The sequence below is a fragment of the Pteropus medius genome, unplaced genomic scaffold (assembly GCF_902729225.1).
Source record: "Pteropus medius unplaced genomic scaffold, Ma_sr-lr_union100, whole genome shotgun sequence".
Lineage (NCBI taxonomy): Eukaryota > Metazoa > Chordata > Mammalia > Chiroptera > Pteropodidae > Pteropus > Pteropus medius.
Window position 1 is genome coordinate 20,189,869 of NW_024350319.1, and position 72,089 is coordinate 20,261,957.

The window sequence follows — 72,089 nt, forward strand, 5'->3', positions numbered from 1 at the left end:
ACTCATTCTTCAAAGGCTGCTTGGCCCTGCTCGGACTGTCAGTTGGGGCTGACATACTCCCTTCCCCAGATGTCGAGCTGCTTCATAATCACCAAGCAGCAGCACCTCACACTGTCCCATTAGAGAGGCGTGTGCAGCCCGCTTGTTGGGCATGTTGATGCAAGCTTGGGAAGGAAAATATAATTCACTTTTGCCAGTGACAGAAATGTTAACACTTACTTGAAATAGCTGATAATCTGACACAGGAGAGTTAAAGGATTACTGTATTTCATTTGGCTAATAAGAAAAGCTGTTTAAAAGCTACATTAAAAAGACTTAATGTATGGTGACTGAGCACTGCTTTAATGTATTCTGTGTCATCAACTATTAGAATGCTTTTTCCCCTCTTATTATGTGACCACGGATTTCTGCCTCTTTCTCTGGGAAGAGATAATAGGAAGCAACATCCATTCACAGAGATTGTTCAAAAAACATTCATCTAATAAAATTTTCCTTTTTTTATTATTTATTATTATTTATGCCTACTGCACCTGGTCTTTCTAAGTGGTCTCCCATCCAAGTACTAACCAGGCCCAACCCTGCTTAGCTTCCGAGATCAGACATTGGGCGTGTTCAGGGTGGTATGGACGCAGACCATGAACCGTAGCTCCACTGGGGTGTGAACCCAGGACCTTCTGCGTGTAAAGCAGACGTGCTAACCGCTACAGAATGGAACCATGTCCTAACAAAATTTTCTTGAGCACCTACTGTGTGCTAGGTGCCACAGCATTCAGTGGAGAGTCGAGGACAAAAGAGACACAGTCCCTGACTCTGAAGAGTGACATGTTTTTGGAAAGAATTGATTGGAGATGACAGTGGACAAAAAAATTTTTTTTTAATTATGTTTGTGATTTAGTTGATATATGAAATAGTCATATTTGATCCTCATTTAATAGGTAGAGAAACTGAGACCTAGAAAGGTAAGAGACTTGCTGAGGGCACATAGGCTAATTAATGGGGAATCGAGGTCTGGGTCCTTGAATTTTTGCTTCTCGCTTTGATGCTGGAACACTATTTCCTGCAGTCCCATTTTCCCTATGGTTGAGGATGGACACTCTGTGTTTACAACCCTCCCTCATGATGGCATATTTGTCCCTCCTCAAGAACCCCATCTGTATTAAGGGTAGAAAGCTTGGCAATGGTTTCTAAGGTCTGTGACCAGTGACCAGACACACTTTGGTTAACCTTATTAAGAGTTACCATGTGTGACTGGACTTTGTAACCATGTAGTGCAGTTTGGACTTAAGGGGTGCCTACTGGTCCTACTGTACTCTCTCAGGAAAGGCCCTGAACTGCAGAAGAACAGACAGAATTGGCCCCAGAGAGACGCTCCCCAGAGTGGTGCTGGACACCTGCCCTCTCTAGGCTTCTCTGCCTTCCTCCACCAGCCTCCCACATCTTCCAGTCTGTGAACCACGCTGCACTCTCTTTGAAAGTCAACTCTTGGTATCTTTGTGCGACACAGCAAACAGTGATTCCTGGAAAGCATATTTAGACTCTCCTGCTAAGAAGGCTTCTGAAGTTGTACAGCTCTTTAATGGTTATTCCACTTTAAACTCAATGGGGATGGGATGAGCACATTCCCGTTTTTTAGGTGAGACCATCGGAACAGGTGCAGAGAAGACACAGATTTAGCCAGAGGTAAGGGTTATGATGAAACCCAGACACTTGGTCAACCACCCTTTACTTCCTCACTAGATTCTCATCCCAGATCCCTACCTCCTACTGGTTGCTGATTTACCGTGAGTGATAAAATCACTTTTCAAGGAGTTGAGACATACAAGTAAAAAGGCTTCCTCACCAAAATTAACAGGCAACTAAACTGCACTAATTCTGACACAACAGGAAAAATGCCATCTGAATCAGAGGACACTAAAACATAAAGCATAGGTATATTTCAAGTAAGAAAAATATACTGTGATGTCCAACAGGGTAGAGACCATGCCTATTTTGTTCTTTATTATATTCCCAGCCCCTAGCACATTCCTCATACGTAGTCAATTCTGAACACTTGTTAAATAAATGGAACAACGAGTCAGTGAAAAGTTGACAACTGTTTCTACTCTCAGATGAATACAGTAAAGGTTGGCTACATAAACACTGGGGCCCAGTGTAAAATTAAAATATGGGGTCCCTGTTCAAACAGGAGAGGAAAATGCTATTAAAGATACTAAAATATAAAGTTTTTTCCTTCCTGTGCAGTCTTTTTTGGTTTGTCGTGTTTTTTTTTCTTTTTCTTTTTTGCTATTTAATATTATTCTAAGTAAAAACAAAATTAAAAGTATTAGCATGAACTATATGGTTCATCATTATATTGTACAAAATCCTTTTAAAATGCAAATTTAAGAGCATTTAACGTGTTTGCAGAATCAGTGAAATCACTCAATTTGTATTTCATAGCTCATACATGCATACATATTTTGTTCTTGCAAGAACAGTAGAAACCCTGCACAAAATTAACTTTTTTTCACTTCTGAAAAAATTTAAACTTTAACAAAATATGCGCACATTATACCTTTGGCTTACTGATAAGTAAAGAAAAACTGAAAAGAAAAGGAATTATCAGTTGCCATCTTTCCCTTTCCTTCTATGCCATCATTTTCAGCATAAGTGGTTGGCTAATACAGGGAAATAAGAAAGAATATGATAGGGTTTCTTGGTCATTTGTGTTTCTTGAAATGCCATTGCCTCTTTCTGCATTTGAAACAACTTAGTCACAGATAGAAAACACGCTTGCTTTGTGCTCGCTTTGACTCTTGCTGACCTCCCACACGTCATGGGCCCCCTGGAATTTTGTGTGCATGGGGGCATCATGTATGCCGTATGCAAATAGAGTGACATGGGAATGAAAACACGCATATTACACATAGCTCCTCCACTCTTGTGCATGCTCCATTGTTTCATTGGCCTTGACTTATAAAACACAGGATCAAAGATAAAATTATTAAGAATTTCACCAGTGACAGTAGAGCATCAAATTAAACACAATGCAACTGCACAGTACCCGCACCTATGAAACCAATTCTTCAAGCTAATGTCCAGGGTCACCAGGTAGAGAGCTCTGATCCAACTCATTCTAACATACAGCAGAAGCTCATTCTAAATTAGCAGTAGTCAGTGCCAAAGACTCTAAGAAAAATATAGCTTAAGCGACAATGTTCATTCAATAAATACTTATTGATTGCCTATGAAGAAACAGAATTGTGCCTTCTCCAGGCTTATTTTTCATCTAAATTTACTATTTCTTGGTTAGTACAAGAGTATATTTCAAACAACTCATGTAATTATTACAAATTCCAAATGAGTAGAGTCGGGATGAACAATATTTTCCTACTTAGTAGAACCTCCTCAACTGTAGGCCTTCAGATTTGGAAAACCCCTGTGGTAAAGAAATTCATTTTTGAGGAAATGAAGACCTTCAAGGAGAATACAGAATCACTAAAACAAAGGTCAGAAATGTTTGTGTGAAAGCTCTTAGGAATGCCTTTGTATTAAAAAAAAATTAAACCATAAAAAAATCTAAATATAGTCAATCAATGATTCCCCCCTAAACTATCAGTAATACATGGTACATTTATTTGTCTTTACTATATTTAGCTTAACTAAAACTTTTCAGAATCTTTCTTCCCCACTATCTCAATAGAAAGGCTATCAAAGGCTTTGCTTTGTTAAAGGTAATATGCATGCTAACAAGCTTTTTTATGTGTTTCTCATCCTCCAGCCAAATGTTCCATGCCTTTCTCATTTGTAGCTGGGAGTTCTACAAAACTGGATGTCACCTCCAGTCCATGCAGTGGAGTCAGAGGGACTCGGCTGCCGAAGGCATTGGAGGGCTTCAACTGTTCTCTGCTGAAGAGGTCTTTGGTGCACTTCTCTCTGAAAGGCTTTGGGATTCGATTGCTTAGGTCTGCTCATGTTAACTTCTTTCCTAGGCTCAGAGCTGCCAGTCCTTCCTCCTCCCTCCAGAGAGAGAGGCGCAGTTTTAAGGCTGGAACGATTTCCCTTCATCTTCCCTTATCTTTCCCAAGGCTGCAGTGCAAAATCTTCTCCTTTTTTGCTGCCATCTGTTCTACCTCCCTTTCTATTCCCAAGCCTCAGTTCTCTCTTTTTAAAATTACTCCCAAAAGGACTGGCTTGCCATTCATGTGTGCTGGAACCAAGTGGCGAAAAAGGTTTATAGAAGTAAATTTGTGTACAATTGAATTTTTCTTAAGGGAAATTTGCAATTACTAGAGGTAACTCTGGGTTTCTTTGTGCTGAAAGAGCATGTGTTTGGATTAGATAGACTACGTTTCAAATTTTAGCTCTGCTCCCTTAGTAGCAAAATGACTGACCTTGGGCAACCTCTCTGAGCTCTGGGTTTCTCAACTCCCCCAAATGGAAATAATACTATCTCTTTGCAGGCACCATGTTGTTGAATTCAAGAGGCAGATTGCAAAATGCACAAGCAGTATGATACCACTTATGTGTGTGTATGCTAGGGTGTGTATGGAAAGAGAAGGGTGTGAAAGAATTTTCGACAAAATGTTGATGGTGCCTGGATCTGGGAACATTTGCTTTTACCCTTTTATCTTCCTGTAATGCTTGAATTTTTTACTAATTGCTATTTTAGCCAAGGAAATGGGAAAATGTGTCAACCTTAAGTAGCAAGATTGTTGTAGCCTTAAAAAATGTGTGAGTGTGTATATACATATATATGTGTACGTATATAAAGACACACATATATGTATATGTATATATACACACATGCACGTACATGTATATATACTTATATATGTACATGTGTGTATATTATATACTTATACACACACATACATATATATATATATATAACCTGATATAAATAGCTACAATTTATTAAATTTCTGCTAAGTGCCAGGCATTGTGTTTTGATCTTTGTGTCCATTTAATTTAATCTTTAGAACATCTTAAAAAGGTTGATGTGACTCTTATCCTAGCATGATGCCTAGCATTAGCAGGTACCAGGAAATGCTGGTTTTCCTTCTTTTTATATGCTATATAATTGCTTGGATTTTTTTCTTTTTCTATTCATATCACCAAATACAGAAGCAATAGCTGATATGTTTTCAAGGCTTTGGGGCACTGAATATTGCATTTAACATTTTTGGACGGTGATGAAATGTTCCAGGCAAATATTTCACATGTAATTTTTTTTTGGAACAGGGCTTCTCTAATATACACTTCAACTCTGATACCTCTCTGTAAATATTTAGCTAACTTTATATTTTTCTAATGACTGCTCTAGCTGGCTTTGTTCAGGACAAAATATGAGATTTGCTTAAAGCTGATACACACTATTAATGATTATCTTTTGCTATATAAATATTAACTAGGTTGTTTTCTCTTTAAAAGAAACATACAGTAGCAAGTACTTACAATGTGACAGAATAGATTGGAGACAGAAATAATTTACTTTCTTCTAAAATGTGTCTTTTGCACTCTTCTAAGAATTAATTACCCAACTTTCAGACCCCACAGATCAATAATTATTCATGACTGAGACCCATCAGCAGCTAGTAAGTGCTTTGTGCAATTTTCAGGTCACTTTTGTAGTTGGAGATTTTTCCATTCTGTCACATGGAAATCTTTTTCTGCAGAGCGTAAGTGAACACTTCTCAGCTGTGCTCCACAGGGGAGAGGCAATTCCAAGAAGGACAGAGAGAGATGGAAAAGGGGGAGTTTCAACCTTTACAGATGAGAATGTGTATTTATTCTTTCAAAAAAGTAAACCTTTGAAAAAAATATTTACAAAGAAAGAAAGTGTGTACAGTGGCTCCCAACAGCTTAGGGCGGCTGAAGGGTCCTTGGTGACCCGGGCAGATGTAATGGGAGGTAAGATTTCCATTGCCGCTGAAGGGCAGAGCGGACCTAAAATGCCAGTGCAACTTCTGCATTTCTCTGACATGCCTATTTCCAACAATCCAAGCGCTGAATTGCTCCAAACGTAATGTGACTTACTTTAGAAGACAAGGCGGAGAGCCCAAGGGAAGACGTAGCAGTTCTCATTGCTGTTGAATTGTTCTGTATTGATTACACATAAAAGCTATTTGGCGGCTCTTCTTTTTTCTTGGCTCATACCCACGCTTCAGCCTCTCATCCTCAGATGACCCAGTGGCCAACAACACAGAAACTCTCCGGATATCTTAATTAAGCTTCATTGGAATATCACGACCCTCAGTCAAGGTTACCACTGTAAGGAAATTGGTGGGAAAATGAACAGCGTCTACTGCTAAAGTCCCTTCCGAGTGTGTGGTCTCTGATTTTTTTGTTGATTAGATTTTAAAGATGCGGACTCATTCTTTCATGGGTATAGACTAATTAATAAATGCTGGTAACATGCACATTTAGGAAAAGCTTTCTCCAAAGAACAAAAGAAGGATGGTTTGTGTATCTGTGTGCACAGAAAGGTGCACACATGCACACACGCATATTGCATCTGAAGATCTCAAAATTTGGAGTTTGATAAAGAATTTTCATATCTGTTTTCCAAATATGAAATCTAATCTACCAACAAATTCTGAATGTGAGAGTTGGCACTGTTTTAGAAATCAACAGACTGGGTTAAATGTCTTCTATTGCAGGGCCCACTGTCAGTTTTTCATCTCCAATTGAGTATTTTCCATTGGCCTCTGTCATTGGTGCCTGGGAAGGAGCCCAGCTCAATGTCAGGAGTGAAGGGGGAGTAGGGAGACCGAGGGAAAGCTGCTCAGTAGGATGAAAAACACAAAGTGTGACATTAAAATATTTTTTTTTTTTACTGAGGCACAAGTACCTAATCTTAAAGGTTCCCCTCGATGAAATTTCCCATGTGTGTACATGCTAATGACTCCCACCCAACTGAAGATATAGAATATGCTTCAAGCGCCCGAGGTGGTTCCCGCCTACTCGCTCATTCAGTACCACTTTCCCAGAGGTAACCACTATATTGACTTCTATCTCCATAGATTATTTTGACCTGTTGTTAAACTTCATGTAAATAGAGTCATACACTATATACTCTTGTTTTTCTGGCTTCTCTCACTCATTACATCTGTGATGTTCATCTGTTTTATTGTTTAGGAGATGTGATTTTTTTTAAAAAAAAACAACTCCCAGAAATTACATATTCAAATATGCATTTGCCTTTGAAGTGGTCACCTTGGGAGGCTGCACACATATGCTGAAGATGTGGCAATGCTTTGTATTGTCTGGAAACTCATTCTGGAATCTTCACAGCCAGTGGGCAAGGCAGTCAAGTACACCCCTAGGAGTATTTTAGAGCCACATTTAGTTTTTGACTGCACCCTAAACTGCATCATCTTCTTCATCAGATTCGTTTCTAAGTAATTGAAGAATAAAATATGCTCTCAAAAGATAATAATAACTAGTATGTGCCATACCATGCTTCACATGAATAATCTTATTAATTCTCACAACACACCTATTATTATCCCTAATATGAAAACACGTACACTGAGGCTCAGAGAGTGTAAAGCCTTAGATTATACAACCAGTAAGTCATGGAGCTGGTATTTTAACCCAAACTTGTTGAGTTTATAGAGCTAGTGGCTTCTGCGGATTGCGAGGATAAATCCCTGGGAATGTTCTGAGTGGTGGCAACAACTGGCCAAAATGAAAGAAGTGAATGGAGTCTATAGGGATTGTTCATTTTACATGATGGAGGTACTCACCATGAGCCCAAACTCTATCATCGTTCTCTGTGTCAGAGTCGAGTGTTAGCAGCAGGACCTGCGATGCCGAGAGGGGCAGATTGGATGATATTAGCATGCAAGTCATGGGACAGGAGGCTGAATAGAGCAGGGGTTACTCAAACAAGGTGAGAGTACCAGTTCTAACTCTTATCGGCTATTACAATTTGAGGACAAGTATTTCATTTTTCTAAAGCCTTTGGGCCATCATCTGTAAAATGGGAAATAAAAATTATATGCATCTCATAGGATTTTGTTAATATTAAATGATTTCTGTAAAGCGCTAACACAATACTGTAAAATACTAGCACAATTTCTACAAAGCACTAACACTAACCTTAGTTATTAATAATTATTAACTCAGAAACTCTCTTACATTTAATATAAGCAAATGCCCCCTCTTGAGTAGAACATTAAGAACAAAACTTGTAACATAACACCAAGGGAGAGTGTTACACTGGTTTGTTTGGAATGTTTATGAAAGTGAAAAAAAAAAAGAATTGCATTGGCAGGCCAATATCGGCCACTCGTTTAATCAATTCATTTACTTCTCACAGCCAAAACACAGCCATTAAAAGGGTTTACTTAGATCCTTCCCTCTGTCTATATTGATTCCTTTTCAGTGAAAATATTGATAAGTTTGTATAGATCGGGACCTTAAAGTTACTTAATTATTGATTGCAAACAGTTGCTCAGGCTGAGCAGGTGGGTTTTTACTTTGTTTAACGACTAGAGGAAATAAGCAGGGTTTCTCCAGGATAAAGCTGGCACCGAAGCCCCTCCTGAGTGGGCTAACCCTTGTCAGCGCTAAGCCTCAGCCTTGCTAGCTGCAGCAACTGTATCCCAAGATGATTGTCCACGTGCTTGATGTTTATCAGCAACTGGGAGCAAATTAGAGAAAGCAGTACCACCTAGAGTGATTAGACTCGACTCTGAGCTAGACCAAAAAATGAATATGGATTCGAAGTCATTTTTTGAGTGTGTTTTTTGAGCCATTCCTTACTTCTATTAGTGCAGAAGCAATCCAGCAATGTCTATGAGCACCTGAGGTGCCCTGGAGGACACAAAGATCAATGAAATATGGCCCCTGACCTCAAGGAGTTAAAAAAATAGGAGTATGAGGTGAGCTCTTAAGTCATCATAATAAAGGGTAGGGAGAGGTTAAAATACTGTTGAAATATAGTGCTATAGATGTTCAAAAGGGGAGAAATTTTATTAAGTCGAACGGGAAAAAAAATCTTCCTGGAAAAGCTTCATTAATTCTTTGAACATGTGCAAAACATCAAACTAAACATTGTGTTTAGTTTGTACTACTTCCCTTTTGCCACAAAACTCTTGCTCCATGGTCATTCCAAGGCCCAAACCATCCACACATGAATGCCATCTGCCTCGTTGTTGTAGATTTTCGAGTTTGCCATGCCTGCTGGTATTCACTGTTTCGAAGAGCTATGGCCTAGTGTGTGGAGTGGGGTGCAGTGGGAAAGAAGGAAGGGTGTAACCTACAGTTGTAATTTGGCAGTGAGAGACAGAACCCCCAGAGTAATGGTTTAAGCAGGAGGGAAGTTTATTTTCTCTTAGGTAAATAAAGTCAGGAGGTAATCAGTCCATACTCGGACTTGTCTGATAGCTCGTTCTATCAAGTTATTCCACTTTCTTCAACACATCGTTTCTTTCTCATGGTCTAATATGTCTGCTTAATTCTCCACTGTTCTAACTACATTCCAGAGAGAGTGAAAATGAAGGGAAGAAAAGGAACACAGGCCTTCCCTTTAAGGATATTCCCTAGAGGTTGCCACTGAAACTTCTGCTTATAGCACAGGGGCAGGGTGTATTCATGTGGCCACAAATCTAGCTAAAAGAGAGGCCTGAATATTTTGTCTTTGTTCTAGTACTTATGCACTCAGCTAAAGATTGGGGATTTTGCCATTAACAAGGAAGCGAAGAAATATGGGAAGAGACGCAGCAGACTCTGCCGTAGAGGGTGTTACAAACACAGAAACGTCTCTGTAGTTCCTGGCAAGATGCATTAGTGCTGTAGTAGAGACATGATCAAGTGCTGTGGGAGAACAGAGGGAACTGGGGGCTTAGGGATGGGTTCATGGAGGAGCTGGTATTTTAATAGGGGGAAATTAGGAGCAGACCATTCTAAATAGAGGGAGTAGCTTTAAATAAACAAACTCATAGAACCATAGAAATTCATGTCGGTTTAAGGAAAAACAAGTGGTCCATTGTTGCAGATCTCAAATTATATAGAGGCCAGGGAAGTAGCAAAAGATAAGGCTTGACATATATATCATTGGAGCCAAATCTCAGTGTTTTGATGATCAGTTTAAAAGTTTAGCTTTATTTTATAGGTAATAGCAAGCCACAGAATGTGTAGCAGAAACCTCTAATTGTTCTCTGTTTACTCACTCCTCATACCAGAAATGACTGGATTATGGCAGACATGGAGCAGAGAGCTATCATTGCCCTGTCCCTCAGCCTTGGCCAACCTCAGTGATCTCTCATCATGTTCTTTGCCTTGATCCTGAGCCTCATTACTCTTTCTCATTCCAGGCTGTCATTATCAACCATCTGAATTTAGAATGAGAGATAAAACTTGTTTTCCACCTGAATTACTTGAACTTCTTGGGGTTTTTTTCTGCTATAAAATATCAACAATCTAAAATTCTCTAAGAAAATATTAAGTGGAATGCTTTCTGACTCAGTTTCAGCTGAAGACCCAGAAATGGAGGCTGAGTACAATAGGTGCCAAGAATTCCCTCACGCTAAAGCAAGGGGCTAGACCACTCATGCAGTCTGCCAGAAAACTAGTTGCACAAATTTTAGCTCTTTGAACACCTTGATGGTATAAAAGGGTTGAAGTGGAAGAGACTAGGAGAAAAAGTCTGCATGGAGAAAGTGTTGGAAGCCTGGGATATTGGAGGCCATTGGAAAGCTAAAGTTTGGGGGCACAGTGGACTATGGCAAAGCAACCCCCTGCATATGTTTAAGGAAGCTAAAAGGATAAAGTAGTTTTCTGCTTTGATCTTAATGAGTCCTGCCTATTCAATGTAATGCTTCTAAGTCTATGAATATTCTTTTATTCTATATTTATTAGCTTATTTTCGGTTTCCTCCCTACTCTCAATATCCATGATGGCGAAGATTTTTATGTTTCATACAACATGTGAAAACGTGGTAAGTGTATCATCAACGTGTTGAATGAATGAATTTCACAAGGAACCATTGTTAAAATGTAATTCAATTTTGACAATCAAAGGATCTAGGTGATGGCAAACATACGTGGGTAGGGGGATAATGTAGTCCTTTTTAAATTGACTTTATGGGAGGTCACTTTAAGGAGGCAGAGAGAGCCATGAAGAATGGAAGCCCACACTAAGAGAAACTTCCTGATTACACTTAGAGCATGTATATGACATTAGAAGTAAATAATTTGACTACATATGGGTGTTGACAAGTGTAAAATAGCAAAATAGCTTGTTTTAATACTCCATCACAATCTCTGTTATTTTCAGAGCTTGAACAGACTTAAAGGCTGTGAAGACTTTTGAGAGCATTGTAACTTTCCTTGGGCTTCCCAGGCAAAAACAGTTACACATTCTTTCATAACATGTTGTGACTGGAAACTGCCCAGACTGAGAGAGGTGGGAGGCTTCTAGATTATCTATTTTATTACCGTAACAAAAGTGGAAAGTCTTTAAAACTCTTATCATTACAAAGTACTAGATGCCCAATGTTTGGATAGCAGAAGAATCAAATAGAGAAGAAAGGTTTTTCAGCTCCAGTCTTTTATTACTAGTTCTTATAATGTTAAGACTAAAAGAGCACCACCTGGCATGACTAATGAAGTGTTTCCGTCCTAACCTTTTGTTTCAGGTCCCAGTGATTATTAATAGTAATTGCTCAGTCTGATTCATCATTGTTTTCTTCCCATCAATTAAATTATTTTTACAACTTTATGGAGTTATAATTGATATACAATAAACTCCACATATTTAAAGTAGATAATTTGATAAGATTTGACATATGTATACACCTGTGAAGCCATCACCAGAATCAAGATAATGAACATGTTCATCACCCCCAAATGTTTACTTGTTTCCCTTTGTATTCCCTTCCTCCTGTTCCTCCTCACCCTACCCTGGTCCTCCAGGCAATCACTGACCTGCTTTCTGTCACTTAGATTAGTTTGTATTTTCTAGAATTTTATATAAATGGAATTATACTGAATGTCCTCTTTTCGATCTGGCTTCTTTCGCTCAGTATAATTATGCAGTTATCATACATGTTGTATATATCAATAGTGCATTCCTTTTTACTGCTGGGTAGTATTCATTATATAAATATAGTATCATTTGTTTATTCACCTGTTGATAGACATTTGGGTTGCATCCAGTTTTTTGTCAATTACAAATGAAGCTGCTACATACATTTGTGTACAAGTTTTTGTGTGAAGATATGATTTTATTTATCTAGGGTACAGATCTAGATCATATGATCAGTGTAAGCTTAACTTTTTAAGAAACTGTCAGACTATTCCAAAGTGGTTGTACTATTTTATATTCCCACCAGTAATGTATGAACATTCCAGTTCCTCTACATTCCTTGCCAACACTTGGTATGGTCAGTAGTTATTTTCAGTCATTCTGAAAGATGTGTAGTAGTAGCTCATTGTGTTTTAAGTCGCACTTCCCTAGTGACTAATGATATTGAGCATTTTTTCAAGTGCTCATTTGCATATCTTTGCATATCTCTTGAGAAGTGAATTTGTCTGTTTAAATCTTTCACCTGTTAATTTGTTTTCTTATTATTAAATTAAGAGTTATTTATATATTCTGGATACAAGTCTTTTATCAAACATGATTTACAGATATTTTCTCCCAGTCTGTGGCTTGTTTTTTCATTCTCTTAGCAAGATCTTTTGAAGAGCAGAAGTTTGTAATTTTCTATTTATCAACTTGTTCTTTTATGGATCATGCTTTTGATTTTGTACTCTTTCCTTTGAGAACTCCAATTATGTATATATTATGCTGCTTGAAGTTGTCCCACACTTAACTGATTTTTTTAATCCCTTTTTTCTCTGTATGTTTCATTTTAAATAGTTACTATTGGCATATCTTTAAGTTCGCTAATTTTAAAAAGTGTCTAATTTGTTGTTAATTCCATCTAGTGTATTTTTCACTGTCGACATGATAGTCTTCATCTCTAGAAGTTCAATTTTGGTGATAGATATATTACCAGTCCAAAATCCATGTGCCCGATGCTTCGAAAGGCCAAAGCTCAAAACATCAGAGTCTGGAGTAAGGAAAGGTTTATTGATTAGGAAGGTGCCAGCTGAGAAGATGGGAGCCCTAGTAGTTCCTCAAATCTGTCTTAAGAAAGTACAGAGTTCTGGCTTCTTTTATGTCAAGAGAAGGATAAATGGGAGAGGCTGTTTTTTAAAACTAAAGCCACAAGTAGAATTCTTCTAATGGTTAGCATGTCTATATGCAAGACTAAACAGAAGCTATAGCGTGAATGCCATGGGAACAACATAGGCTTGAACAACATGGAGTCAGAGAGAAAGAGCATTTCACTCTAACAGATAGACAGCAAAAAGGGTCAGAATTGATGGCCTAGAGAATATCTAGAATGATGAGGCTCAAACGTGAGATCTTTAAGAATCATCTGGAGAAGCCATTAAACTGTAAACTTCTATGGATCACATACAGAGCTAGCTTAATAGAGCTAGAGATGGCCCTAAAGTCTATATTTTAACAGGAATCTCAAATAATTCTGTCCCAGGAGGGCCTCAGTCTATTGTGGAAATACTGATTCTGACTTAACATTTAGTCAGGTGCTGTGAAAATACTTATGAAAAGGAAAGTTTGTTATAGTCTAAGCTAACAATGAAGATTTGGCACAATTCTCAATTTGTACCTGGGCAAATTTCTGACCCATTTCTGCTGAATAAACAAATGAAAGAAATGAAAGCCTGGGTGAAGGAATAAATTGATGTAAATTCTGCTTTCCATGTTAATGAATTGATGAAAGTTATTTATAATAACCAGATTAATTATTGATCTAAATATAATAGTGTCATTATCTTTTATATTGGCTTTCTAAAAATATATTAACTTATGTCCCAGCAATCTATTTACCCAATAAAGCAACTAAGCAAATCCTTTTCAAAATTGTGTAAATGCAAATTCTAGTCCAATACCCACAACATACTCATGGATTGGAGTTAAGACTGTAGGAAATATTGAAGCTTTCCAGCTTTATGAATGTTTTAATAAGAAAAAAATCACCAGTTAAAGAAAAATTTAACACCTATGGTCAGTTGTAAACAGTTACTCTTTATGGTATGTCTTATTTCTTCAAGCATTTATTTTTGATGTGTAACAGATAATACATACACAAGTGACAGAATATAAATATGTTAAAGATGTTCAGTTTATATTGACCATTTGATATATCACGGCAAATAATAATCTGAGAAGAGAAGCATTTCTTGGTTACAGATAGATTTTCCTTTTTATCATAGCTTGAAATAGTCAATTAATTAATAATTAATTTAGTATAGCCAATTAATTATTAAATTAATTAAATTAATTATTATAGTAAATTTAATTATTATCAAAACTATTTTACCAAGAAACCAATCTGTCTTCTGATAGGTCATTTGAGCCTATCAGTAAATGGGAGAGCATGGGTTTGAATTTCATAAATAAGTCTCATAAAAGAGTTATAAATTAACTCAATACTGTAAATAAAGGTAAATAATTTTAAATTAACAAATGTTTATTTTTTACCATTGAGATATCAAAATAGAACTAATTTAGAAATATAATGACTGTTTCTCTCAGATGGTGAAATTAAGAACTTTTAAATTTATAGCCATCTCACACAGACACAGGCACACACATCAGGGCAGTGTGTAATGGGCCAAGACACAAAATGCTTAAACATGATCCAAGCCAAAGTAGGTTACCTACATATCTGAAATATTTGCCATATTTTTATGGAAAAGACTCTTTATTGACCATGAAGAATATTTTTGCCCTTGCTCTCAATGCTGAGCCAATTATTTCCAAGGCCCAGGAGAGCTAGAGGTAGAGCTAGAGCTAGCGCTAGACGGAAGGGTTGGGGTGGGGGCGGATTGAGAGAGAGAAAGGAGAGAACTTAATTCCCAATGAATGTCTCTATCACTTTTTCCCAATGACATTCTCTCCTTGAGAAACATCATCCCAACTGAGGTCCTGGACGACCCCTCTATAAATACATGTTGTTACAAATAAGACTTCCTCTGTTTTTAATTGTCTCCACTTTCTTCATTTGATAAACTTTTCACCCTTAAAGAAACTTCTCTCCTTCCTCATTGAAGACTCCTTTCTCTAACCTTTCCAGAAAGATTATGATTAAGGCTCCTCTTCTGTTATTATTGATGTTATGTTTGTATCCCCTCTAGTCTGGGTACCATGTAATGAAAAGATTTATTATTCTTTATCTTTGGATTCATATCACCTTGCATGGGCCAAACATGCACGTGCAAATGTGCATACAAATACACATACATGTTCAATAAATGGTGCTGAGACAATATATATTCATACATGCACATGTAATAGGTATATATGTATACATATAAAACCATTAATTCCAGATAGAGCAAAGACTTAAAAATGAAACATATAACCTTAACATTTTTAGAAGAACATATAGGAACACAAACATTCACACGCGCACACACACACACACACACACACACACACATTGATCTCATAAAATAAGTTGGGAGTGGTTCTTTTTTTTCTATCACTGAATAATTCATGTAAGATGGGAATCACCTGTTTCTGAGACAGCTGGTAGAACTCACCTGGAAATCCTCTTGAGCTTACAGTTTTCTTTGTATGGGAAATGTTTGGGTACTGATTTAATTTTTTATAGGACCGTTTGGATTTCCTCTTTCTTTTTTATACAGTTATAGTAATTTGTATTTTTCTAGGAATTTGTGCATTTTACCTAAGCTTCAAATGTGTTACTAAATTTGTTCATAATATTCCTCATTAGCTTTGAAATCTCTGCTGCCTCTTATTTATGCCCCGTTTCCATTCCTATTATTATTTTATTTGTGCCTTTTTTCTTTGTTTATCCCTTCAATCTTCTTGGTAGCTAAATTTATTACTCCTGTTAAAAGAAACAATTTTTGATTTAACTGATATTCTCAACTACTGCTTTGCCTTATGTTTTATTAATTTCTGTTTTTACCTTTATTATCATCTTTTTAATACTTTAGTTTATTCTATTTTTTTTCTGAACACTTTTGTTGGTGGCTTGGTTATTTTACAGCCATTTTTAAAAATCACTAAGGACCTGGTTCCATAGTATAGCACATCTGCTTTACACTCAGAAGATTCTGGGTTCATGCCCCAGTGGAGCCACAGTCCATGGTCTATGGCCATGCCACCCTGAACAAGCCTGATGGCTGATCTCGGAAGCTAAGCAGGGTTGATCCTGGTTAGTACTTGGATGGGAGACCACCTAGGAAGACCAGGTGCTGTAGGCATAAATAATAATAATAAATAATTAAAAAATAATTTAATTATTAATATAAGCATTCGGTATTATAATTTCCCCCCCAAGTATCATGTTAGCTGTGTATCACTAATTTTAAAACTGTTAAGTAAATATCATCTAATTTTCTTTCCTGAGTATCTTCTTTTACTCATGAGATAAACAGAAGTATAAATTTTTAATTTTCAGAAATTCATATTATCTCTGCAACAATATGTGATCTAATTGTGTTGTGTTTGTGTGATCTGTATGATGCCAGTTTTTATTTTAATTTGTTAAGGTTCACATTAGGTCTGGCCGATTTTTATAAAAATTTCTTTGTTCTTGAAAAGAATATGCATTCTCCAGCTGTTAAAAGCAACGTTTTATATATGTGATTAAATTTCCTGCTTATGTTGTTCAAATACTCATGACATCACTCATTTCTTGACTGAGCTATCAATGATGGCAAAACCACCCACTAAGATTATAGATTCAATTTCTCCTTATAGTTCTATCAATTTTTACTTTAAATATTTCGAAGCTATCTGATTAGTGCATAGAAATTAGAATTGTATCTTCCTGGCAAGTCTAAACTTTTAACAGTATGCATAGGACCATCCTTATCTGTAGCATGTTAATTGCCTTAAAGTCTTATTTATCTGGTATTAATATAGCTTCTGGTTATTACATCTTTATTCATTTTTAAAAGTTTTCTAATTGTTTCTTTAGGTTATAATGTGTTTCTTATACATGGCACATATACAGTTTGGATTTGTATGTTTCATCTAGCTTGATAACTTTAAACTTAGAATTCTAATCTATTTACACATATCATGATTACTCATATATTTGGATTTGTTTTGCCATCTTATTTTATAATTCGTTTGGCTCTAATTTTTAAAATTCTCCCTCTTCCCCCCATTATTTTGGTTGCGATTTCCCCACTCATTTAATTTTCCCCTCTATTAATTTGAAAGTTATGTATTTTATTTTTTTTAGTCATTATCTTAACATTTTAATATGCTTGTATATCTTAACAAATTATAATTTCTATCTGTAGGTTTACCTCTGTCTTAAACAACATAAAGAATTTAGAATTTTTATACTCCAAGTCATTTTCATCTCCCATTTATATGCCACTGTTGTCTAGTTTCATTCAATCTTAGTCCTTTAACTCTTTAGATTAAATATTATTGCTACTGTTTTATATATTGTTACCCTTTTTAATGTTCTTGCAACTGCTTCTTGCATTCCAGACTTTCCTTTTGGAATAATTTTCCTCCTCCTAAAAGTACAGCCTTTGCAAATTCCTGTAGTGAGGACCTGTTGGTAGTATATGCTCTCAGTTCTTGCTGTCTCCCACCTCTTAAAATGGTAACTGGATTACCTAGGGCAGAGAGAGGGGCTCGATGAAGGAGAAGCTTGACAACTCAAAGTTTCTCCATCACTGCTACAGATGTCCGGTGACAGGAGCCCTGGCTTGTGCCAGGAGCCTCTCTCGTTGTTTCAAAGGTAGTGACAAAGTCCTTTAGAGAGAGATGATTTTATAAGCTTGGCAAAATCTCTCTAAGGCAGGGTTTCTCAGCCTTGACACTATTGATCTTTTATATTTTGGACCAAATAATTCTTTGTTGTGGTGGGTTTTCCTATATATCATAGGATGTTTAGCAGTATCTTTGGCCTCCATCCACTAGATACCTTCCATGTCTGAAAACCAAAAATGTCTCTAGGGAGCAAAACTGTCCATGGTTCAGAACCACTCCTTTAGGACTATATTAGGTAGGCAAGATCAGCTGACATTCTTTACTGTTTCCCCTGAATCAGTTGGAGATCTGCACATTTTCTTATTTGTAGCAAAGCCAACACAATCCGCATCGAAGAAATTAAACTCAGATATGAAATATATACATACATATATATACACATATTACATACACACAAATATATATGTATGTATGTGTGTATATATATGTGTATGTGTGTGTGTGTGTGTGTGTATATATATATATATAGAGAGAGAGAGAGTCAGATTTTCAAGGGTTTGCCAAAAGTAATGTAAATGAGAAGCAAGAGAACCAGATTTAATATGTACACATGCATTTCTTAAGTGAATTTTAAGAATTGTGATGACTTGAGAGCTTGTACCCCTCTATTAATAGCCTCTCCCACTTTCCTCTAACTTATTATTACCATGTAAGAATCTGAGCCCAGTGTTGCCAAATATTCTGGCTTTTTAGGAAAGGCTACAAGATTCTCTTGTGTGTGCGTGCATAACGTATTAGAAATGTTTCTATTTTTAAATATAAATTTATGATTTTTTAGAACAGAGAAAACTCCACATTTGTAGGCCATGCGTGGGCTGTAGACCTCCATATTGCAACCTCTGACTTCCACCAGGCACACAATTGTTGCTCAATAAATGTTGGCTCTCCACTGTATCTCTTGTACTGTGGAGGCTCAGGGTCACCCACTCGGTTTGGATTCAGCAGCTCCCCCAGGTTTCTCAGTGTTCCTTAAGGTGATGAGGCAAGTTACACTCAAACGATGTTCTTGGATTCTACTTGCATTACCATCACCTCTTTTTGTGCAGAGAAATAGTTTCTTTACTGAAGCTCAGTCAGTGTTTAATTGATCTTTAGATCACTCGGTACGCAAACGCTTTAGGTACTGCCTAAGGAAAGATTAATTTTCAGCCCCAGGAAAGATTTAAAATGGGAAATTCTGGGTCATGCTAATGTGACTAAGGCTTTACCTTAGAAGTCACAAATCTGGAGAATTAAAAATGAACCCTATTTTGGCAAAAGAAGCACAATGGTGCTGTTACAAGTAGTTGAAATTTTTTTAACAAAAAGGAAGAAATCCGAGTGTATTATGTAAGATCGAACAGTACAAAAAGTAAGTTGGAGTAGAAAGTTGGAGGTAGTTGTGAAGAGGAGTGCGGACAATACAAAAAGGAATTAGGACTCTGCCCTGCAAAAGGAAAGCATATTGTTATTTGGGTTTGACTGAAATTAAGGAGAAAAATGAGAACGAGAAAGAAAACAAACAGTAAGTAATTGCCTGGTACTATTACAACAAGCACAGTGCCATGTTCTTTATTCACATTAGCTCTTAACGCTAAATGCTCCCGACCAGCTCCCGACAAGTCTACGTTATTATCCCTGTTTCCGAAGGAGCTCAGAAACTTTAAGCAACTTGTCTGTGGTCACACAGGTAGTAGGTGACAGAGGGGAGAGGTTAAAGCACAAAAGTATTCATGGCAGAACAAAACCTGGCCCTAAAATATGTCTAGAGGGGAAGTGGCCCCTTCTAATTCTTAACTGGGAGTGGTCCTCTATGCTCTCTCCCCCTATCCTGAAATTGTACACAAAGTGTTCTATTTATGAACTCCATCACCGTTCTGGGAAAGAGTTCAGCTTCTATCAGATTTAAAAATTTTTTTTTAATAAAAAAGGAAAAGAAAAAAATATATTGAGACCCTCTGCCCAACGATATGTGGAGTTGTAGTCCAAAAGACTGTCTCCACAGTTCTGTAGTGGTACAGAAAACATACATTACAGATTTACTTGGAAATTCAAAAGTAATTTTTTTATTTATGCCTACAGCACCTGGTCTTCCTAGGTGGTCTCCCATCCAAGTACTAACCAGGCCGACCCTGCTTAGTTTCCAAGATCAGACATCAGGCTTGTTCAGGATGGTATGGCCATAGACCATGGACTGTGGCTCCACTGGAGTGTGAACCCAGGACTTTCTGTGTGTAAAGCAGAAGTGCTAACTACTACACTATGTAACCATGTCCCAAAAAGTAATTGTTGCTCACTCAAAAGTAATTTCTAGAGCCTAAGTTATGACACGTTAACAGCAAATCCTTTTATTTCCTTTAGCCAAATATGTGAAGTGAGAAGCCACAGAGAAGTTGGACTGGATAGCAGTGAAGAAATTTAGGCTCTTGTGTAGTCTGTGAATTCCTAGAATTGTGATTTTGGATAATTGCCTCTATTACCTTATCTTTTATTTGCCCTTGTGAATGACAGCTACCGATTTCCTTCACTTAAGGCAACATAGAGTAGTAGAATTTCAGTGACAGTATCTTTCCAGAGTATCTGGTCCAACCACTTCATTTGAAAGGATCAGGCCACTGAGCCCAAAATCTAGGTTTCTTAACCTGTGTACAAACCTGTTTCCATGACACTATGCTGTATTTCTTGTCAACACTGGAAAGATATTTAAGTGAAATTGATTACAGCTTCATTCATTCATGCCTTCAGCATCAAGCTCCCATTATTGAAGGTGACTTGAGCTTCTTTGTTCCAGGTAAATTAAAATAAGTTTAATGCACATCTACCATGTGGCAAAACTGTTCTAATTAAAATTTAGAATTCAGCTTCATGGAAACAGTTTTGTTCAAGTGGGTCATTATCCTCTAACTGCCTTGCAAGAAGTTTCTACCATTACTCACTGAGTACCTACCAAATGTAGAAACACAAAGGGGTGGAAAGAAAGAGTTTAAAAGAAAAATGCAAGTCACGGCCCCTGACTATATAGAATTTAAAATTAACTATGGAAAGAACTACATGTAGCAAGATAAATTGCAAAACTGCATATCTATGATCTAACCAAAATGGGGGTTAGTCCAAACACTACATTAGGACTTCTCTACAGCTCAATTCCGAGAAAGGAATTCCATGAAACTCTGGTCTGTGTTAGAGCTCAGCCATGAAGTCAGCTGCTAAATTCTGAAAAAGGTGAACATTAAGAACAGCCTTCTTGCATGTCCCAGGATGGCATTTAAAAATTATCCTTTTTCTTATCCCATTCTACATGCCCAGAATATGGTAGGTAACTCTGACCTTGTTGTTTACACAGAATTTAAAAACATCTTACCCTGTGTCAGAATGAACCAAGAGGCTGCTTATTGCCCACACACAGCCTCTACCTCCTCAGACTCTTCTATTCCCTTTATCTGGATCCAAGATGGTCTACTTCACTAGATGGTAAGCTCTCCTGAAGGCAGGGACTCTGTCTTTCCCATCTAGGTATCCCAGCATCTTGTATGGTGCCTGGAACACTGAAAAGGCCTTACTCCTCTTTAGCAAACTGAACCAAATTGTAAATGCTAAAGGAATAAGTAAGGAAGAAAAAAAATCCAGATGAGTTCATATTAATTTTCAAATATAGAAACTGAGATGTAGAGACAAAATACTAGTCCAAATTTGCATGGTAATAAAATGCCCAAGTCTATAAAATTAAATCTATACTTAGACTACAATGTTTCTGATCTATACAGAAACGCAGCTATCTGGCTGTAGGGTAAAAGTTTGCCTTTTGAGTTTTTAAATAGATACTCATTATAAATACACAATTCTTGATGAGAAAGCATGTGAGACAAAATAACTGATGAAAACAGTGTACTAGAGTGATAATCAACTATGTATCAATTTCAGCTCTCCCAATGACAGCCCAATCAATGAATCTGTCTTGGCAGATAATTACCTGCTATATCTTTAGTCTAAAAAGTGATCAATAAAGTCAAATGTCTAGTTTAATATTTTACATTTAATGATTATACAATAACAGGCAGCAGAATATATGTTGAGGAAGATTAATGGAAGGATTAGACATGGTGCTAATACTTTTTTCATTTTAATTAGTGAAGCTCTAATACAAAATTCAAAATATGCTGAACTGAAGCCTTTCTTTCTTAGCACTCTGCTAAGCAGGATAAAATTATGTTCAGAGATCTGGTTATTGAGTTTCTAATTATCTAGCAATTCAAATGCTTCATGAAATGCTATAAGACTCTCGCCCATCTTTCTGGCTAGGGAGCTGGCTTGGTGGGCCTAAGTGGCTGTATTTTTCAGTGGGAGGCAGCATTCATCCTCCTCAAACCCTGGAAGAAAAAGGAGTCTTGTGCAGGGCCTCTCGCCTGGCTGTGCTGTTGGCCAGGTGGTGATGTTCCCAGGGGAAATGTGGTCTGATCGTTCTTGTGGTCAAGTTCCTCTGAGCCCTGCCTGCCCTTGCTCACTTGCCATGAACTTGGCTTCACTAAAAATTTACCACAAATCAATTTTGTCAGTTTCCATTATTTCACTGTTCACCAAAGAGTAGCCCAGGCAGGTGTTGAATAATTCATGATGGCAGTGGTGTTGATCCTATTTTCTGGGTAAGAAAACTCTAAAGCCCCAGAAGGCCTTGGTCGGTGAGTCGGTCCTCTGGCATTAGAGTGCCTGCTTGGCACAAGTGACTGGGGAGGGTAGGTTTACATGCCTGTGCCACTAGGAGACCCACCTCTCTCATTGGTCCCTGTGTGAGCCACTTACATATCAGTAGATGTCAAGCAGGAGACTTGCCAGGTTTGAACTTAATGTAATATATACAGACCTGGAAAGATAAGAATTATATGAAGAGTCTTAATTGACAGTGGTAAGCAGAATCAGATTCTGAGTCTCCATGTGTCAGGACATAGATAAAAACAAGGAAAAGATACAGAAATAAGGAAATATATTATTCTATATGATATATGCATGTGTCTATATTAGATATTGTAGTTGCCAGGTAATCCAGAATAAAAAAGAATTATAACTATGGCAAAGAATTTACAAATCATAAGTAGGTGAGCCATGAGTTACTGTCTCAAAAGCAGATTTCTGTGTTTTTAGGATAAAGATGTAGGTTGCAGTGCTCTCACAGAGCCAATATTCTACATTATTGTCTTGGTTAAAGCCAAAAGGCCAGGAGAGAAGGGCAGAAAACAAGAGTGGCTTGCTGCACAGGGAGAATGTGAGAGCAGCACAGGGTTTACGGCAACTGTAGTCCAAGCCCTGGCCTTCAGTTGGCAACTCCAGACTCTGTCTCTCAGGACAATAAGAAGGGGACAGGCACAGTGGGAATTCAGGCTCTATCCCAAGAGGCTGGCACATAACCAGTGTGCCAGTATGTTCATACACAGCGAGATTCATAACTGCCAGGGGGCCTTGACCACTCAAGTCCACGGGCAGATTCTCTTTCCTGTGGAAAACTCACCTGAGGGACCAGCTACAATCAGAAAGCTGCATGGTGAAAATCAACAAGTGGGACTACAGCAACTGAAAAGTTTCTGCACAGCAAAGGAAACCATCAACACACAAAATGAAAAGGCAACTATGGATGTGAGAAAGTATTTACAAACCATATAACAGATAAGGGGTTAATATCCAAAGTATATAAGAAACACATAAAACTCAGTAGCAAAAAAAGACAAGACAATCTGATTTTAAAGAGGGCAAAGGATCTGAATAGACATTTTTTTCAAAGAAGACATACAAATGATTGACAGGTACACAAAAAAGTTCTTAACATCACTAATCATCAGGGAAATGCAAATCAAAACTATGAAATAGCACCTCACACCTGTTAGGATGGCTATTAAAAAAGTAAATAAAAATTAAAGATAACAAGTGTCGATGAGGATGTAGATAAAAGGGAACCCTTGAACACTGTTGGAGGGAATGTAAATGGCACAGCTATTACAGAACACGGTATAAAAATTTTTCTAAAAAAATTAAAATAGAGGAGCATTTGAGATCTCATTCACCTGCATATGTTGTCGGTTTGGCGCAAATAAACTCTTATAAAAACTAAAACAAACAAACAAACAACGACAACAACAACAACAAACTAAAATAGAACTACATATGGTCCAGCGATCCCTCTTCTGGGTATATACCTAAAGGGAATGAAATCAATATCTTCCAGAGATATCTGGATTTTCATTATCATTGCAATATTATTCACAATAACTGAGATATGGTAACAACTTAAGTGCTCATTGATGGATGAATGGACAAAGAAATCGTGGTATGTAGTCTACGGCCATGCCACCCTGAACAAGCCCGATCCCGTCTGATCTCGGAAGCTAAGCATGGTCAGGCCTGGTTAGTACTTGGATGGAAGACCACCTAGGAAGACCAGGTGCTGTAGGCATAAAAAATAAAAAATAAGGGATTATAAATTGACAAGGTCCTTGCAATCTGTGAGGTCAACCAAGAGTTACCTCGCCTAAAAAAAAAAATTATGGTATGTGTATGTATGTGTGTATGTATATATATATATACGTATGTATGTGTGTGTGTGTGTGTGTGTGTGTGTGTGTCTGCAATTGAATCTTATTCAGCCTTAGAAAACAAGGAGATCCTGCCATTTGTGACAACATGAAAGAAGCTGGGAGATATTATGCTAAGTGAAGTAGACCAGACACAGAAAGAAAAACTAACTGATCTGATACGTGGAATCTAAAAATGTTGAATTCATAGAAGAATAGAACCGTGGTTACCAGGGGCAGGGAGGTGGAGGAAATGGGAAGTTGATAATTAATGGGTACAAAGTTGCAGTTATGAATAGGATGACTAAATCTAGAGATCTAATGTACCGCATGATAATTATAGTTAATATATATTGAAAATCAGAAACTTATCATGAGAATAGGTTTCAGGTGCTCTCATCACACACAAAAAATGATAACTGTAGGAGGAGATAAAATGTTAATTATGTTGACTCTAGTAATCATTTCATTATATATGTATAACAAATCATCATGTACATCTTAAATATATACAATTTTTACTAAAAAATAAAGAAGGTCCAGGCAATGGAGGGGGAGGGGGGTCGGGAAGTAGCTGTGTTGTGGTGAGCATAGTTTGAGAGCAAAAGAAGTGAGATAGTTTTGAGGGGCAGCTCACCAAAGCTCTGGAAAAGCCTGAAAATGTACCCCAGTTTCAATCAAACACATTCAAGTACACTAGTAGAGTCTGTGACTTTCCTACTTTTTTTCAGTTATTTTTTTTTTATTGTGGTAAAATACACATAACATAACATTTACCAGCTTAACCAGTTTTAAGTGTACAGGTCAATAGTGTTAAGTACATTCATATGGTTGTACAACCCTCTCCAGAACACTTCATCGTGCAAAACTGAAACTCCGTTCTCATTAAACAATAACTCCCCATTCCACCATAGCGCTTTGTAGTTTTCAGCATACAAATCCTGTATGTTTGATTTACACCTAGGTATCATTTTTTGAGTGATTGTAAATGGTATTATAGTTTCAGTTTTGTTGTCCAAATGTTCACTGCTAGTACACAGAAGTGCAATTGATTTTTTTGTATACTTATTTTGTATCCTGAAACTGCTGAACTTATTAGTTCTAGTAGGTTTTTATTTATTTTTTTTTAGATTTCTTGAGATTTCTATAAAGACAATCATGTCAACTGCAAAAAGGACAGTTTTATTTCTTGCTTTCTGACATAATGCCTTTTATTTCCTTTTCTTGCCTTTACTGCGCTGGTAAGCACTTCCAACACTATGTTGAACTAGAGCAGTGAGACAGACATCCTTTCCTTGTTCCCGATCTCAGGGGAAAAGAATGCAGTCTTTCATCGTTAGGAATAATGTGAGCTATGGATTTTTTATTAGATGCTTTTCAAAAGTTGAGGGGGTTCTCCTGTATTCTTTTTTTTTTTTCAGAATTTTTACCATTAAAGAGTGTTTAATTTTGTAAAATGCTTTTTCCACATCAGTTGATATTCTCATGTAACTTCTTTTAATGCTTATTAATATAGTAGATTATGTTGATTGATTTTCAAATATTGAACTAAATTTGCATCCTTAGAATAAGCTCCATTGGTCATGATTTATAATTATTTTTATATATTGCTAAATTTTATTTGCTAATATTTTGCTTAGAAATTTTTAGTCTATATTCATGAGGGATATTGGTCTATAGTTTTCTTATTTTATACTACATTTGTCTGGATTTGGTATGAGAGTTATTTTAGCTTTGTAAAATGATTTGGGAAGTATTCCGTCATCTTTTCTTTTATGGAAGAGATTGTGTAGAATTGGTGTTAATCTTCCATGAAAGATCTATTTCATATTGGGTGAGCTGTGTTTCTGTTTCTGTTTGTTTTAGAATAAACTGACAACTTCACCTAAGTTTCTATCTGAAGAATTATTCATCGTATAGCCTTATTGTCCTTTCGAAGCCTGCAGGGTCTGTAGTGATATCCCGTTGCATTCCTGATATTGGTAATTTTTGTCTTCAATCTCTTTTCTTCATCAGTCTTGCTAGAGATTTGTCAATTTTATTGATCTTTTAAAAGAAACAGCTCTGTTTCATTAATTTTCTTTACTTTTTATTTTAAATTTCACTGATTTCTGTCTTACCTGTATTATTTTCTTCCTCTTACTTGTTCGCATGTACTTTGTTCTTCTTCTTTCTCTAGATACTGGAGGTAAGAGCTTAGATAACTGATTTGAGACTTTTCCTCTTTCTTGTGTATGCATTTGAATGCTATAAATTTCCCTCACCACTACTATGGCTATGTCTCATAAATATTAATACATTGTATTTTCATATATTTCAGTTTAATGTATGTTTATTTCCCTTGAGAGCTTCATCTTTAGCCCATGGATTATTTAGAAATGTGTTACTTTATTTTAGAGTTTGAAATTTTTCTTATTATCCCTCATTAATTTGTAGTTTATTTCATTATGCTAGAGATCATATTCCATCTAATTTCTAGTCTCTTAAAATTTGTTAAAATTTTCTTTTTAAGGCCCAGAACATTGTATATCTTTGTTCTGTTCCATGGGCACTTGAAAAGGACGTTTATTCTGTTGTTGTTAGATAGAGTGTTCCATAAATATAGATTAAATCCTTTGGTAGGTGATGATATTGATTTTTTCTATATTCTTGCTGACTTTCTCTCTAGTTCTATCAATTTAGGAGAGAAGAGTTTTAAAGTCTCCAACTATAAGTTTAGATGTGTCTACATATCTTTTCAGTTCTATGAGTTTTTCTTTATTTATTTTACAGCTCTGTACAGAAACATTTAGGATGTCTCTATCTTCTTGTGGAGTGACCTTTTTTTCATTATGTAACATTCCTCTCTGTCTTTGGTAATTTCCTTTGTTCCAAAGTCTACTTTATTTAATATTACTATAGCCATTCCTGCTTTCCTTTGATTAACATTTGCATAATATATTTTCTCTATCCTTTGATTTTCAACCTGCTTATACTGTTATACTCCATGTGTTTTTCTTCTCGAAAGCATATAGTTGAGTCATGTTTTTAAAATTCACTTTGTTAATGTTTGTCCTTTAATTGGTATATTTAAGTGATTTACATGAAATATAATATTGATATGTTAGGGCTTAAATCTGGCATTTTATTTTATGTTTCCCTGTTTTCTTTTTCTTGTCTTCTGGTGAGTTTATTTTTAGAATTCCATCTTGATACATCTATAGCGTTTTTGAATACAACTCTTTGTATAGCTTTTTTTAGTAGTTGCTCTAGGTATTACATTATGTATACAAAACTTAGCACAGTATAATGGTGTCATCTTTTTACTAGTTCGAGTAAAGCATAAAAAGTTTATCTCTCTATGTCTCTCTCCCCCATTTATAATATAATCTTAAATATAATTTTTGCTATTTTAAAGCTCAGTTAATATTTGTGTACATTGGCTATCAAAGATCATACCCTTAGAGAGGATGGGGCAGGGAGGGTAGTGAGAGTATAATGTTAGAATGTAAATTGTTATTATTTATTAATTTCCTGGGTGCTTCATTCATCCATTCATTCATTCATTCATTCATTCATTCTTCTATCAAGTATTAATGGAATACATACAATGCACTAGACACTGTTCTAGGGTATGAGGTTTCATAATTTGGTTCCTTAGGGAACTCAGAGATAGAGACTTGTGTGTAGGCAATTTGTTAGGCAGGATTCTCAGGAACAGCATCTATGAGAGAGTGGAGTGAATAGAACTGGGAAGAAGAGAAGATGAGCTTTGATGCAGTTACAAATAAGGATGTGGCTGATAGCACAGAGATTAGAGGGGTGAAGGAGTTCTTAGAATTTTCCTGAATTGAGGCAATGAGGCCTCAATTGTATGTTCACATTGACCAGTTACTGGATGAGAATGAATGCTAGTTAGTTCTGTGAAATTCCAGAAAAGAGACTAGGCTATGGGCTGACAGCAGGCAATGATCCTAGCAGCTGGGGACGGGAGCCTTGTCTTGAGAGGGAACTGGGTGGCACAACATGACACCCACAACGAGAGGTTACAAAGAGATGGATAGGACAGAATTTCTGTTTTCTTGGAATTGGCAGTTGGAATAGGTGAGACAGACATACAAACAAATAATTATGATCAATCGTGGTAAGTTTAAGGAGAGCAATTAGCTAAAAGTGCCATAGAAACTCATGGCAGGGAGCAACCAACTCCTCTGGGTGAGTTAGAGAAGACTTCTCTTTAGCAATATAGTTGCTTTGCTCATTCGAGTTTTGAAGAGAAAACTCTGTTCTGTCACATCTCACAGAGTAGGTAATGAATTACAAAAGTTTGAATTTGCTTTGAAAGATGGGTGTGTACTTTGTCTAGTAAAGAGAATTAAATCATGCATTAATGGAGACGATATTTTCAGTGAGTTAGCGCCACAGGCACCCTGAGCGTAGATGCAGCAAAGAGATAGGAAAGGTGATGCGGGTTATGTGTAATGTGGAAAATAACCTTTTAAACTTTTATGCTCCTCTCTAGGGCAAGAATGCTATTCTTTAAAAGGTTAGTCTACTACCAAAAAAAAAAAAAAAAAAGGCTACTTCATGTTTCATTCTAGAATCAATTTTTCTATTAAAAATAAATTGCACTTTAAGTAACCTGTGATATGTTCAGCTGGAGCTAGTGGCTAGATGAAACTTTTATTTCTGTAGTCCTGGTGATTTGGAAGGACTGTTGAACTACTCAGAACAGTATGTAAATATCTCTGATCTTCCGAAGCTTGGGCTGCCCCGTCTAACCTTAATCCTAGTGAAATTTCACTGCTATTTGATGGGTCTCAGGCCCCCAGTGGTTGCTTTGTGCCCAATGTTTGTGATCATTAGAAAAATCCAGAGCTTGTCTCCTTTTTATCTCTTTTGGCAGAGGTTCACTGCCCTTTAGGAGTTTAGAGTTCAGTTGAAGAGTCACAGAAACATGAAACTGGAGAATGATTTGCAGGCGAGATGTTAGCAAGTGTGGGTGTACTACAGAGAGTGCTCGAGGAGTTTAAAAGAATATATGAAACTAGGAAGTTTTCTTAGAGAAGGCCAGCATGAAGCCAGATTTGAAGGAGGTGATGGATTGGTAGAGACGGGTGTTGAGGCATTCAAAAGGGCAACGGTAGCTGAACACAAGCCCAGAGAAGGGGATAATTAAGGTTTTTGTAGAGTCTAGAGTAGCCAGGTCATACCTCCTTTTGGAAAGCAATTTTCTTTAAAAAAGAACCAAATAGGGTAATGAGAGTAGTCAGACCCAAGGAAGCTTGTTAAAATAACAAAACAAACAAATATACATCTGTGACCTTGGACTCTTTTATCTATTTGCTCAATTCCTTGAGAAATTATAAAGAGACCAAATGTATGTTCTGATAAGAAAATTCTTGGCCCTATGAGATGGTAAATTACTGGAAGGATGCTTCTTGTTGAAAGAGACCTTAACGGTATCTGGTCTAAATATCCATCTGATACTTGAGTCTCTTATCAATGAAGGCCCCAACCAAGTGTTTATTTAGCTGATGCTCTCACAACCTTAATGTTACAGAACTCACAATCTCCTTTGATTCTTGAAATAAGGAGAAAAGGCTAAAATCTGTCACTTTGTGCCATATCTGGTGGTCTGCCTAATCAAGCAACACTGACTGGAACATGCCCCTTATTAGAGGCTACAGGCCATGTTATGTGTATTTATACCCATTTTTTTTTTTTGGCAGGACATATCACAGTATAAATTAAATTGAGTTTAGTTTCAAATAAAAAATCTAAGTTTTATTTTTTTTCTTTCTTTGAGTCTGATCCACATGTATTTGAGATTTGTTTTGAATCAAAAGAAGGACCTTGTATTTGTTTCTTAAATTCTATCATATTAGATTATATTCATTTTGAAAACCTGTGGAGAGTTTCTAGTCCAAAATTTTTCTTCGTGTTTGCCATTTCTCTTGGCTTGGTTTAATTTGCATATTTAATGAACAGTTCCCATGAGTTAATTGATACAATAATCAGGGTACAGTCAAGGAAAAAACCTTCAAGGTAGAGGGAAAAGAGTGTTACCCTACTGGTTTACTTAATCCTAAAGCTATAGGTGGACCAAAGGCTAATCCAATAGATGTGCCCTCAAAGAGGGTGGTGACCGGGAGGGGTGGGAGTATTGTAGGGAGGTGGATTCTTTGTCACAGCTCAAACTCTTCCCAGCAGGGATGTCAGCAGAATAGGATGTCTGCCATTTACTGGGCAAGGACTATGTGCCAGGACAGAGATAAGTGTATTACATGTATGATTAAGTAGTATTATCACTACTCTTTTACATGTGAGAAAATGATGACTTAGATAGTTTAAATCACTTATTTGTTTTCCCAAGGCAGAAGAGGTAGGAACAAGATTCATATTAAAGTTTGTTTGACTCTAAAACATGCACTCATAATTACTGAATTACTGGAAGTTACAGTCAGTCATATGGAGCCATAACCAGAGAACTCCCAGGGGTTCCCAGAGAACTCCAAGGGGTTCTCAGAGAATGTGAGGACCCCTGGTTCAGTCATTGTGAGTGTTTCCAGGTGTGTGGATGGAGAAGAATCTCAGTCACTTTGTTTTGGCCTCTATTTGGCTTGTGCTTTTACTAGTTAGTTTTATTAGTAGAATTTCTCTGCCCCTCACTGGAAGTCCTAATTGTGTAATTAGAAATAACTCCAAATCATCTAAATGTGATGATTCAAAGGATCATTTGACAGTAAGGGTCCCCAATGACAACTAAATTAACCCCAAATATTCCAAGAAATTACAAAGAAACACGAACCACAGAGAAGTCAGTCACCTGACCTTTCTTCCACACAAGTAAAGAGTTAGAAAAGAGCAGAGTGACCCAGTGACTCCAAGTGCTCACTTCTCCTTACTTGGTCTGCCCATGTCTCAGTATAGGTACTGACCTCAGGGACACTTGGGGCTTCTGTCTTGGCTTGACTTTCTTTTCTGGATCTTATCAGGGTGTTTTCTGTTAAGGAGACAGATAGCATCTTTTCTAGTTCATACTATCTCCAGATTTTAAGCTCACTTTCTTTGATTGGCTATGTAAGAAAAAAAATCTTGATTATATGTGGGCAATAACTATAGAACAATGTGGTGAAGAGTGGTCCGCCTCTTGTCACTTTCCCAACACACACACCCTCTAGGCAGGACCAACTTCCAGCTACCTTTTCCCCCTTCCTTACTCTTTTATCTCAGCACTCCACCCTATAATTTCTTACCAGAGACAAATTGAAAAGATAAGAAAGCTTAGTTTGAATTCTACTTCCATTACTTATTGATTGTGTAATCTTGAAGAAATTATTTAATCTCTCCGAGCCTGTTTCCTTATCTGTTAAAATAAGAACAATAATATCTAGTTCCGTGAGCGCATGGAACTAAATGAGATTAAGGTGGAGCATTGTCTAAGAAAAAAGGATCAGTGGGATTGTGAAATCAGATGACTATTCGAAGCAAGTGAGTTTAGGAGTGGAGAAGGACAAAGCTGCTCTGGCTGCTGCTGCTGAGCATGATGATCATCATGAGGATGATGATGGCGATAATGATGATCATTGACATTTTCTGAATGTATGACTGTGTGCCAGACATTGAGCTAAAAGCTTTACATATACTGTCTTATTTAATCTTTACAAGTCATCTGAGATGAATATTAATTTCATATCAATTTGGTAGATGAGAAAATGGAAATTTTAAAGATATTTAATGACTTTGACGAGAATCAATCGGCTGTTAAATTGCTAAGCTAGAAACCAATTTGATTCTTGGCTTTTGTTCCTTCCAAGGAAATTCTCAGTCTCCTCCTCAGCTGAAATCATCAGTGAACATCAGAAACTTCACCCCAAGAGCCAGTAGCTGTCCTCTGTGTCCCCCCAAACTTCCAACTCATCTCCAAACCCTTTGACCTAGAAAAAGGAGTCTATAGTTATCACAACTTCTATACTTTATTTTTCTATCTTGAGAATATTATTTACATTCCTGAAAATACCTGACACACTGAAAACCTATAATTTACATTTAGGAGACTTAAATCCTATTCCCAGCATTAACTAGTGGTGTGGCCTTAGGCAAGTCAACCTCTTTGAGCCTCAGTTTCTCCTTTGTGAAATGATAACCACATAGCCTCTAGGATCACTTCCCAAGGAACTTTAATTTTTTGATTCTTCTCCTGCAGTCAGGAACATTTAGCCTTACTTAACATGTGAAATGACATAGAAATAACTGAACCAAAGCATACTATCCTAGAAACAAATGTTTTATTTACAAACTTAAATGACCGCTGCCTTGCCACTATTGTTTTAGATATTCTATACCTTATTTGAGTCACTACATAATTTATTATCCAAATCAGAACACTTTGGGGAGTGAAAGCAGATTCTGTTAATAATTGCACCAGGACAGCAGGCATAACCAGGCCCTTCGGTTTTCCCATAAACGACCTTACCCTTGCTCCCTTTGTGACTGCTCCTCCCCTTCCTCCTCCTCCTCTTTCTCTTCCTTGAACTTCAGACGAGAGTGAAAGTCACCACAGATAAAGGTGTGAGCTCCCTCAGCCCCTTAATGGAGTGTTAAGTTCAAAGCCAAGGTGTGACCATTTAAATGCTAACACTTTTGAGCAAGTTTGTCTGCAACAGAAACACCTTGCTTAAGGCTCATCCCTCCCCCACCACCCTTTAGTTTTAGGAACCTTTTTGCATTGTTAATTTCCACTCCATTCCAGTATATTGCCTATTATTTCTTTCTGCATTGCTTTATTTTAAGCAATTCTTTTACTTTATTATTGGTTTGGAAAACACAAAAAGGACCCTAGCCTTGCACCCCAACGAGGGTTTTTCTGCATCCTGCCTCAGTGTTTTCTGAATGCTCTGGGAAATGCTGGGGTCAGCAAATGGGTTTTGTGGTAGTTAGTGAGCAACTTGGAGTGATTCCATTTAGAAATATACTTTATGTGAGCATTTTATTTTTTAGAGGAAATGTTGCTAAGCTCAGTGTCCTGTACCTACCTGTACTCTGTTTGCTGATAATCAAATCAGCCCTCTTTTTGGAGCCGCTAGAATTCATGGGCCTGATTTGTACTCCAAAACTATTTCTAAAAATAGAGAATGGAGCCAGTTAAATTCTTAACTTTAAAAAAAAAAATGCTATTATCAAATGCTTACCTAAAATACCTCACAGTAACTATAATATACTCTTGGTGAACTGAATTACCTTTTAAACCAATTCTATATAAAACTTGAACATTTTATTTTAGGTGATAAAAGATCAAAATTTTAGCACAAGAGTAAAATATATGACTTTTTTTGTATTAAAAATAGTTTAATGAATATAGTACTTGGTGACATGTAAAAAAAGTCTTTAAGAATCATTTTGCATTGCTAAATTAAAATCTTCTCATTTAATAACTGAAATCATTTCCTGTCATTAAAATCCTCTCTACAAGGTCATTATTTTTTAAACATTATTTATCATCAGTGTTTGAATGAACCATAAAACTGCCTCAGATCATTGATATTTCTGCAATTGCGAACAGAAGATTGTTTTTTTCCATTGTCTACAAGCTGTTGGGTTTGTTTTATAGTGTTTTCTTCTGAAGTTGTCGGGAATGCTTACTTTTAGTCAACTGCCAGAGGACCAGATGGAAGAGGAGTTGATACTGTGTAAAATTAATAGCATTAAAAAGGCTTAACATTTAAATCTGCTTTTCATCTGTAAGTCGCTTCTATCTACCGTCCTCTCTGGGAGAGTTTGTGGGTGTGGTGGGCCCTGGGGAAGGTGGAATTTGATTAGCAGTCTCGAGATCTCAGGCCCTAGTCTGTTCCTTCGTCACAGTGCCAGCCGCCTGCGTCACGGGACTCACTCTTCTCCCTTTGCTCCTCACCTGTCAGACATATGGCCCTACTTCATCTTCAAAAGAGAGAGACACTGAAAAAAATAAGACTTTGAGAGCTTTATCTTTTAAAACACTGACTAAACTTATACATGTGTATATATATGTGTGTGTGTATATATATTTTTTAAACTGTGGACTGATTTAAAAAGATGAGTGAAAGTTTCTCCATAAGAGCAGATGTTCACTGACTTCCAAGGGAGGAAAGCAATATGAGTGGATTAACAAGGAAACCTGATCTGCAGTGTGGGCACAGAAATAATGGCACCTCAGGAGGCTGGGAGACCACTAGTAGGGCACCTAGAGCTGGGTTAGGGGATGGTCATGAGATCTGGTCTTCAACTTTGTGTGTCCAGAAATTCTGAAGAATGATCATCCCTACAGATAATTGGTTTCTTGGATCTGTTCCCCACCGACCAGACACCCCAGAAGTTGCTGTCTACATCAAAAAGCAAAATGAGTGGTTTACACTGCGAATTATAACTTGACTGGCAGGTCTACATAACATGCTAAATTAGGACCAGAGGTTGGGACAAGTAAGGGATGTGAGATCTTAATAGCTAAGGAGTCAGAATTCAAATTCCGACTTGGTCTATGTCTAGCTGTGTGACCTTGAGAAGTGATTTGATCTCTTTGGGACCAAGTTCGTCCATCTATAGAGTGGATAAACGCATAGGAATAAAGTGAGAATTAAGTATTTTCGTAAAAATGTCTAGGAAAATGATTGCAAAACTATAGATAGTTAATAAACTATTGGCTGAAATATTTGATTCAATAAGAATCATTTTGGAATTTTATTCAGAACAGCGGCTTCAGAAATAAAGGATTAGTTCATTACCCGATGTCATTAAATTTGGCCAATTCCAACCAACACAATTCACAACTGCCAAAAGAACACAAGGCATTCACAGTGTTAACTTATAAAATTTGGGCCCAAGTTTTCTGGCTCCAGCTGCCTCTATCAGGGACGGCATAACAGACAGAGAGCTAATGGTGTTGAGAGCAAATGGGGAATTGCCTGGTTCTGATGTTTCCTTCTAACCTCTTCTAGTTTCTTAGCAGTTATCTTCACAAATTAGAGCCATGTAAGAAAGTCTTGGTTTCTTTTTCATGCTTGATTTCACACATGTTCACAGATCTGCCCCGAGAGTTAGGTTTTTTATTCAGTGGCTATAAGACCTCAGACCTGGGCTCATTATCATGACATGCAAAGCCTGACATTTTTCAGTGAGGACCAGGAGAGCTTGGGTACAAGCAAAAGTCGATAGAATGAACATTCATTGTATGGTGCTACAAATCATTCACATTCTCATTTCATCAACAAATATTTATTGGACTCTTATAGTATATCAGGTTTTGTTTTAGAAGATGAGGATTCAGCCATTAACAAGTTGCATTCTGGAGTCGGTGACAGACAAGAAAGCAAGAGAGTGAGGAAAACAGAAAGAAAAGAGAGAGAATAGATCAGAGCATATAAGAGCTACGTGGAGTAAAATAAAGTGATGAGATGTAGAGTATCTACTTCAGATGAGACGGTCAGGCAAGGCCTCTCTGTGTGGTGATATGTAAACTGAGCTCTGAATCAAAAGAAGGACACGAACATGCAGTGATGAGTGTGAGTGACATTCAAGCAAAGGGTACCATTAATGCAGAGGCTCCAGAGGGGCACCATGAGGACAAGACCAAGGGCCAGGGTGGCTGGGAAAAACATAGGAGAGGGTATAGAAGTGGTAGTCGGGGTCAAGTCGGCAAGGGTTTACAGCCAAAGTAAATAGTTTAAAATATTTGCTAAATGTGATAGGAAACCACTGGTTGGTTTTAAGCAGAGTAGCAACATGATCAAATTGTATAAATTTATCATTAAAAAAGTCACTCTGGGCACTATGTGCAGAATTATAGCAAACAAGAGTGGAAGCAGGTAGACTATTCTGGTGTCACAGGCAGGAGACGCTGGTCAGCTGGATAAGCATAGTGAGTGAAGAGGGAGGTGGGATCTATTTGGAGGCAGGGTCCCCTGGATTTGCCAATGGGCTGGATGTGGAAGGTAAGGGGAAAGAGATAAATCAAGTTTGTGGAGGGTAAGGGGAAAGAGATAAATGATGACTCCCATGTTCTTGGGCTGACCAACTTCAGGAAGGTGACTTTTCTTGAGAGAAGGAAAACAAGCAGAAGAATGGGTTAATGGAGAAAAATGTCAAGTAACCGCTTTGGGAGCACTCTCATACATCACCCAAGCATCCTGTGGGTAAATGCACTATTGACAACACCCCACGCGTGTGCTATTGTTCACATGCAAGCTCTGTTTCATTTTATCTTGAAGCTAAAATGAAACAGAAGGCACTCCCCAAATTAGAAATCTTCATCTGTATTTAGTCTTTAGATGGCAGAAGAAATTGAAAAATACATAAATAAAATAAAATTTTGTTTTAAAAAGCCAATTTTTAATGTTGGGTCAAATACAGTTCAAGGCATGATTTGAATCAGTGAATTCTAAAGTTGTATGAATATATATGTTAATGTATACACTTATGACAGAAAATAATATATATATATACACACACATGCACATAGAAATACATATCAACCAATACCATGCCACCTATTTTCATTTCTAACTCTTATTAATATTATCGATCACTTTCCTTTACCTTTTGATGAATTTGGCGAAGCTATGAACAATCAAAAGCAGAATTAGTGGGGCTGAGGCCTTTGCTTTCCTTAATTAATCTTTAAGTGGTGAGATTAATGGTGATTTTTACTTTATTTGTGTTTTTTAATATTTTTAAATAAAATTTTCCTCAATCACATAAATACAGGCATCTGTACAAAGATATAGATCACTAACCAAAGAACTGTAGAATTTAGGACTGGAAGGACTCTTAACAAGGGCGGAACCTCTTCTCCCACATCCCTGCTGAAATCTAACAAAGGGGCATTCACAACCTCCCCAGGACATCCTTTCCACTCTTGGGCAGCCGCAATTGTTAGGAAGTCTCTTAATGTCTAACAGAAAGCTACTCCGGGACAAGTAAGCGTCACTGTTAGTTTCCATTGTGCTTTTGGCAGAAACAAAAACAAGTCAATCTTCTCTACTAAGTGATAATTCTTCAACTCTTTGAAGATCTATCTTTCCTTGTTCTTTATTTTATTTTATTTTATTTTATTTTATTTTATTTATTTTATTTTATATTTTATTTTATTATTTTATTTTATTTTATTTATTTTATTTTATTTTATTTTATTTTATTTTATTTTATTTTATTTTATTTTATTTTATTTATTTTATTTTATTTATTTTATTTTATTATTTTATTTTATTTTATTTTATTTTATTTTATTTTATGTTATTTTATATTTTATTTTATTTTATTTTATATTTTTATTTTATTTATTTTATTTTATTTTATATTTTTATTTTATATTTTTATTTTATTTATTTTATTTTATTTATTTTACATTTTATTTTATTTTATTATTTTATATTTTTATTTTATTTATTTTATTTTATTTATTTTATTTTATTTTATTTTATTTTATTTTATTTTATTATTTTATTGATTTTATTTTATTTTTTGCCAAAGTAGATGCAATTCTTTCAACAGTTCCTTCTGTGATATGATTTCTTGAGTTTTTACCACCTTAAAGTATGACCACTCTCAAGGCTTTGTGTTTAAATGAGGATTTTAGCCTAAGTTAGAAAGCCATGCTCCAGTGTAGGTAAATTGTAGAAATCACTCGGTCGATGCTGCCCCTGGGAGGCGGGGCAGTTGCAGTGGGGTCTTCTAAACATCTCTGCAGTCTCACAAGGGAACTGCAAATCCTGGGTCCCAGGTTCTTGTTCCGGATCAATTGCTGTCTTTGGGTCTAGGTACCTATAAAGAGAATCACAGCATCAGAAAACCTCAGTGTTAGAAGGAAACATGTTGCTCACCTTCGCTCACTGAAGAATCCTTTCAACAGAGAGGTAGAGGATTAAGTGGTTTAGCACACAGGCTCTGGACTCCCTAGATTTGATTTCAGGACTTACCTAGGCCTTGGTTTCCTCATCTATAAAACAACAATAGTAGTAGTACCTTCTTTATAGGGTATTACACAGTGCCTGGTATATAGTAAGAACCTATCATTGTTAGGCACCACTAGTATTGTTGTCACTATTGTTAAGATAATAGTCCCGACAGGTGATTGACAGTCCAGCCTCTTAGTTCTGGGAAACTCCTTACTTCTCAGGGTGATTCCTTACCAGTTTTTAATGACCCCAGTACTAAAACGTCCTCTGTGTCCTGGTAACTGACACTTATGGAGCCCAATTCTGTCCTCCAAATATCAGTGTAGCTTCTTTCTTTATATATTTGAAAGTAACTATCATATATCATTTTATCATCTACTGACACTTACTAAAAACTTATTAGATAAACTGGACTCTACATTTCATGGGGCCAAGTGTCCTGTAGGTTTGCTCATCACACTGCAAAGGCAGCACCAAGTGCAGTATCTGACATGGACTGGGTGTTCGAATTGAATAACTGAGAAATGAATAATTTCTTTCTTAGGGCATTTGTAAGAATTGCCTCCAAGTTAAGACTGTGCTTTGGCATTGAAGGAGGTTTGCGACCTGTTAGTCATAGAGCAATAATTCAACCCAATTTAAAGATTTATTAAGGGCCTTTTATGTGCCAGATGCTATTCTAGGTATTGGAGATACAAAGAACAATGGAATATGGTTCTTTCATTAGTGATCTCTTAATGCATCTCACAAACAGGCCATCCCAAGGAAAAACGCTCCAGGAAACATCTGTCTGAGAAGATGCTCTATCTGGAAAGAGAATGCTTAGTCAAAGTCCAGAAAATAAAACAGATGGAACAAGAGCTCAGAAGTCTGCTCATTATGGGGCAGAGCAGGAGAAAAGTAAGAGAGATGTAGTAGAGATTAGAAAGATGAGAGCTAGAGACAAAATAAGAGGTGCATACATTGAAAGCTGGCTTAGCAAAGAATTCAGTGAACCCAGATTGTCTGCTAGGTTGTTGCTTGTGAATCTTCGATGGGACAAGGTCTGTGACATTTAAATTACTTTAGCCTGACCAGAATGTGTACTGCAGATTTGTAATTATGTAGTGTAACTTCACCAGTCTGAAAATTCAGATAAGGACACATAACATCTCAGTGATGTATTTCACTGATTTATTAGTGTCCACCTGCATAATGTCAGGATTTCAACCTTCCAGATATTTTTATTCTCTAAGGACAGTCCCACATATGAGTAGGGACATGTCTGCTCATGATCTACCTCTGCTGTCTTTATAGGTAGGTAGCATCTCTCCACCAACCAAGGAACTTCACACCCCTGATTGCTTCCTGGACATAGCAGGCACTGCAGCCATATGTTGCTGCTCTATGGTTCTCTTCCAAGTGGAGTGAAAGTCTCTCTAACTCTGAGTAACTCTTTATCATGTGGGCCTGGAAGCAACATTGTTTGTGTCCAAAGTTTCATGAAGTCCAGCTTCAGAGGGTCTTTCAGTTTTGGCCCATGGACTCTATTTCCAGATATAAGCCTTCGGCCTAAACTGGAAAAAGACATCATAGTATCTTTCTGAATCCAGCAAAACACCCATACATACATACACCTTCTTGTCTCCTAACAAGCAGTTCGCCAACAACGTTCCTCCTAGCTTGTGCCAAAATAACTAATAATAATAAAATAACTAATAACAACGTTCCTCCTAGCTTGTGCCAAAATAACTAAATGTGTATTTATTAGTACAAATTGTTGTAGCCAGCCTGTTAGATGATCCCCAATGAGTTCTCCTTGTGTCATCACCTCCCATGCCAGGTCAGTCTCTGATCAAGCACCTACAGCAGAGGTGATAGTATACCTTGTCAAGATTAGGCAATAAAAATCATAACTGTTCCTGCTGTGGGCTCTCTCCTACTCTCCTACTCTCTTTCTCTTAGATCACTTGCTCTGGGAGGAACTAGCTGCTACATTCTGAGCCTTGCCAAGAGGTCCAGGTGATGAGGACCTCAGGCTTTCAGCCAATATCCAGTGAGGAACTGACTATAGCCAACAGCCATGCGAGTGAGCCTTCTTGGAAGCACATCCTCCAGCCCCAATCAAATCTTCATGTGACGCAAGCTGGCTGACAGCTTGATCGCAATCTCATGAGCGATCATGTTCCAGAACCACCCTGCTAAGCCATTCTCAGATTCTTGACACTGAGAAACTGCAATAATAAATTGCTATTGTTTTAAGCTGCTATGTTTTGGGGCAATAGTTACTTAGTGACAAATAACTGTTACAAAACTGGAGGAGAAGCAGTGGGGGGCAGTAGACCCTAGACACCTATTCTTCCATGGGTTCAGTCAAGACTAGCCTGTTATGGTGGTATAAAGAATTTGTGGTTGCTTATTCCATGGAAGATTGGTAATGTATTGTGGAGAAGAAAGGCGAAATGGCTAAAACACATCACTTTTGATAAGAAAGTCCTTGCTACTTAACTATGATCGTGGTAATGACAAATCTCTCATCAGGACCTCAGAATGCCCCGTTGTATAACAGAGTAACTAATGCACGCTTCCCACCATTTCTAACGGTTAATATAAAAACTCATAATATAATGTGGGTGGTTGCCTCCAAGGATCCTGTATAAATCCAGTGTGCTATTGTTTTCCATTTTTAATGTGAATTGACAAGGGCCACTTTAGCCTGTTAGCACTTCCTTTCTGAAGAAGAACCCCGACATCTTTTAGTGCCCTCAGCAGCAAATGACTTATGCCACAGCCTATTCTCCTCTTTCGACGGAAACCCAACTGACACCTGTGATGCTGTCTATTAGATGAAGGTTTTCTAGAATGTAGGTGAAATGGGAGCTTTGCCAACTGGAAAGAATGTAGGCGGTAGCACTTCCTCTTGGCAACTGTAGAAAAATTGCTGGTGGTCAGGACAGTTTTGAATGCCTGTTTGCTCATAGAGAAAGGTGTCTGAGCCCGCTGAAATGCCAGGTTACCTTTTCCAAATTTTCAGCCCTGCAGCTACAACTTCATTAGTACTGAGGCTATTTTATGAAGATTTTATATGCTACAGGTTGTCATTCTGACTTAATTACTAATCCTAGTCACATATTAAGGGCTTTGATTAAGCAATTTGCTTTTTTCCTTCCTCTCTTCCATCTCATTGAAAGATTACAGAGTTTGAGCATGAGGTTAAAGGATTAGGTCTGAATCCTGAGAGTCCCAACACTGCTCTAGCTGCCTGTCATTTCCTGGAGTGGTTACTTATCTGTCAATATTTCTTCCTTTTTTTCCCAAATCCCAGGCCTACTTGATCTTGTCCGTTTGGCTCGGCTGGTGGAGGAATAACAAGGGTCTTCCCATCATGCAACTTTCTGGGATACATCATGACAGAGAAATCTCAAAGCCCAGGTCAATTATAACAGAAGATGTGTACCACCTCTGCCCCAGAATGTCTTCTGGGGCTGCAGTTGTTTCAAACAAAGTCACCTGAAAAATGCAAGGAAATGTGTGTCGGTCCCTGCCTGGCTTGTTTAGCAGGATACAAATAGTAGAAGACTAATACTGCGTGTGTGTGGTTTGTAGTCAGGAAGAGAGAATAAAGTTGGCAGCTACCTCATTGTGCTGTAATTACTTTTTAATTAGAATTCATTGAATACAGATGGATTCTTCCTGTTCTTTCACCCACTGATGTTTTTAATATTCCCACATCAGATATTATGAGGCGGTAGCCAGCAGTGAATTACATAAAATAACCCTGTAGCTGGTAGTGACTTACAGAAAGTAACCAACTTAACCATTTGTCTTAGATGAAAAATGATCTTACACCTTTTTGTGGATTCTATTGCTGGTTTGTTGATATAGTGTTTGTTTACTCTCATTCCTGCAGGAAAAAAAAATCATAGTTCTTGTATCAAATTACTGTAACTGACTGGAACATTTTTATTTCAAATAATGTACCATCATTTTTTTTTCATGGTGACACTGATAAATTTGCAGGATTTCTCATTCTTTCTCCTCCTACCAATAAATAATTTGAACCCAAACGTGAATAGAATGTACAATTTCATGCTGTTATAAGAAATCATTGCTCATCACATTCTAATTGTAACTAAGTTTGAACCTGAATAGCTATTTGCAGTATTTTGATAGAAATAAGAAGTAATTTCCATTTTTTTGCTCCAGGGTCTCTCTACATGAACTGACATATGATGCATTTTTGAAGTCACACTTAATAATTCTCTTTTCATTATAAACAACCGCACCCTTGTTGAATAGCAGATCTGAAATTAGGCTTACACAGGCCTATGTAATATACCTAAGAAACATGATTTATTCTAATGCAATAATGGCAGAGATTTATAAAGCTTGACTACTCCAATGCTCCTCGTTATGGTTGTAAAATATTTGTGGCCGCTGTGGGATTTTCTAGATCATTATTTTAAAAAAGGAAAACCCATTTTGACAGATGAACTGGGGCCATTCTGAGCAAATCACAGATACTTCATATAACAAGGCCTCCAAAGAGGGGAGCATACACTTATTACTATGGCAACCTGGATCAAAACACTATTTTAGTGGAGAGTTTCCAGTTTTACAATGCAATGATGATTGTTTATAGTACCATTGAAACTAGATTCAGCAAAGGTTTAAGAAATGAGCTGACAAGAGGAAAATCATTATAGATAAACTGGGGATACCTGAATGGGATAGCATGGAATCTGCCATTATTTGATCAAATACTAAAATTTATTGCCCAGGACAATAGAAATAATGGAAGAGGATCCAGATGATGAGATATATCCTAAAGTTTCTTCTGTTATAATGGTTCAGATTAAGATTAGTCCCATTTAAGTTAAAACTTCAAAAGTAAAGGGTATTTTTGTTTGTTTGTTTTAGTATATATCTCTCATATCCCTTTTTTCCCTATCCGCAAAATAGCTACTTGTAACTTTAAAGTTGTGGGCTAACACTTCTTTTTCTGACATATTCCTTCTGACAGAGTGTGACTTGGCACAACTCAAGAACTATGCCCATCACACAGGGCTTTGTGCTTGCACATATCTACATGAAATGACAGCTGGTTGAAGCCTTGCTCAGTTTTTTTTTGATACAAATGGAATTTTTACACAGAAATAGAAAAGTTGTCTGGATCGTGAGTTGTCCATTTTACAGAATCTGTCTCAAAAGACACTACTGGGTGGACAAAGTGCATTGAAGTAAAGGGTTGAATAATCATTTATTTGTTTAGCAACTATTTATTGAGCATCTCCTCTGTGCCAGTTGGTACGTACAATGGGTATGCGTGTTGCTAGGTGTACAATGGTGGAGTTTATGGTCTAGTGAGAGTGTGATGATGAGGGTCATAGAGAAATACTGAAAGATGCAGAAATAGAAAATAACTGAATGGGGACAGAGTTTGGATCTATCCCAATACTTTTAATCTAAACAGTCTTCCAGTCTTTGAAGAGACAAAGGAGAACCACATTTATTGAAGTTCTGCTTTATGCAAAGCTCTGTGCTAGGTGCTCTACATACAATTATTTTATTTAATCTCTTGACAAATTATAGATACTATTATATTATTTTGCAGATAGGTAAGCTGAGACTTAAGAGGTTAAATAAAAACTCTTAAATGTATTCAACAAATACATACATAGCAATTATTATATGCCAGGCACTGTTGTAAGCCCTTTACAAATATTAACTCATTAAATACTTGTAATGAATGCATAGAGCAGTACTATTGTGTTCTCCATTTTATAGATAAGGAAAATGAAGCACAGAGAGGTTGAATAGCTTGCTTCAGGTCACACAGATAGTAAATGGCAGAGACAAGATACGGTCCCGGGAAGTGTCATTGCTACCGCTATGCAGTGGGGGTACGTGTTGCATATAATTGGCAGCTGTAACCAGTTGTCGGTAATCGACAATCTATTGTTGGTAATCGAAGTAATCAACAGCTGTAAATAAACAACATGGCTGCGATTTGAGCCAAGTTAGCAGACTTACCACACGCTTACTTAGTTCTCAGCCTCTTTGCCTACATAGTCAGATACACATTATATCGAACATTTAAGTATCAAACATACATTGCATTTTTTATTCAATATCTTAATTATTCCTTGTCAAGAGTAAAATAATACTTCAAAATCATTTCGAAGATTTCACTTACTCAGAATAACAAAGAAGTCACAAAGTTATAATTTGGTTCTGAGCAAGTGATTAAATCCATAAATAAACTTTACAATGTCAGAAAGTTTGAAACACTTAAGTAGCCTTGTATTGTGTGAGGTAAATGATCTGACTATAAACTACACCAGCTTTTACTCAATTGAATGTGTGAATGTTTATAAATTAATTTGTGATTTCAAAGAGAGAAGCATCCATCTATGCTGATGTGGCATTCTTGGAAATATGTAATAAATGGACACTGCTTTTTGGTCACCAGCATCTGTTTTTCCCTTGCTTTGCTAGAGGTGCCCTGAATTCTCTTTGGGAAAGACCTTCATCTTTCCCCTCTCACCCCTTGCCCAGCTATCACTTTCCACGTTGACGTGTTAAGAACAGATATAAGACTGTGAGGTATCTCTTGTGGAGAGAATCCTTCTCTTTGTGGACTTGTTGATATGGAACTACTGACAGTCACCCTGTCATCATGGGGCGGTAGTACTGAGAATGAAGCCAACGGAGAGGGAAGCAGAACCAAGAATTGGGAAAAGTGGTACCTGAATTCAAAAGTACTTTGGACTTTTCAGTTAAAGAAGAACATACTTTTTTTTTTGTCTAAGCCAATTTGAGTTAGAATTTGTGTCAGTTGTAACCTAAAGAGTCCTGATTAATACAAGATGACAAAACTATTCTAATAACTTCTTGTTAATCCTTTATCCTCATCACCTTCTTTCCCACTCCCCATATCTAAGGCGCCATGAAGCCTTACTTATTTTCCCTCTTAAATATTTCTCAAACCCTTCCACTTCTCTCCTTCACTGTCATCACCTTAGTCCAAGCAGCCATCACCTCTTAATTGGATCATTGGAGGTAACCTTCTCCCTGTTCTTCTGGCACTGAATTTAGCCCTCTTGTAGTTCATTCCCCACACTAGCTAGAGCAATCTTTCCAAAATGTAAACCTGAGTATGTTACTTCTCTCTCTCTCATCATTCTCTCCTTTCCCTAAAATCAGCAGTGGCTTCCTGCTGATCTCAGCATACACTTTAAAATCCTTAATCCAACCTCTAGGGTCCTGGATGATCTGCCCCTATCTATTTTCTAGCCCCAGATCCAGTCCATGGACCTTTGTCCCACACCCTAAAAAGGTTTCAGTTTTAATTTTCAGCCTAAAAAATTCACCTTCAATTGATAAATAATTCTCCACATTTCTTTTTACTTTTCTCTCATCGTTTTGACTTTATTTTGGGGGGACATTATTCTCCTTTTTTTCCCTGCCATTTTAATTTAACTCGTTCACAACTTAGTGTTGAACTTTACATAACTCAGGTGGTAAGTTATCTGCAGATTCTTTTTCAACTTAGTAGAGTCATTGGAATGCAATTCCAGTGAAATTCTTCAAAGGAATTCTTCAAGGTGTGTACCACTTCCCACCTCCACCCAGTGGTGTGTGTGGGAAATGCAACCGAGCAGTTAAGTACATCTGGAGTGTCTATTAGCTCTCATAGAATTTCTTCTCCAAAGGAAAATTCCATGTCAAAGCAGGAAACCAATGATTTAGTCATTGTCTTCTCTTGAGAATTTTCTTCTCTTTTTGTGAATACCAATAAATGACTCCATATTTTACTATTTTTGAACCCTTTTCTCTGTTCACTTTTTTATTCTTTAGAGTGATTCTTGGTTTTTGTTCAACTCCTCTTTTGTTCTGGGGTGTCTGCTCTTCACACCTATGTCCTCTGTTTATTTCACTTGCCACTATTTTGCTTGGATCACAGCCTTTTTGGGGCATTCTTCCTCAAACTGTTAATTCTACTCTCCATGCTTTTCTGTATTTTCCCTTGGAGTTCTCTTTCATTTCCCATTCTTCCTTCCTGTTCTAGCTGGTCTGTTCATACTAGAGGGGAACACATGACCTTGCGGCAACTCTGTTGAAGGTTTGGCCAAAGTACCAAGTAGAGCTTTTTGTGATGTTAGATTTGTATCATATTTGGCAGGACACGGAAATAACGAGCTAAGGTTCTATTTCAGAATCAACACGTCTTGCAGTCAACCCCTTACCCAGAAGAATGACATGTAGCTATGTTAAGAAAGTATTTAAACAGATAAGGACTGATTACAAAAGTACGCTTTGTGCTACAAAAAATGATGAGAGCTGGATAATATATTTTAACACACAGGTAAATTATACAGATGTCTTGGCTTTTGCCTCAGTTATTTGGGCACAGGCAGCATCATTCGGTGGAAAGGGACTTGCCTGATACTTGGCATATCTGGCTTTGTTGCTTATTAATAGGGTGCTTTCTGACTATTTATTTATTTATTTATTTATTTATTTATTTTTTCTTCCTTCTGACTTTTTAGTATAGGTATAGATCATGGGCTTCGGAGCCAGACAGACTTGAGTTCAACTCTCTGCTTTGCCAATATCTGCTGTGTGGATTCCATTTCTATCTGTAAAATGGGGGAAATGACACCTTCCTATAAAAAGGTATATAAAGCATAACATACATTGCCTGGCTCGTAGTAGTGTTCATTGAATGTAATTTTCATTTTGTCTTTTCTAATTTGTATAACTCATCTAATTTCTCTGGTCCTCTGTGGTCACATCTGAGTCCTACCTAACACTTTAGAAATAACACTGGATCATTTCTGAGACTCAATTACACCAAAATTCTTTCCAGTTTGATAAAATAAGTCAATGATTTCCCTGATTTTCCTAAGCTGTTTCAAGTTGACTTTCTGTCACTTACAATGAAAACAGAGCTGATTCTTCAAGACATTGCTTGCCTGTGCTTTTCTCAATATATTGACTTCCTTCTCTACAAGTAGAGTTCACTATAAGATCAGAGAGAAAGTTGCCCTCTTTACTTAGTTCCCATGGGAACAATCCTGGAGAAGAGTTCTGATTGGCCTGTCTTGGCTCATGTGCCCTTCTGTGGCCAAGGGGATGGGGTTCTAAGGTTAGAACCTCCCCTAGACCCTCAAGATTGGAAACAAGGAATGTTCTATAACATAAGAGAGAAACTTTTCCCCCAAAAGGGCAAAGACCGTTGGGCAGAGAATATAATCGGTTTCTACCACATCTATACTTGCTTATCTACTTTTAAGTTCAATACAAAATAATACAAGTGAAATACTTGAAAAATATAGCAATGTAAAATCATTATAACTTAATTTGTTACAAATTGAGACTAGGTAGATGATAGACACCCAAATGAATCAACATAATATTTTCTCCTGAATATATTTTTTCAGACAAGAATATTAGCCCCCAAATAATATTTTTATTACTCAATGTTCCCATGGAAAAGCTCTTTATTATAGCAGAAAACTATGCATTACTCCAGTACTCAAATTAACCACAGAGCAATTTTCTTATTAATCATTTTTATCTCTTCTCTCTTATTAATCACAAATTAATGCTGAGCTCTTTCTCACTCGATTCACTTTCTCATGCCTCATCCAGTAGGATATGAAGGTGATTTCAAAGACCTTGTGTTTCCCAGGATTGTGCCCCTCACCCAGTAGCATTTAGTTGAGCTAGAAGAAAGAGGCAAAACTCATTCTTCATTCAACAAATGTCTATGGAACATTTAATATTTGATAATTATGGGAGTGTTCAGAGAAAAAATATATAGTCCTTGCCTCTTCAGTGATCAGTCTGCTAGAGAACATTAGAAATAAGCACACAATTCAAACTTAATGTAATTGTTGCTATGGTAAAGCAGTATAAGTACCATGATGCAGATGGGGCAGTGTTTTAGTCAGCTCAAGCTGCCATAACAAATACCCTAGACTAGGTGACTTAAATAACAGAAATTTATTTTCTCAGAGTTCTGGGAACTGGGAAGTCCAAGATCAGGGTGCAGGCCAATTCAGTTTCTGGTGAGCCTCTCTTCCTGTCTTATGGACATCTGCCTTCTTCCTGTGTCCTTACATGGGGGGAGAAAAAAAGCAAGGTTTCTGGAACCTCTTCTCATGAGGGCACTAATCCCATCACGAGAGCCCCACCCTCATGACCTTATATAACTTTAATTACCTCCCAAAGGCCTCATTTCCGAATACCATCACTTTGAGGGTTAGGGCTTCAACACACAAATTTAGAGGGGACATAATTCAATTATTACAAAATGCTTCTGCAGAAGAGGGTGGTTTGGGATAACACCTAATAAGCATTATATAATAGAACCATAGGGCCAACCACTGCTAAAAATCTATTCAAGGCTGCTACTTCTAGGTGTGCGAACTAGGTACGGTACCTGTGCACTATCCAGCCCCAAGGGGGACACCATTAAGACTGATTGTCATAGATTTATGTGTTTAATATGATTTTTTTGAAAAAACAAAAGTAAATTGTTTTGAATAAGAACTTGTTTTCAAATTTGCACGTTTAGCTGGTGACAGGATTAAACATATTCATATTCAAGGCTGTTAATAATTTTATTTCTCATAGTTGCCTACATTTAGTCCCTTACTGTGTGCCAGGGACTATGTGAGAAACTTTACATATTTTATTGCATATGTTCCACAGAACATGAGATAGGTGTATCCCCATTTTACAGTTGAAGAAATGGAGGGCTAACAGAACCAGGCACACACAGCTACAAAGTGCTGGCAGGAGTTGGCATGTCATGGGCCTGCCTCTAAGATGGAACTCTTAGCCACTCTGCTTTACTGTCAGTGGCTCCCTCATTAGCTGACAAACTTTTCACTTATCCCTGAACTAGGTGCCGAGTCAGAAATACAGACCTGAGTCCCCTTACTGCCATTGGCTCAAATGGTCTGCTCCAAATAGAAAATCTCTGGTCACGTTGCCTCTGGCCTATTGTATTACTACCTTGATTCTGAGTGTGGTTGGAGCTGTCAGTATGCCAGAAAACATTTAGCAGGGGGGAAAGAAAAGGAAAAAAGTACAGTGCATGTGTGTTGCCAGTTATTTAAAATAGGCCAATTACCTCAAACTGTAAAAACATACTCAAGTTTAAATACCTACGAATCACTGTAACAAATTTAGTAACAGAAAATTCTCACTGCCTGCTCTATTTGTGCTGTATTAAATGCAGCTTGTTTGAGAAGCATATGGTTGACTAACTGTGGTTTATGTTAGCAAGCCTTTCTCTCTCTTACCCGTATATTCATAAGACCTGCAAACAGACAAAAACAGTTAAGTTTGTGCAACCTAAATGCTGCTATCGTGTGAAGACTGAAAATAAACCACCTAATTTCCTTGTCTCCTTTTCTACATGTTTTGGGGGACCACATGGCGAAGACCACGCAGGTCAAGAGAAAGTGGCCAACCTACAGCAGACAGTTCTCCTGTAGAGGCCCAAAGGGAGTTGGTGATGAGGAAGGGTGAGCTTCAAACAATTATGCTGTGTTCATTCTAGACCAATTGTTCCTTTTGGGGGTTAATTGCTACAGTGTGAACCCAGACACTGTCTAATTAAGATTAAGCTTGTACTCGGGAACAATTACGCAGCTAATTGGTCTAGTGCATGTATAGCTCTGAAGACCAGGTGGCAAGAGACAATAGTGAGAGATAAAATCCTTTCAAGTCAGGGGTGTTTCACAGAAAGGGCACAGAATGTCAGAGCTGGAAGAGACCTTAGGGATCATTTGGACCGTGAGGTCATTTAGCAAGTGAGGCAAAGGCTCACAGAAAGTTGGTGGCAGGGAAGTACTTGAATGTAGTTCCCTCTTATCTCTCAGGCCACTATTGGTTGGCTAATAGCCACACTGTGTTTGACTGACAGGATCCAAAGAATTGGAAAGAGTGGCATGACTGGGAGTTGGAAGCCAGGCCCTGACCTCGGGGAGGGTTTCGAGGAGGGAGAGTGGGTTGTATGTTTGTGCACCACCCACCCTGTTCATTGGATTCCAAGTTCTCTGGAAGATTTATAAATGAGAAGGGGCTCAGGTCTTCCTAGCACTTGCACTTTTTCATTTATTTCAACATAACCATTTATGCTCTGAACAAACATTTACTGAGCCTCTATTATGTGCCTTCACATGTGCCAGGCACTAGGCTCAGTGTTAGGGACACAGACATAAGTAAGACATGGATTCCTATTATCATCTGCAGAGACAAGGGTTAGACTGGAAGCTTCTAGTACAACTGACTTCCATGATATGTGGTGTAAGGGACAGAATGCCTAGAGACTATTTTCAGAGGAGAACTTGTTCTTCTGCTCATATGTCCTGTACTACTCAGGATCTTCAGCAAAATCCTTTGTAGGAGAAAAAGTGCCCACGTGTCCATCTATAGAAGTTAGGAATAGTTTAAATATAGAAAAAAAAGTTGTCTCAGAGAAAGCCAATGTAGTTTCTTGTATTTTCAAAATATATTCGGTAATATTGTCCCACAGTAAGTGTATTTTATTTCAGCTTGCCTGAATGAAAAGCAAACAGACTCGAAGCTGTGGTAGGTCCTTTTAAGTCTCTTGACCAATCTGGGACAAGCTATTCTTTATTGGAAAGAAGATGTTTAAGATAATTCTTTGTTTTTTCCATGGAAACTGAATAGTTATAGAACTTTTCTTCTAGGAATTAAACCTTATATAGCAACTGCATACATATTAAAAGCAGTGTCAAAATTACGTGTCTGCTGGGAGATGGAATAAGGAAAGAGGTGTGGAAGGTGTCTAGGGTAATATACAATGGAGTGAAAAGTGAGAGTTGATTAGCCTTTACAAAGCTACTTGCTCATCTTGATAAACAATACACACCAAAAGGTAGCCTTTCAATGCTGGTTCAGGTGTCTGTTTATTACATACTTATTCGTTCAACAAATCTTTTTGAGTCCTTAAATGTGCCAGGCCCTTTACTAGATGCTTAGTAGAGAACATAAAATGAAACAGATGCAGCCTCTGATTTCATGAAAAGGATAGTGTAGTAGGGAGATAAATGTCATGTATCACATGTATAGGTCAATCTGGACTGTTAATGCTGCAGTAACAGTTAACTTCCAATTCCAGTGACTTACTACAGCAAAGATTTATTTCTTGATTCCTTGTGGCAGAGAAAAAGAGTGATGTCACATTAAGGTTCTAGCATTTTTTTCTCAGCCCAGTTCCTTGCCTAAAGCATGTGCAAAAGGCATGGAAGAAGTTGACATGCTTGAGATATTAGAAAGAGGCAGCACCCTGTAATGGTCAAGAGTGGAGGACCAGGAGCTGGACATCTTAGATTTAAATCCTAGATCTATCCCTTACCAGTCATATCTTACTTTCCTCTTTGTGCCTCAGTTTCCTCCTTTATAAAACAGGAATAACAATTCTGACCTCGTAAGGTTATTGTGAGGATTGAGTGTGCTCAGCTCATGACAGTTATTGTTAATAGAAAGAAGCCCCCAGCGGCTGAGATGTCATGAGCTAGACAAAGAATGAAATAAATGAGGCTGGAGGGTAAGCTGCATCAGCTGGGGCCTTGAAAGTCTTGGTGAGACTTTGGATTTTAATCCTGAATATAATGTGTTTGAAACAGGGGAGTCACTTAGTTAAATTTATACTTTATAAAAATCTCCTATCGTATTCTAGGGAGTGACATAGTCTCCATCTACACAACTATACACTGAGGAACCAAAATAGTATCTTACAGAGATCCTGAGAAAGGACAGATGGAAGGAGAGAATAGAAGGGCAGAGGGAGAGAGAAATGATTTTCAGACTACGAAAAATAACTGGGAGTGGGGTGAGAGATAGGAGAAAAGAGCTGTCCCCTCCCTCGTTTGCCTAATACTAGAAAGAGGCATTTGTTTTACTAAACATGGGGAGAACACAAAAGGGAGGCAAGGGCTGTTCTTGTTAAGGTCCCAGTAGCCAAGAGGGCACAATGGAAGGCAGGCGATTGAGTGGGCTGAGCTGCAGCCTGGCTCAAAGAGGAGTCCCCTGACCTCCAGAGCAGTGCATGGGAGGAGGGGCCTCACCACTGCTCTGATGACACCGATATGGGAATGGCTTTCACACGTAAGAGATTCTTATGGAAAGTATCCCAGTCCTTTGGCTTCCTCTAGACTAGCACATCCTCACACAGTCACCCCCTGGTCCTCCCTTGTCTCCCCCCACCTGGTAGATGAGGGGGCTGCTGGGACACAAGGGTGAAAGGTTGGACAAGGCTCCAAGAAGTCTTACGGTGTGATGCTTTTGGGGAGATGGCATTGTTTCATCAGCTGGATGACAAAACACTGTTAATGGCACCAATAAAGAAGTGTGAATGTAATTTTCTCCTCCTCGTTATTTCCTCAGTATTTGGCATATTATTTAACAGATCAACTGGCCAGTCATGATCCCTCCTGAAGCCAAGTCTTTCTTTTTTGTGCTGGAAGATTCTTAAAATGCAGTGTAGCTCAGATATAAACTCATCAGCTGGAAATAGCCCATACACATCTGAAGCATGTGAATGATACCAAATGAGAAGGTGATTGACTTTACTCCAAGTTTTGAAAGCTTTTGAGCAGGATGGTTACAGCCTTTGAATTACTGGGGCTTTGGAGGAAAGAGCAGCTAGGGAGAAAAAGTAAAACCTTACTTCTTTTGCCATATTAAAATATATATGTATGTTGAGTTGGAAGAGATATAAAGCTGGGAATATTTGTGATCAGAATGAAGGCAATATTTTAGAGATTTGGAGCGAGAGGATCTGGCTGTGATCGCAGCTACCATTATTGAGGGATTACTCTGAATCAGGCAGTGTTTGGACATTTTGCTATATTAACTCAATTTTCACAACTAGCACAAGAGGTAGGCAGTATTATCACTCCACTTTTTAGGTGACATTACTAAATTAGGTAATTTACCCAGAGTCATATAGCTTATAAACTTGACCAATCTGGTTTCATCATCGATCATGTTACCCTCGCATACATGGCCTGTCGATATACAAAATAATGAAGAGGAGCAACTCAGACTCGGGCACTCGCCCCTTAAATGCAAGAGGTTGGAAGGGTATACACATATAATCTTATGTAGGCATGCAAATAAAAACAAAACAAAACAAAAATTCTTACCTCTGTTAAGTTGCACTGGGTGGGGATCACAGAGGTGGACTTTTACCTTACACCACTGTCCGGTTATTATTTTGACCTTGGTCATGTTTTACTACTGCGATTAAACATATTTTGGTTTTCATCAGACAGATCTAATTTTTTTTTTTTTTTTTTTACATTCACTAAGCCCTAAATAACTGGAGGGTTGTTGATTAATTTTCAACAGAAAAAAGAAAAACCTACACTTAAAAAGATATGCTGATGCATCATTTCCATGTGTACTCATTTTTAAACAACTAAGATGGAGGTTGTAATTCCCAAAGCAGAGATTTACAACTTTGAAGTTTCGGGGTTGTCTCTTCATTAATTTCTCAGGGAGCAAGAGAAAGAAGATACTCAAGCATAAGTTCTCAAAGCTTTAGGATATTTTCCCTCTTTGCTTTTTTCTACTTTCTGTCTCCAACCCCTTTGGTTCTCTTACCTAGTACAATATTTTTATTTATAAACTCAGGATTATTTGAAGCAAATTTAGGAGTAAATCTAATAGAAAGAATTACGTTCGACAACTTTATGAGTACTACTAAAAATAACGATGCATCGAATACTCTGAAAAACAAACCCATCCAGAACCACTTTCCAAAAACACCAGGAAAAGTGATATAAAAATGGACTCTTTAGAAACATACTGTGATCTATGTTGCAGAAAATAATTTCATTCAGTGCATTCTTGGGTCTCTTTTATCCATATCTCCCTTTTACTTTTGAGATAGGTCCCGTCATCCCCACCTGTGATCGACTAGATGGAAACCAGAACAATTAACCAGTTTAATTTAATAGTTATTTTAAAAATTGGCTCTTAAATTATGAGACAGTTCTGACTAGGCATGTGGTTCCTTCATGAGGGAATTTTCCCCAAGTTTTTACTTGTCTATGTGAACTCCTGCTGTGAAACTAGTTGTTGCAATGCTGAGTTGAGCCAAATAATAAGTCAGATTTGTTTTGTTTGAACAATATTACTGCTAGGTTTGGATCATCCTAAGCCAATCTATGAGTTAAATGCACAAATTGCCACCTAATTGTTCCAATCTAAATAAAACTGACAAAATCACCCCCGTGTTCCCAATTAGGAAGACAGGTCCTTTGGCGGTATCAAATATTACAGTGAATTCTTAAAACTAAACACATTAAATTTTCCTTCCCTGATCTATATATTCATTCATAGACACAGATACTTATTGAGCTCCTGTAAGATGGCAAACCCAGTTACAGATACTGGGAATTCAAGAAGGAGTAAGACATGGAACTCTCTGCAAAAGTCTAAGAGTCTGTGTGCATCAAACATGGGGCAAGTGGTACAAAGGAGAAAGGAACTGACACCCGACAGTCACCTTCCATCAGGCCAGGTGCTTTGCTAGGAACTGTAAACAGACTTTCCCTAAGTTAATCCTCCCCACAACTTTGCCAAATGGGTTTTACCTTCCCATTTTAAAAAACTTCCTTCCCATTTTAAGACACACTCAGAGAGTAAATAACTTTCCCAAGAGCACACAACTGGAACAGGATTCGAACCCAGCACTGCCTGACTCCTGGCCCACTAGCTTCTCACTATTTCATAACCCCTCTAGACAGAAAAAGTTTCTTTTTCTTCTAGTAATTTTGAAACTTTTCGAGCTTATGGTGTCTTTTTATTTATAATATCCTTGTGAGATTGGCAAGTAAGGTATTATCCTTTCCATTTTACTTCCTATGAAGCTAGGCCTCCGAGAGGCTGAGTACTGACTTCCAGGTCTGGGTGGTTTGGAGGGGAGCCGAAACTAGAATGAGGAACTTATGCTCCTTCATGCAAGGCTTTCCTCAGCACACAGACCTGGATATTATCCTGAGCTGAGTATGGATTTCAGTTGCAAGAAAGCAAAAGTAAAAACACACAACCTTGAATCGAGAAACACCCACAGGGAGTAAGAGTTAACAACATTCTTGTTAGCTAAAAGCTACGGTTCATAAGTGATACACTGAATTGCGGTGGCATTTCTGGTGTGCATTACACATTTATTCAGCTGAAAAGGAGGTGAGGTGTGGATGATCAGAGGTCAGGGAGAAGGACCAAGAGCCAAGAAGCACTGGGCTGAATGTTTTCTACCCCTGTGTAAATGACTTGACCTCCTTGTCCCTCTGTGTGACCTTGAACAAGTCTCTTAACTTTCTTATCCATCTCAGCTAGTGTGTGTGTGTGTGTGTGTGTGTGTGTGTGTGTGTGTGTATCAGCGTGTGGGGGAGATGTCACCATACATCAAATGCTGTGGCTGAAGTGAGCTCCTTGGGGAAAACGTATCGCAGTCTCCCTGCCCCCACCAGAAAGCTTTTTCTCACAGTGTGGCGAAAGGTGCCACTTTTTAATAACATCATTGGAATATCAGCTTCTTGCAAGATACAGTGGGACAAACTGCGGTGTTCCATCTTGTGACATGATAAAAGAAGAGGCTCCTGTGTGAGCTCCCAGGCAATAGGAGGACATGGTCTGTCTGGTGTCATGTGAGGAGATGCAGGGAAACTGGTAAAGGAGTGGAGACAGGAACTTTGCCATATTGCAGAACACACACACAGACCCCTTGCAGTATGAAATGCCTTCACTTTCCATACCTTGGGGTGAGTTTTTACTCTTTCTCTTTGAATTATCCCAGTGGTCATCAGAAAGGTGGGGGAGCACGACTCTGAGCTTGTGGAGGCGGCCATCTCCCTTCCTAGCTCAGAGCGCTGCCACTGCAATTCAGACAGAGAGGCATCCCCAAATAGAGGAGGGCAAGGGCTTTGTTTACTCATCCACCTTCCCTTGGGCAACAGCATTATCTGACATCTGGGTAGATAGGTAAGTGTTGTTACCCAGGTGATCATGCGCCATTATAGCCTATGTGCCAGCTACTCACACAGGCCCAGAGGCATGAGTAAGTTAAGGAGAAGGGAGTGGGTGACACGGTCTCTGGGCATCTGCCCCTGATGGCCCCAACGGAAAATCCCACATTCTTGTAGGTAGCATGGTATGGGGGAAACCTAAATTAGAAGGCCTTGTTTTCTCTTTACACTGCACCACCAGAGTTGGTTTGACTCAAGTGGCCAGTGGGTAAATGCCCCAGCCTTACTCTCATCAGTAACTGCCCTTCACAATGAGGCAGGCTGGCATAAGAGGAGGGCTTTCCTAATCAAGGAGGACCACCCTGACATTCAGGAGCACTTCCCCTCCTAGAACCTTAGAACTCCTAACCAAGATCTTAGGCTCTATGTGTAGGAATCCCAGTTCTGCCACTGTGGGATCTTAGATGAGTCACTTAAAGCCTTTGAGCCTCAGTTTCCTCATTGTGAGATAAGGGCAAGGACACTTGTCCTATCCAGTTTTAGTAAAAGGATCATTTGAAATGATGCATATGACAACGCCTGATAAACTCTAAAAGAGTGCGCAAATGTGAGGGATTCTTATTACATTTTTAATATGTGAGTAATTAAAAGGGATGGAGGATTTTATAAACCAGTTACTCTTTCTGCCCTTGGCTGAGTCCCCAGGAGGCATTTCTGGCCTGTGCTGGAATCCTTAGGGCCCTGTACAGATCTCAGCACTTCCAGAGCTTCCGTCTGTCTATTGGTTGGTTGGCAAGTGCCTTAGAATCACAGGCAATCCAACTTGCAAGAGACTTTAAAGGTCATCTGGAACAAGTCCTCCTTGATGCTTCAGTCTTCTGTACAAGTCAAAAAACATGTATAACTTTTACTCCCCACAGAATCTAACATGGTGCTCAGCAACATGCCAATCATAGAATAGCTATTTCTTGAATAAATGAATAGTTCAATGAATGAATTAATGAAATAGAGTAAAAAGTAATGCTGGCCAGAAATTCTTTACTTGTACTTCTAGGGCAGCTGGCTTATACACAAATATAGCTGTCTCAATAAATGATAGTGCTAACAATAATTTCAACTATTGAGTGCATATCATGTCCTAGAAACCATGCAAAAAGCTCTATATAAAGTTCTCATCTAATTCTTAGCAGACCCTACTGAGGTAAGCACTATTATTATTCTCAGCGGCTGAGGAAACTGAGGTATAAGCAAGCTAAGAAGTTTGTTCAAAATTATCCAACTAGTGAGTAGAGAAGCCAAGATTAAAATCTAAATCTAAAATCTTTCACTAACTTTACTTCCTTAATATCCCTCCAAGATAATAGAATTCCTTTTCTTTCTTGGTTCCTGGTTCATTTGAGTAAACTATGGCCTGTGCTTTGTTGCCTGGAGAGCAAAGGGGACAGGAGAGGACCCCACACAATCAACTTCTGAGTCGGCTCTTGAGAATTTTGGCTGTACTGATCCTTGGTCACATAGTCAATTAAGAATTTGACAGAAAGGTCCAAATTGTCACAGCTTTGATTGTGCAGGTACAGACAAAGGTGGTAAGTCAGAGAAAGGCTGTCATAGTCAGGAGGAAATGGGAACTGGGGCTGAAGGAACTCATGCTCTTCAAAGTCACCTTTGCAGAAGCCTTTTTAACCCCCTATCTGTCACACTGTCTCCTTCACTCTTGATCTCCCTCTGCTGCTTTATTTTTCTTCATAGTGCCTATCACCACCTGAGGGGAGATACGTTCTTTGGTTTGTGCGCTGTCTGTTGTCCCCCTTGAGAAGATGGAAGCCACTGGAGCAGGAGCTCTGTTTTGCTCGCTGCTACATCCTTAATGTCTAGAACAGTATCTGGTCCATAGGAGACACTCAGTAAATGCTTGCTGAATAAATGTATTCGGTTGTTTGGAAGAAATACATAAACACTTAGAGCAATGACCCTGTTCTTGATGGATTGGGCTGTGAAATGGTTGGAACAAATGTTCTTTCAGCTTTCTGCATTTACCCGGTGTCTAACAACTAGAGTTCCTTTTTGCATCACCTTCAAAAACAACCTCGCTCTGTTTCCTCACACTCTGATTTGTCTCACCGTGTGCAGGGGCTCCACGATACCCACAATTTGACATTTAGATTGTTTCTTGCAAATAATCTGAAGCGGTATCACACATCATGGGGTGGCATGACTTCCCCCAGAGTACCTGGATTATGGGAGACACAGTAAGAAAATTCATTTGATCAGCTACATGTCCCCACCCCTTGAGATGTGCCATCACGTGGCCTGGGACTGACTGGTTGTACATAGGTTTACTTCCCACTCGTAGGCACAAGGTTAGCTGAAGACAGGGCTGGTATTCACACATGTCTCCAATGGAAGACACTGCTTTAGGTTAAGTTAAGGGATACACATGCTTTGTCTGAGGAGCTGGAAATGAGGATTTTACTGCCCACAATGACATCTCCCCATAGATGAATCGTTGATGTTAATCTGAAGGCTCATTAATGAGATACAAATATAAAATAACTATAGCTTTTTTATCAGTTGCTGTCTCATACCACTTGGACCTAATTATAGAGAGTCTTGTTAAAACAACTTGAAAACCGTAGAAAGCTAAATAGTCAAGTAGTCAATTAAATAGATTACTTTAAGGCACAATAGACAATGTAATATGTTTCTTCCTAAAGTTGAATGAATCTCACATTCTGACGTTTTGGTCATTACTGACAACACATCTTTTCAAAAACCAGTTTTTTATCTCTTCAGATCCAATGGTATATAGAGAATAGTTTTTTTTTTCTAAAATCAAACTAATACAAAAAACCCATTAAAGTATTATTTTCTATATTTCTCCATTATTATCTTGCCTTTTCTCCCCCAGCATTAGATAGACAGTGAGTTTTCTTTTTAACTGAAATTAATAGTGAGACTGTAGCATTTGCAGAAATCAACAGACCCTTTCGGACTGACACTTTTTACATCACCCCCATATAAATCTCTTAACACTGCAAGCAGGCAGACCATTATAAAAGATAAAGGCTCATGCCTTTGATCTGGATCAAAAACTCTATCCTAAGAAAATAGACTATTTTGCCCTAAATCAATCACTCAGTCAACAACTACTTAGGATATAGGATACAAAGGGAAGTATGACACATGGCTCCTGCTTTCAGCCTATTCAAGTGAATATCAGTCACTCTTCCAGAGCTAAACTGTGTGTTACTAACATACTATTAGTCAAAAGCTCATGTAACTGCAGAGCTGTGACCCAGGAGAGATTTAATAAGGACACTTTAAAAAAAGAAAGAAGTTCTTGCAAATTGTAGTTCATGGTTGCCTGGTGCTTGCTTGAAAAATACCCATAAGCAAAAATTCATAAAGCCTCAGTAAGGTTGTATGGTTTTCAGCTTTCCCATCAGCTTGAATATCCAGAGATCCCACAGAGGGTTGCAGGAGGAGCAGCCACAGAAATAAACAGAAGCCTTTGCTATCACATGGCAAGTAAGTGTCGCATCTCTTGAGCATCCCAGGTATCTGGGGCAGCCCCCTGACAATGGATGAAACGATATCACATCCAGCCAGAAAACAATGCAGCAGAAACAGTGAGATGACACATAAACCCACAAGCTTGGCTTATAATGTGAAACAACGGTACATGAGCACATTGTACTTCTGCAGCCACTCTAGAGAAAGAAAGAGAGTAAAATGTGTGAGAAAGCCAGTTAAATTACTCACTATTAGCCCCTACAGTGTGCTTCCAACTTCTGTGGAGGTTATCTATCTATTATCTATCTATCTATCTATCTATCTATCTATCTATCTATCTATCTATCTATCTATACACATGCACACACACACATATGCACACACATATGCAGGGATAGAGAATGTTACAGTTAAATTTTTTACTATTATAACGAGAAAAGAAATCAGCAGAAGGAGCTCCCTGGGCTAATTTACTAGCCGGCAGCCACTGCAATGTTCCCACTAGGAGAGTGGGAAGGAGTGAGAACAAAGTATAATAAATAATGACTGACTCTGCTGGTCATAAGAAATTATCACTATGCTTGAGAAATCTAAGCATATGCTCATCCAGGAAACATATCAGAGGTGAAGACTGAGAAGAGAGAGAAAAGAAAACCCAGAATGGTTTGAACATATCTCTAGGACACATTTATTTAAAAGAAAAATTTTAAAACAAGTAGCATCACCAAAAGTTACAGATTACTAAAGCTAGAGGTCTAAACATTCTAGTTTCACCAAATTTAAATTACTTTTTAACGTGTGGTTTTGTACGGCTTTGTAAGGAGAAGCCAAGCTATTTTACATTTCTCATAGGCATCTGTTCCAATCCAGTATATTTCTTTTGAGTCAGCTTCTGTGTCTTAGCACAGCAAAAGATTCAGAATCCTTATTCTGTGCTCACCTACCGAGATCTATTCTGTGTAGTAGAAAAATAAGATCTAGAAAATTCAGGGAAATGCAGGGCAAAACATACTCAGCTCAAGAAAGTCATTTTCCCCATGTTTCAAGGCTAACATTTACTTTGATGTGTCACAAGCAAATAATTCAGCATCAAAGCAGGGCAGGCTTGCAGGTTCATAGGATAAAAGGGAAGGCTAGGCATTATTCATCTTATATGACTTTCCTAGAACATGAAGGAAACAAAATCTATAGGTTGAAGGGTTTTGAGCTTTGTTTTTGCTTTTAACCTTATGGATACTCTGTGTCCAATCTGTGACTATGTGTCTTGCATATCAAGTGACTCAGACAGACTAGTAATATAGTCTACAATAGCTAGAGGAGTAATAGGGCCTGGGTTATTTTCCTGCCTGAAACAACTAAAAAATAAACCAAGAAAAATAAATAAAACAAGATATTAGATGTCAAGCAATGAAGGAAAGTAATATTTGAGAGATGAGAAACAAGTGAGGAGAGCCCTATGATTGACCCAGTTAGAGACTGAAAGAGTTTCTTAGCTGCAGAGTAGGGAAAGGAAGAAATCCCAGGTGAAGACTGATGATCTCTTTGAGAAGAAAATACAAACCTGGAAGTGGGAGTTGTCTATGGAGGCCAATACAGTTATTGCTTACAAGGCAGAGGACCAGAGAGAAGAGAGCGGCAAAGACAGCAAGCCCAGGAAATCTTTAGAGGCTCTGTCTTGCGTATTCAACTGAGTAATGCCAATACACACATGTCAGGAAACTACCAGGAAAAAGGCAACAGAAAATATTAGAAGAAATAATATCTGTAGTTCATACAGATGAAGCAATATTGTCTGTCACCAAGAATCAGAATGGAAAACTTCATCATTTGGGGCACTGGATAGAATAATCAGAAGGGTTTTATTTCATTAGAAGAAAAGAAAAACTTAGGCTGGTCCTACATAACAGGGCTAAAAAGCAAGATGTGAAAAGATCAAACTGTCTCCAAATAACTTCACCACACTTTTAAGACATTCAAGATTTAGAGGAATACAAAATATCCAGCACCCAACAAGATAAAATTCACAATGTCTAATATCCAATCAAAAATTACCAGGCCTGAAAAAAGCAGGAAAATGAGAAAAAGTAGCAAATCAAAACCGAGCCTGAAATGACACAAATGAAAAAAAATAGTAAACAGAAGATGAAAATGATTACTATATCTGCATTTCACACGTTCAAAAAAAATAGATGATGATTGACCATAAGTACAGATGTGAAAGATACAAAAAAGTCTTTTATCAAACTTCTGGTTATTGAAACGACCATGGCTAACATGAAAACTACACTAGATGAGACTAATAATGGCTTAGGCATTGTATAAGATTAAAAAACATGATAGCAGTAGAAACTATCCAAATGAAACACAAAGAGATAAGAGATTAAACACTGTAAAATGTAAACAGAACATCAGTGAACTGTGGTAAGCCCCATTTTATTTGAGTCTCTAGAGAGTGAGTGAAAGGAGGGATAGAACAAATAATTAAAGATATAAAGAGCCAAATTTGATGAAAACTATAAACCTACAATTCCAAGAAGCTTAATAAATCCCAGGCACACGAAACAAAGAAACCACACGAAGCACATCATAATCAAATTGCTTAAAACAAATGATAAAGAGAAAACCTTAAAAAACAACCAGAGAAAAAAGGCTTCATGTATGGAAGAACAAAACTTATGATGACAGAACATTTTCATCAGAAACAATTCAAAATAGAGATAGGAGGAACATCTTTAAAGTAATGAAAGAAAATAAAATCCTCAACCTATAAGTCTTTACTCACTAGATATATATTTCAGATATGAATGTGAAAGTTGTTAGTATTTGTGGAAATCTGAATTGTACAGATATGAACAATGAGTAAACAAGGTTTGGTAGAGAAAAATTTAGTGTGAAAAAAATGTTTTGAGATATACAAAAGCTGAAAGAATTCATCACCAGTAAGCCCAACTACAAAAATTGTTAAAAGAATACCTTCAAGTAGAACAACCATGACGCTAGATGTAAATTTCTATCTAATCAAAGGAATAATGGGCATCGGAAGAGATACTATGTGGGCAAATATAAAGCCTTATTATTAAATCTCCTTAAAATAAAATCAATTGTCTAAAGCAAAAACAAGGACAATCTATCGAGTGGTTTATAACATATGTAAAAGTAAAATGTATAACAGCAATAGTGTAAAAGGTCTGGAGGGGAGAAATGGAAGAATAATGTTGTACAGTTCTTAATTAAGCTTCTTGGAACTGTGGGTTTATAGTTTTCATCAAATTTGGAAGATTTCAGCTCTTTATATTCTAATTATTACTTGAGAAAAATATTTTAGATAGAGTTAGATAAAAATCAGTCCAACAGTAACACAATTCCCTTCTTTTATGCTTTCCAAAGTCTGTGAGGAAACTAAATATCCCATTAATGAAGGGTATAAAGAATCTTAGCAGAAGAATGTTACAAACAGTTCCTTCATCTTCTGTTTTAAAATGGATATTGAAGACAAGCACTTTTAACTATTCACAAGCCATTCTCCACAACAGAATAGTAGAAAATTATCAAACAAGTATCATCATCATTATAACAACTGCTACAGTATAACCTATGTTAAAAAAAGATTTTTTTCTAATTTAATAAAACTCGCTTAATTTTTGCCAAAATGCTTTATCTATGCTTAGGTGTACAGAAAACTTTAAACATTATTTTCTTTAATCAAACTATTAGTTTACTTAGCAAAAAGACCTCAAAAGATATTATCAGAATGGAATTGCTTTGGCCGCAATCAATAACGACCTAATGGAGGATTTATATACTGTAATTCCCCTTAATATAGGAGAAACTCTGGTATGAAATAAAAATCCTTTGAAGAGTTATTTTGCATGGCATAAAGAGTTCCTGCCAACAACTTCAACTGAATATATTAGTTAATTTCAGACTTCTGTTGATCTCAACTGAGTAGATTAAAGTTGCATGAATTTATAATGAAAATACCTCCAGGCCCAAGTCTTCATGCTCATAAATGCATGGCCTAGGTCCTACATATAATGCCAGTTTCCTGGGTCACATGTATGGCGTTCTCAGGATCAACTCTATCTCTATTTTGAGCCATTTAGTCACCAACGTGCTCTACTCTCCCTCTTGTATCATCAAAAGGAACAAAGACAGGACAGTTTGTCAGAACATAAACATTGCTTCCCCTCCTACAGAAGAAACAGAGTAAAATGTGATAGGACTTAAGACAAGCAAAGTCTAGATTTATCATCAATTAAGCAAAAGCTTCATGCAGTAAAAATGACTGCATAAAGTGTCACCAAAATGGAATGGCCTTATTTAAAATATTGACTGTGTAGCATATGCTTGAAATTCTCTCGAGCAAGTCAAAACAGAGGAACTGAGGCTCGATGGAAAGCACATGTCATACAAATTAAGATGCTGTGACCATGGAGCAATCAATCATAGTACCCGAATGAAAAGTCAAAAGGAAAATATTTTAAGTAGAAGGATTCATTAGTGGTAGAGGAGATTTTTACATAAATAAATTTATATGGCCATGCTTCAGAGTAATTACTACCAGGGGTTTATTTATAAAACATGGTAATTGAGACTCCAGGACAAGGCAGGGAAGGCCACATTTTATCTATGTTAATGCTATTATTTCTATATGGTGCTTCAGTAATTCCTTTTACAAATATTCATTAAGCATGCACTCTATGAGATGAACCTGAGATGGAAGAGTAATTAAACAGCAACACAAGATCTTGCCCTCATAAAGTTTTTGATCTAGGGAGGGAGACAGAGCTGTAAACATTTTCAGCATAGTGTGAATGGTACAGTGGAGTCCATACTTCATTGTACTACTATGTAAGCACATGGGAGGGACAATTAGCTTAGGCGGAAAGGATCACAAAAGACATTCTGGAGGAATGGGTGCTGAGACCTAAAGAAAGAAATGAAGTTACCCAGAAAAAGGAGCAACATTTACAAAGGCTGGAGGAGAGAGAAAGCATGACTCCTTGGAGAAATTGTAAATATTCTGGAGTCTGTTATTCCTTTGGGGCCTTAACCACAATTCTGGGAAGTAGGTCAGGCAAAGTACTGCTCATTCCACTAAGGAGGAAACTGAAGATTAGAGACAGAGGTTACAGACGTGATGGGTAAAGGTGACAGAGTTGGCACTGGAAAACCCAGGTCCTCTGATATCCCATCTGATGTTCTTTCTTTTTGTACTTTACTATGTTCATACTATATTTATTGATTTGGCCACAGTGCTCTGATGAAACTAAATTATGTAACTGGAATATCCAAAATGACTCAAAAAAGCCTGGAAAGGAGTGAGAATAAGGTGGCAAATTTATTAGATCCCCAAACCAATTCTACAGGAAGATCCAGTAGTCTTCTCATTCAAGACCACTGACATCATGGTCAGAAATCTATCCACCAATAATGACATTTGCTTGGATAGACAAGGGTGAATACTTCTTTCAGAAATATTACCATAGAGCCACTCAACCAGCAGCTGATTGCAGCATATTTCTGAGCAGTTCTTCAGTGACAGCCAATGTTTTCACCATTCCAAAAGTTTTCAAATCTTTTTTAGAAGGTCAGAAAAGTGATGGCTCTTTGGGGATGTTTCCTTAGTGGAAACTTAGGTCTTAGATTTGCAGATGTTTCTATTGGTACAAAACCAAAATTAATACTTAGTTCAGTTTGCTAGAAGAGTGGTTTCCAAACTATCTGCACAGGTGGTTTAAGAAAAAAAAAAAAGACTCCTGAGTCTCACTTCAGACCTACTCAATCTTTGGGAGTTAGTCCCAGGAATTTGTATGTTCAAAATTTTCTCTAGAAGATTATGATGGTTACTCAAATGTGGAAACCTCTGAGCTAGAATAGATTACTAATGAGATTGAAAGGTTGTCTCTGATGCTGGTATAGACCAGGGAAATTGTCTCTCTTTCAAGGCCACTGATCCCAACTTCTTAATTCTAGAAGGAATGCAAGGAAGTCATGATGGACTTATATAATCGTTTTACTCTAATAGTTTCAAAACTGATAACTTGGCAAAACTGCGGAGATAGTAATAACATTAGTGGTTGCCAGGTGTTAAGGGAGAAGAAGAAATGAGTCAGCAGAGCACAGAGGATGTTAGGGCAGTGAAAATACTCTGTATAATACTACAATGATGAATACATGTCATTATAGATTTGTCAAAACCTATAGAATGTACAACACCAAAAGTGAACTCTTTTGTTACTTATGGACTTTGAGTGAAAATAATATGTCAATGTAGGTTCATCAGTTATAATGAATGTACTGCCATGGTGAGAGATGTAGATAATAGGGGAGGCTGTGCATGTGTGGGGACAGGAGGTGGAAACTCTTTGTACCTTCCACTCAATTTTTCTGTGAACCTAAAACTGTTCTAAAGGAGAGTTTATTAATTTTTTAAAAATGGGCAAAGGACTTGAATAGCCATTTCTCTAAAGAAACAAAAGACCACTCAGCTCACGAAAAGGTGATCAATGTTACTAATCATTAGGTAAATGTAAATCAAAACCACCACGAGATACCACCTCACACTCATTAAGATGGCTACTATCAAAAATGAAACAAAAGAAAAAAGAAAAGAAAATATCAAGTGTTGGCAAAGATATGAGAAACTGGAACTCTGTGCACCATTGGTGAGAATGTAAAATGGTGCAGCCACCATGGAAAACAGTATGGCAGCTCCTTAAAAAAATAAAAAATAGAATTACCATATAATCCAGCAATTCCACTTCTAGGTATTATACCTAAAAGACTTGAAAGCTAGGGTCCCAAGGAGATATTTGTACACCAATGTTTATAACAGCATTATTCACAATAGTCAAAGGTGGAAGCAACTCAAGGGTCCATGGACAGATGAATGGATAAATAAAATGTGGTATATGTACATACAATGAAATATTATCCATTCTTGAAAAGGAAGGAACATCTGACACATGTTGCAACACAGTTGAACATTGAGAACGCAATGCTAAGTGACATAAACCAGTCATAAAAGAACAAATACCGTACTATTCCACATATATGAGTTACCTCCAGTGGTCTAATTCATAAACAGAAAGTAGAAGGGTGGTTGCAGGGGCAGAAGGGAGGGGAGAATGAGGAGTTTGTTTTTTTTTTAATGGGTACAGAGTTTCAGTTTTGAAAGATGAAAAGAGTTCTGGAGATTGGTTGTACAACTTAACACTTCTGAAGTATACACTTAAAAAGGGTTAAGATGGTTAAAAAAAAAATAAGGAAATATATCCCTGTAGATAAAAAGACTGTCCTTTGGAGTCCCTTAGACCTATTTAGTAGCTGCGTAACTTGGATAAATTGCTAATTTCTCTAAGTCTGGGTCTTCGTGTGCAAAATGTAGATAATATTTTCTCATGGTTTTTGTGCAGATTAAATAAAATAATACATTTAAAACTCTTAGTAAGCTTGAACACGATAAACATTCAATAATGATGATAGTGATGATGATGATATTCAAGCTATTACTGTATGCTAGGGAGAAAGAATGTAAAGAAAATATAGGCCTTATCTTTCAAGAGTTTACAATTGCATTATCATGCAAAGGTCAACATGTTAACACCCTTTTATTCTATATTCTTAAGAGCTTTCAGGCATAATGTAATTTCTAAATTTCAAATTTGGAATCAAGGCAAAAAAACACAGTTCCCCTCAGGTCAAAGAAAACGATCTTCACAGAACACTTATAAATTCTAACCCCAAGACTGATGGAAAATGGTATATCTTAACTCTTTAAAAGTTGTTGCAACAACCTCCCTCAACACTTTCAACAGCCAGCATCACCTGTCATACAGGACAGGTTGTCTTTCTTAGCTAATTCTATTGATATTCTCATCTGTAGGCTAGACCTATCTCAAGTGCCAGACGAACTTCGAGACAAGAACCGCTTTAACAGTTCTCAAAATCTTTTTCCCCGTTAGTCTGACACCAGTCTAACTCCCCCCAGATTCCCCTGCATCATGGGCCATTAGACTTGACTTATGCCCTCCTGACCTCCCTTCACTCATAGTCCACCACTTTTCACAGCAACCTGCTCCCAGTGCTAACACTGGACTCCCTGCTGCTCCCAGAGTCATCCATGCGGCTGAACAGACGCGCGCCACAGTACAGGGCCGCCACGCAACTGCTATGATCCTCCCTAGCGTATGCTACCTGTGCCTTGCTCATGGACATGGACTTTTATATTGGTTCTATCCTGAGGTGCTGTGCCAGCAACTGCCCAGGCCAATCTGTCCATAAATCCTAATCCTGTAGTTGGGGTGTACTGTTGTATTAATTTCCTATTGCTGCTGCAGGAAGTTACCATAAACTCAAAGGCTTAAAGCAGCACAAATTTATTCTCTTACAGTTCTGGAGGTCAGAAGTTGGCAATAAATTTTAAGGGTCTTAAATCGAGGTGTCAGCAGGGATAGTTTCTTCTGTGTTGTGGAATACAAGCAGCCAGCCGAAGCTGGAACCGACAAAGAACGGATCCTCCCTTAGAATCTCTGGAGGGAGGGAACGTGGCCCCACTGACACCTTGATTCCAGCCCAGTGATGTTAATTTTGGATTTCTGACCTCCAGAACTATCAGAGAATAAATGTCTGTTATATTAAGACACAACGTTTGTAATTATTTGTTACAGCAGCCAAAGAAAACTAATACAATTTCCAGGTGGAAGGAATTCAGATGTGCAGTTTTGACATGTGAGTCTTGATACTTTTCCGTGTGCTCTCTAAAGCAGCATATTGGCATCACTGGAGGGCTTGTTAGTAATGTAGCAGCTTGGGCCCCATTCCCAGACCTACTGATTCTGAATCTTCATCTGAACAGGAATCTCACGTGCACATTAATGTTTGAGACACATGCCCTGGAGAATGACAAAGCAACCAGACAGGAGGAACCTGGGTATCTGGAAGGCACCGCTGAGCCACCTGACTCTTGGAGCACATCTCAGCTCAGACCCTTATGTGAAAAAAGTAAGTGATATATTTTGTTTAGGTCATTTTTAACTTAGACTGCCACAATAGCTAAACCAATATCCTAATTAATATATCATCTGTGTGCCAGGCAATGCACAAATGACTTGAACAACATCCTTAACATTCAAACTTGTACATAGAGAAAGGCAAATCTTTCATTTCACATGCACGTGAAAAATCATATGACTCACCACGAAATGTGGCTGCTGTTGAACCATAATTATGATTTGGCTGCTCAGAAGAGCTATACTGATTCTCCCTTTGGGGAAACATGGTTAGTTATTTTCAGGCTTTACTACTTACTGTGGGCTAACCACAGAGACCACACCTTCAGTCACATAGCCACTGTAAGCTTTTCATTATTCATACATTATAATAGGCCAACTAGACTCGGAGACAACATTTAAAAATATTTTACCCATTCAGGCTGGGTTAATTAAAGGAAAAAGTTTGTCTATGGGATCTGCAGTGCTACCTTAGTCATAAACCAGGGGTCCCTATATGTGTGAGTATTTTTGTGGATTTTTATTCCATTGGTCTATTTTTCACCAATACCACACTGTCTTGATACCCTGTAATTTTATATGTCCAGATACATTGCAGTTTAAGTGCTCCAACTGTGTTCTTTTTCGAGATAATTTTGGCCAGGAGTTCGCAAACTATGCCCATGGCATTAACAACTGACTTTGTAAATAAAGCTTTATTGGAAAGCAGTCATTCTCCCTCATCTTCATGTTCTCTGGCTACAGTGGAAGGTTGGGTAGTGTCAGTAGGGACAGTCTGTTCCACAAAACCTAAGATAATTGCTACCTGACCCTTTCCAAAAAAAGTTTGCTGACCTCTGGTCTTAATTAATACTTGATTCATTGCATTTCCATATAAATTTTAGAATTCAGTTTTCGAGGTGTAAAAAAGAAATACAGAGAGATTATGTGGGATTACATTGAATTTTAAGGTCAAGTTAGGGGAGATTTGACATGTTTCTTTAGTGATTATTGCAGTCCATAAATATGGCTTGTACCTCCTTTGTGATAAAAGATCTTTGACTTCTTTCATAAAATGTTGTATTTTTCTTTATAGATGTTCTGTATATCTTTTGTGAGATTTTTTTCTTGCTCTTTTATTTGTACTACTACTGTAAATGTACTTTAAATTTTTTATTTTCTAATATTTTGTTGTTTGTACATAGAAATATAGTTGATTTGTATATATAGATCTTGTCTGCCGAGCATTTTTATTCAAACAGGTTTTGACTTCACCAAGTGCTTTTTCTGCATTTATTGAGATAATTATATGGTTTTTCTCCCTTATTCAGTTAATGTAGTGAATATATTAGTTAAATTTCTTGATATTAATTCAATCTTTCACTCCTGGAATAAATCCCACCTGGACATGATGTATCATCTTTTCATAGATGGCTGAGTTTTATTTGCCAACATTTAGTTTGGAATTTTTGGTTCTATGTTCATAAAAACTATAATTTTGCTTTCTTCTAATGTCTTGGTCAGATTTTGTTTTCAGGATTAAGTTAGCCTCATAAAACGAGTTGAAAGTGTTCTTTCATTTCTGTTCTCTGAAAGAGTTTGTGTAAGATCGATATATCCTTATCCCTTAAACATGTGGGGGGAAAATTCACAAATGAAGCCATCTGGGCCTAGAATTTTTTTTGTGTAATGGTTTTAAATTATAAATTCAATTTATTTAACACATAGATAGAACTATTTAGAATTTCTGTTTCTTCTTGTGGCTGTTCTGGTCATTGTTTTTTTCCAAAGGTTTTATTCCTTTCATTTATGTTTTCAAATGTATTGCCTTAAAATTGTCTAAATATGTTTTTATTATCTTTCATATTGTAGAATTTGTAGTGTTATCTCTTTTTGATCCCTGATGTTGGCAAATCTATACCTCCTCTCTTATTTCCTTGAACAGGTTTTCCAGGTTTTAATAATTTTATTAGTCTTTTCAAAGATCCAACTTTTAACCTCATAAATCCTTTTTATTGACTATCTTTTCTATTTAATTATTATCTCTTTTTATTTTTATTATTTTATCCTTCCTACTTTCTTTGGGTTTAATTTTCCGTTCTTTTCTAATGTCTTAAGAAGGATACTTTACATATTTCTTCCAGTCATGGCTGTACCTGCAGCCAACACTTTCATATATTATATTTTTAACATTTATTTAATATTATTTGCTAATTGTGGTTTCCTCTTCAAGTTGAACGCTTGGTTATTAAAATGTATTTTCCTTAATTTATAAACTTTGGGACATTTCTTATCTTTTTTTTTTATTCAGAACAGTTTTTAATTTTGTTCATGTTTGCTTTCTTTTTTTTAGATTTCATATTATTATTTTCAAGTATACAGTACATTGTTTAGACATTTGTATAGTTTATAAAACGATCCCCCTAATTGCTCCTTCTCTCTTCTGGCTCTCCATCTAGCCAATACATTAATGCTAACTGCATTCCCTCTGTCGTGTTCCCCATCCCTGTGACCATCTATTAACTACTAATTTGTACTTCTTTAACCCTTCACCCCATTCTCCTAGCCTCCCAACCGCCCTCCCTTCTGTCTGTCACCAAATTGTCCTCTATATTTGTGAGTCTGTTTTTGATTAGTTTGGTTTTTTTTGTTCCTTAGATTCCACATACAAGTGAAATCATATGGTATTTATTTTTCTCTGTGTGACTTATTTCACATAGCATAATAACCTCTAGGTTCGTCTATGTCCTTGCAAATGGTAGGGTTTCACTTTTTTAATGGCCGAGTAATATTCCATTGTGCATATGTTCTAGTTAACTCTATGGCGGTGAGAGATAATCCTTTGAAATTCATGAAACTTGCTTTATGGCCTGGAAAATGGGAAATTTTGGTAAGTGTCACATGTTTATTTGAAAAGAATATGTATTTCTCATTTCTGGGTGTAATTTTCTATATATGTCAATGAGAAGTTGTTGAGCTCAATTGTTTTTAGTCTTTACTGATTTGTCTGCTTGTTCTAACAGATATTGAAATAAGTGTGTTAAACTCTCCCGCTATAATTATAGATATGTCTATTTCTCCTTTTAGTTCAACCAATTTTGCCTTATATATTTTGATGCTATATTATTAGGTTTATATTAACCTATAACAATTATATATTTCTGATCGATAAACCCAGTATATCGCCTATGAAATGTTCTACTTTAGTAAGGAATCTTGCCTTAACACACACTTTGTTTAATATTAATGTAACTACAGCACCTTTTTTATATTAGTGTCTGCATGGTATACCTTTTTCTGTCCTGC

At 37.4% G+C, this 72,089-nt stretch overlaps 4 pseudogenes; 2 read left to right on the forward strand and 2 right to left on the reverse strand.

Annotated features, from left to right (window-relative positions):
* Nucleotides 1-518: 518 nt before the first annotated feature.
* On the reverse strand, nucleotides 519-634 carry LOC120583497 (uncharacterized; annotated as a pseudogene).
* Nucleotides 635-16,182: 15,548 nt separating this feature from the next.
* LOC120583508 (uncharacterized) lies at nucleotides 16,183-16,298 on the forward strand (annotated as a pseudogene).
* Nucleotides 16,299-19,884: 3,586 nt separating this feature from the next.
* On the reverse strand, nucleotides 19,885-19,999 carry LOC120583537 (uncharacterized; annotated as a pseudogene).
* Nucleotides 20,000-24,131: 4,132 nt separating this feature from the next.
* Nucleotides 24,132-24,250, forward strand: LOC120583499 (uncharacterized; annotated as a pseudogene).
* The last annotated feature ends 47,839 nt before the right edge of the window (nucleotides 24,251-72,089 follow it).